General features: G+C 38.6%; 4 protein-coding genes across 8 annotated transcripts in view; 3 read left to right on the forward strand and 1 right to left on the reverse strand.

The window, feature by feature from the left end:
* Nucleotides 1–530, forward strand: part of LOC104112126 (SUN domain-containing protein 4) — a 4353-nt gene extending 3823 nt beyond the window's left edge. For all 3 annotated transcript variants that reach the window (XM_009621968.4, XM_009621969.4, XM_009621970.4), the window contains exon 5: nucleotides 229–530. In XM_009621968.4, the coding sequence (XP_009620263.1) occupies nucleotides 229–457 (229 nt within the window). In that variant the 3' untranslated portion in view covers nucleotides 458–530. The remainder of the gene's footprint in view (nucleotides 1–228) is intronic.
* An 846-nt stretch (nucleotides 531–1376) lies between these two features.
* On the reverse strand, nucleotides 1377–5142 carry LOC104112127 (probable CCR4-associated factor 1 homolog 7). Of its 2 annotated transcripts, none has more exons than XM_009621971.4 (3): nucleotides 4946–5142; nucleotides 3315–3412; nucleotides 1377–2467 (listed from the first exon to the last, which is right to left on the reverse strand). In XM_009621971.4, exon 3 carries the CDS (start codon nucleotides 2417–2419, stop codon nucleotides 1595–1597), a length of 825 nt encoding a protein of 274 aa, XP_009620266.1. In that variant the 5' UTR covers nucleotides 2420–2467; nucleotides 3315–3412; nucleotides 4946–5142; the 3' UTR covers nucleotides 1377–1594. The 2 variants fall into 2 exon arrangements, with proteins under 2 accessions (XP_009620266.1, XP_018631800.1); XM_018776284.3 differs by lacking the exon at nucleotides 4946–5142 and adding an exon at nucleotides 3954–4365.
* Nucleotides 5143–35726: 30584 nt separating this feature from the next.
* On the forward strand, nucleotides 35727–38214 carry LOC104112129 (large ribosomal subunit protein eL8y-like). The gene is made up of 6 exons (XM_009621973.4): nucleotides 35727–35855; nucleotides 35940–36189; nucleotides 37173–37342; nucleotides 37429–37557; nucleotides 37640–37732; nucleotides 37858–38214. The coding sequence occupies exons 1-6, from the start codon at nucleotides 35853–35855 to the stop codon at nucleotides 37987–37989; spliced, it is 777 nt and encodes a 258-aa protein (XP_009620268.1). The 5' UTR covers nucleotides 35727–35852; the 3' UTR covers nucleotides 37990–38214.
* Nucleotides 38215–56236: 18022 nt separating this feature from the next.
* Nucleotides 56237–67194, forward strand: LOC104112130 (uncharacterized). 2 transcript variants are annotated; one of them, XM_070196789.1, is made up of 9 exons: nucleotides 56238–56506; nucleotides 56684–56795; nucleotides 61566–61756; nucleotides 61839–61933; nucleotides 62011–62433; nucleotides 63674–63782; nucleotides 64743–65388; nucleotides 66547–66664; nucleotides 66810–67194. In XM_070196789.1, exons 1-9 carry the CDS (start codon nucleotides 56372–56374, stop codon nucleotides 66811–66813), a joined length of 1833 nt encoding a protein of 610 aa, XP_070052890.1. In that variant the 5' UTR covers nucleotides 56238–56371; the 3' UTR covers nucleotides 66814–67194. The 2 variants fall into 2 exon arrangements, with proteins under 2 accessions (XP_070052891.1, XP_070052890.1); XM_070196790.1 differs by lacking the exon at nucleotides 66810–67194 and having other exon boundaries at nucleotides 56237–56506; nucleotides 66547–66668.
* The last annotated feature ends 4895 nt before the right edge of the window (nucleotides 67195–72089 follow it).

A 72089-nucleotide genomic window follows, 5' to 3' on the forward strand; every position in this document is an offset into this window, starting at 1 on the left:
GCATTACTTTCCTTGTTTTGCCGAATGACACAGTATAATTTCCCCTGGATTTCATGTTTAACACCGAATTATAGATGGCTAGAAGTAAATATTTTGAACTGCTGGCCAATTTCTCATAATAATGATTCATAAGTAAAGCAAATTTGTTTTACTTTTGCTCGATATTTTGTAGGGGTCCTCATTATTTCTGCCTTGTGTTGCTATTCTAACATTTGCATCAAAATGCAGGAAGGAGGTGGAAAAGGTTCAGAGGAATCAGGTACACATGGAGAACAAAGGAATTGTTATTTTTCTTATATGTTCATTTTTTGGATTATTGGCTCTTGTCAGGCTTCTCGTAGATACAGTTTTGAGTAATTATAGGTCAGAAAATTCCAGGAAATTTTGTTCAGAGAGTTACTCCTGGTATTTCCTACTTTTGAGTTGTACCATTACAATTATCATCCTATCCTTGTAATTTCCAATTATCATCTTATCCTTGTAATTTATGTAATATAGCAATGTCAACACATACATACAACTTCATGATTTGACTTTGGAAATAAACCTAATACTATAAATGATGTCAAAAACCGTCTACCTATTTGTGAAAAAGCTGTAGGGAGTATCCCTAAAGTTAGTATATTTTTTTCCTGCCCCGATGAACATTGAGCATACCTGAAACGCCCAGGTATATTGAAAAGGCAAATAAATGTGTAATACAAAAAAAAACAAAAAACAGTAGATACATATGCTTGTGGATAGAGTTACTCGATATATCTGATGAATACATGTGTTGATGGACAGAGTTACTCGATACACGTGTTGTTGGTAGATAGCACGGATATTCAGTAGAATAATTAAGATGCACGCAAGTTGACCCGAAGACTACCATTATAAAAGAAAATTGGCCCCTGATAAACTATATAAACTGGAACTGAAGCCATATCGTGTCATTTAGGAAGAGATACATATACATGAACTGGACTTGAAAAAGTTCTCTAGCATTATGCACAGGTAATGATAAATAAATAAAGATTTTATTTAGCTAGTGAACATGTAGTAAGTCAATATCTCGACACATCATGAGGTTTTCTTTTAAGATTATTCAAGTACTTATAAGGTAATTTATTTTAAGTAAATTGCCAATTTTAATGCTTGAGGTTATTATTCATTTATCTCCTCCGTACGCGCACCCAATTCCCCAACAAGGCGTCAGCAGCTTCCCTTGGTATAAAAAAGCATGAAGCAAGGGCAACTAAATTCTAATTGTCACGAAAGAGATAAAGGTATAGGCAAATTGGCAACTAAATTCTAATTGTTATATCCCTTCTTCTTGTCGAGGGAATCCTTTTCTTTTCTGCATCCTTTAGATAAAGCTGCAACACAATTGGAAATGGCCAAAGAACGAAACAGAAACCTTTGTTTAGCTTAAATGCTCAAAGCTGAATAAACAATGGATTAGAAACTGAGTACCCTCAGTGAAAGTCCAAACTGTCTTACAAATACTTTATCACAATTAATTTCTTACAGACACATGATACATAACCTACCCAGCTCGACATACACTGAACCCCTTCTCTATTTTATTTTCCAGTAAGTACACAAAGTCAGTCTATTTATTATCAGATCCATACTCAACACCGAGACCATACAGGACCCCAGCATACTTCTCAGTAGCGCCATTAAAGAAGTTATCTTTTAACTTCTTGAAGGCACACGAGGTTAGTAAGCTATCTGACCCTGCCTGATGACAAATACCGATTCTCTCGAGTTCCAACAGTTCCGCCAGCTTGTTCAAGCCACCATGAAGGCTATTACAGAACTTCATCAGGTGTTTGATATCATAAACCAGTGGAAAGTACACGTTAAGCAAATCAAAGAACCCTGCTTGTGTTTCCGGCAAAGTCCTACATGTTAATAGCTTGAGCAAGTATCCAAAATCATACCCACTGTGAAATGTCACCCAATGGACCCCATCATTCAAAACAATTCCAGAAGACATCAAGAGCTCACCAAACCGTTTTGCATCAATTCCCATTTCATTGTTCTTCTTGAAATCAATCCCAGATTGCATCAGCAATTCAATTGAATCATTTGCAAATATATCTGCACTTGTGTCAAATTCACGGAAGTTGAATTGCCAAATGCAATAACGCTCGCTCCCACAAATAGGTAAGTTTCCATTTTCGTCGGAAAATGTGAGACCCAACTGAATCAACTTCAACATATCAACATTATCCTTCAAGGTCTGATAGTTATACTCATTGATATGCTTGAAATTGCCAACAGGGCGAAGCACCACCCCAGGGAACTCAGTGTCCATGGCAATGTAAGGATAGGCATCCACAATTTCACGGATCAAAGCAAATTCCTCCTCAAGATTATCGCTCCATACCTCTCTAATTTGGATAGAATCACTTTTCGGTAACGCAGACATGTTTGTAGCAAAAAGAGTTGAATCTGGCGATGTTTTGAATAAGCAGGTCTGCAATTTGAAGGAAAACGAAGTATAATCAGACTAAGCATTCTAAAGAGCCTGATGATGAAATCAATGTGAAGCCTCTTCGCAGAACAAGAATGACATAGCAACCAGAAGGCATAGTTACATTTTCTTATTCGATTATAGTCTTGATCTGTCTTATAAACCTCTGAGATTGGAAACAGAGAAGGCAAGTTTTATAAATACAAAACAAACTTATACAAGTTTTACTCATCACTTGTGCTATGTCTAATGCATACAGTTTTTTCTGTTAGAATAGAAATTCCTACCACATTTGTAGTTCTTACATCATCTATAACGAGACAAGCTCTACCCACTTCCACATTTCTCCAGAATATTTCTAGTGGAGGCACTCCTGATTTTTTTTGTAAAAGGAAGTTATGTCATCCAGAAAGCTTTGGGTAGAGTTCTTATGCATGAGAGCAGTGAGCAAAGGGAAGTACAAGCAATACACCGAGCCTCACAAATGTAGGCACAAACTCATATGCAAGTGCTGATCACTTGTAAATGATTCTTAGCAGAACTATTTTAGTAACCCAACCATTCAAGGAGCAGTTGCTTCTTTAAAAATATAAGAGAAAAAATTATGCGCATGGTTTGTTAAAGCCAAGTCGCAAGTCATTAAAATGCAAGAAACTAGTTCCTCTAAAAGATAGTTCTAGCTTCAGATTGTGACTGCAAATTGTTCAAAGAAGCCAGAGCAAGGATCCCATTTCTCTCTTTCTTTACAACATCATTTGATAAAACGTCGATTAACTACATATAGAAAAGGAAACAGAAATTCCTTTTTTTAAATAAAAATGAAACACCAATTCTAAAACATAGAACTTACATATTAAGAAGGCCTGGGTACAATCTTCATCACATGGTTGACTCCAAAGCTACAACTACAAGAATATCAGTACAGCTAACACGGCACGACAGACTATCCTGCATACACAATCATAGAACATTACAAGTTAAACAACTAAGGTCAGAATCTGAAAATCAAACAGTAGAATAGGTCATCAAGCAAGGGCCTTAAGCACAGCAAATTCGTCTTGTATGAAGAGACAGTACAACACATTAACACAATTTAAGCAGAAGTTAAAAGAAGAAAGGAATGTGCTTTCGTTCTACGTAATCTATAACTTTCAGTCTGTAGGTTTTACTCAATCTTGCTTTTCATCAACCATAACATGCTGGTAAAATGAACTGAACGTCAATGGAAATAAATTTAATTGATTAAAGCAGCTTTAAGCACACTCAAGCTGTCAAGAAGAGATGGAATCTGTGGATAGTATAAACTTTACAAATACAAAGTATAGAACATTTTCATATAAAATCGACATGCACAAAAGCATAAACCTTGTTCGTTGAGAGTCATATTTTGAGGTTTCAAACCACAGTAAAGTAGGGTGAAATTTGAGTAATCATACTTTTCAAGTTCAAAAATAAGCAAGTAAATGCCAACACAAAGGAACTCAATTACCAGCACAACAACGTTTCTTTTTCAATCCTCTGCTCCTCCACCCCCTTTCCATTTTCCATTTTTCAACGAAAAGAGCTCAAAACATGGAAATGAAATTAAAAGTAAAAACTATAATAGACCGTTTCCTCTCCTTTTCCCAACTACAATAGACAAAGCTCTACGATTGCGACCAAAAACAACTAGCATAATCCCAATTAACCTTTAAAAGAAGCACTCCTCTTAGGGGACCCATTTTACATATTATACACTTCCTATTTGAGGTCGCATAATTCTTGATCAGACTATAATAATTTCAAACATTTCTTTAAAAAATATTCACGACTTCGTGATTTAAAGAATTGTTGTTCAAACTTTTACCAAAGATTGAATGCTTTGACCCTTGTACTCCTAATCACCGTTTTGGGACAAAGGGACTAGAAGGTAAAATGAAGCAAGTAAAAACTCATAGTAAAGCAAAAGGTTAAATTTTTGTTTATGACCAAAAATTTAGTTACTTCAAAATTTTTTTTAAAAAAATTGATAGTACCCAGGAAATTGATACGTAAAATGAAACAAGATAAAAACTCATATCATAAATAAAAAATTCAATTTTTATTTATGACCCAGAAAATGAAAGAGGAAATTGATCGTTCCAAAGCTATTAGCTTAAAACCTTTTTCCAAAAAAATTAAATAAATTAACCAGCCAAATTGGGGCAACTGGATCTACATAGCAGCAAACATACAGTTCGATTCAGGTGAAAAAGCTTAACTTTCAGCTAGATCGAACATCATAACTTCAACTTCACTCAAAAATTGAAGCCACTTTGTTACAACTTAGATGCATAATCACTTCAAAATATAGATAAAACATCATTCGTCAAATCCTACTTTCGATTCATACATACATAAAACAAAAACCCTAAATAATTTTTTTTCCAAAAAAAAAAAAAAAAAGGAAGTGAAGTTGAGGTATAAAATGGATAGATCAAGAGTTTAAAATAGAAAATAAACCTGATCTGAGAAGAGTGAAGCTAAGTCAAAATCAAAGAGCTCATCAAAGATGAAGAAGAAAAAGCAGAGGCCCTTATGTGAGAAAAGTGTGATGTGTAGTGATGGTGTTTTCTTCTTCTTTTTTGCTTTTTCTTTTTTTGGCTTTTTCTTTTTATTTATATTTATTTGAAGTCTGCTTCTGACGAGTGGGCATGTTGTGTTTGGTTTACGGTTTTTAATTTTATTCTATAAAAGCGCGTTAGATAATTGTCAGCTATTCATTATTAGGAGGACGTGGTCGGAACGGGACCCTATGGGCTAATTCAATTATTACTAACAATTGAATTGGGTTTACTATATTAGTATGGGCTTGTTCTACTGATGAAGCCCATCTATCTGCATTCTCATTGCCCAATAGTAATTTCTTAGCATAAAAATCGTAGGATGAAGTATGTAAATAATAATGTATAGCCGCTTTCAAAATAATAGCAAAATATATATATATATTCTGTATGTTATATATAAAAATTATATAAATTTTATATATTTTTTTAGCTACCAAATGTAAATAGTTTGTAGCATGGGTTAAAAGTGATAATACTCCTTTCATTATACACACTTAGCGTAAAAATTGCACGGGGCGCCCTATTTGGTCGCCCCCATTTAACCTATACCCACTTTTTAAATAACTTCATGCCTCTTTCTCCTCCTCCTCCTCCTCCTCCTCCTCCTTCTTCTTCGGGTGACATTATTCTTTCCTCTAGATGATATTTATTGTTCTTCACATAAAGCGAAGCTCTTGGATTCAGGAAACTTGGTTTAATTGATGATTTGTCAGGTAAGCCACTATGGCAAAGTTTTGATGAATCCATTGATACCTTCCTTCCTGGTATGAGGATGGACGACGGGAAGTTCAAGTTGACTGCTTGGAATATTACCCAAAAGGACCCAAGCACTGAAGTGCATCCTATAGGAGCTGAAGTTGAACAAATACTAAACAAACTCCAGCTCCTAAAATGCTGAAGTTCAGCAGATACTAAACAAACTTCAGCTCCTAGAATGCTGAAGTTCAACAATTACAAAACAAAAATTTCAGCCAAAATTGTTGAAGTTCAACAATTATTGAACTGAAGTGCATCCTCTAAGAGCTGAAATTCAACAAATACTAAACAAATTTCAGCTCCTAAAATGCTGAAGTTCAGCAGATACTAAACAAACTTTAGCTCCTAGAATGCTGAAGTTCAGCAATTACAAAACAAAAACTTCAGCCAAAATTGCTGAAGTTCAGCAATTATTGAACTGAAGTCATCCTCTAGGAACTGAAGTTCAGCAAATACTAAACAAATTTCAACTCTCAAAATGCTGAAATTCAGCAGATACTAAACAAATTTCAGCTCCTAGAATGCTGAAGTTCAGCAATTACAAAACAAAAACTTCAGCCAAAATTGCTCAAGTTCGGCAATTATTGAACTGAAGTTTTCCATTGTACTATGAACTGAAGTTTGCGTGATTGCCTTTGCAAGTCAGGCCAAACTTCAGGCAAAAATATCTGAAAATTTACTTTGATAAGGCTACACTTCAGGCAAAACATTCTAAAGTTCAAACTTCAGACATAATTTTTTGCTATTTCAGGCCCGTATGCCTGAAGTTACCCGAAAAGTGAGTACGCTTGTAATTATTTTTGCAAAGCGGGTATAGGTAAAAATATGACCCAAAAACTGGGTATAGATGCAAATCCCCCCACTTAGCCCTCACGGTCGTTTGGTTGGAAAACAAGTTATTCCATGATTAATTATTTCGGGATTAGTAATCATATGATTAGTTATCTCACCCTCCCATAGGGATAAAAAAATACCACAATCCAGGACAACTAATTCCGGAATTATTTATACCACTATTTTATCTCAACCAAACATGGGATAAACTCATCTCAAATTTAATCCTCGGATTAATTATCCCTTATCCCTCGTATCAAACGAGCCTTCAAAGTATTGAATTTTTGTTCCCGTGTGCCCCATTAGTTGAACTTTGAATTTAATAAGTATTCCCCTTCGTTTGTCCCATGGACAACACTTTTAACTTTTGACCATGAAATTCTGCTCACGGGGCAAGTGGGGTTCAAAAGTTAATGACCACCAAAAAAAGTATCTTGCAATTTTTTTCAGCCCGATTTTTAAAAAATAATCAGTATTTGAAAATTAGTTGAAAGATAGCTACTTTTAATGCGAAAGCACTATGATAGTATCATAAATTTCTAACTTAAGCAAGTAAAATTATATAATAAGAAAAAAGTTATGTATTCATATACCAAACCTTGTAAATCGTCGAAGTAAAATTCAAAAACGGCAAAATCAAATATTAAAATTCTTTTCTACTTATGTTAGTGTAAGCATTTAAATTTTATCGAATTTAAATTCATAAAATAATTTGGACTATATTAAAATTAATATAATAGTCTCAATAAATATTGTGGTTAATACAATCGGATTGATTATTTAAGTCCAAATATATTGGGCTAGTCCGTTTAGCTGAACTACAAAAGATGAGCCCATTTTACTAGCCCAAGGTCCAAATGGCTATTAGGTCATCTTAAAGCCCAGGCTCATGCTACGTGTCAAGTGATGTGGCAATCCAAGTCAAAAGAACGAGCCAATAAAATCATGCGACGTGTCAAGTGACGTGGCAATCCAAGCCAAATAAATGAGCCAATTAAATCGTGCTAAGTGTCTAGATAGTATTGTTCAGTTCAAACAGACCAATCAAATCGCAGAGCCACACCACTCCCTGCAACTATAAATAGAGGTCTTCATAAAGCTAGAAGACACTAGAAGTGATAACAAGAAGCAAGCACAGAGTTTGTGGATCAAACACCGCAGATTTCTTTACAAGCTACAAGTTCAAGCACACGAGCCACAAGTTCAAGTTCAAGATCAAAAACGAAGGCAAATCAAATACCAAGGCGTTCAAGATCAAATTACTTGTTCGTGATCAAATCCAAATTCAAGTTTAAGAAGGAGATTCAAGACCAAACTTTACAAGCCCTTGAATCAAAATCAAAATCAAGTTCATCAAGATAGTTTACATTCTTGAAGAATCAGAGGAATACCATAGAGATTGTAACACTTAATATTTATTGAAATCAAATACTACATTTGTTACGCAATTTTCTAGTCTTGATTATTTATTTTTCTTGACGCGAAAATTTTTTGTTACAGTTAGTATTCACCAAATCTTGTATTTGGTTACAATATATAATCTTGTAATAGCTAAATTAACTAGTATTCGTAACTGGCGAAACACCTTGGATAGAATGCTTAAAGATACTAGTAACTATTTCAAAATTGTAGTTAAGTTATAGATTATTGTCATAACAAGTAAGAGAAGTAATTGGCAAGTTAGTGAACATGCACCAAATAAATAAGTTGCTTATCAATGGTCAACCAAGAAGACAAAAAAGAAAAAAGACTTTATGAGGAAAACAACCTATAGTAAATGCTTAAATAGTGATCATATTTTAGTAATCTACAACAAGTGTATTGACTTGATTTTTCTTTTCAGAATAATCTTCTTATAATTTATGTCTAAATGAATACATTAAAAGGCTGTCAAGGAAAAGAGTTCTCCAGTGAGTCAAATAGTTTTGAAGAATGGAAAAAATTACTGGAAAGGTATTTGCTTTCATGATGGTTACAATGATTCTTTTTGCAGGACAACTGATGGCTGATCAAGTTACCGAAGTATGTTTGTGTAGAAAATCGCCTCAAGGTTTGTCCTTTATAGTTGTTGTGGATAGCATAAGTGTTCATGTTCAACCAACATATATGATTTTAAAGTTTAAACTTAATGAAAAAGCTTAATAATTATACTATTTTTAGTGTTTTTCACATTTATGTTATAGGTTCAATTAAATTTGTATAGATCCATCTATGAGTATAATGTTGTTCATATTGTATTGTAAAAAGAAGCTTTGATTGACCTGTTCATATGTCTAGATATGTTAATGTATTAAAAGTTTTGCAGGTGAAACGGATGTCGAGAAATGTTTGAGAAATTGTCAAAACTATTGCCATATAACCCACACCAAAGGTAATTATTTACTATAGGGACATGTGGGGAAATCCGAACCTCTATGATCTTCCCCTCGTCCCCCTTTCTCTTTTTAGTTTTCACGGAAGCTACTCTTAATGCATGCTTTATATTCTGTTCTCAACTCATGTTTTGTTGTTAATTTATTTTGCAGCAAAAAATATGATTGAAACAAACCAAATATGCTTATGCAGAGTAGCATCTCAAGGTTTGGCCTTTATAATTTTGGGCCTTAGTTATAGAGTTATTCGTTATATGTGTGATTTTTCGAGATTTCATTGAAAATACTAATAACTTGTAATTTTGTTTGAATACTTAATTGAAATTTTTAGTTTTCTTAATAGATGTATGAAAGACAAATCAAGTGATAATCCAAATTTTATTCAAAAACTTATAATTTTATTCATTGCATAAATAAAGGACATATATATATATGAGATACTCATGACTTGTTTGCAATTATGTCAACTTTGTAGGTAAACATGATGTTGAAAGTTGTATGAGAAGCTGCAAGAGCTATTGCCATATCGACACCACTTCTTAGGTTTATCTAACAACTATTAATTGTTGTGGACCTTCATGTATTATTATGAATAAAAAAGCTTGATTCAAATATTTGTGTCCCTTATTTTTCATTCTTATGCGACTGATTAGAAAAATTAACCCATTAAGGACAATTTACGGCAAATCAAGTACTTTATTGCAATGAGTTTGTGAAAATGTTCCAGTAAACTCCTCTTTTCAGAAAACAATAAGCAAATAAGTAAATAGTTTTTGGGCAAACACTTAAATCCAATTAAATGGTGGCTTTCCAAACAAGCCCTTTAAAGTGGCTTAAAAATGGTGCAAATAGTTTCTTTAACTGAATGAAAAAGTATGAATGGAAGCAGTCAGAAAGCAAATAACAATTTAAACTACGCCGATTTGTAAGCCACCTTTGTGTTTTTTTGTTTTTTTCTACCATAATTTAGCCACTACATTTTAGAATAATTTTTAGTTTTTTTTATAATCGACTTACTTAAATTTTAATATTACAAGATAATTATATTTTTAGAAACAAAAAATAACCCTTTAGAAGATTGTGATATATGAAATGTCATTATTTTATCAACTTTGATTTTGTAATAATTAATACACAATACATGTACAACATACATACATCAAAATTAGCGTTTTACAAAAGTGTAGCTGCCTACATAAATAAATAAATAATTAAAAGTGACATATGTATATGTAAGTGAAAAACAATCAAATCTTTTTTTTAAAAAAGGGCAGATATATGCTCCTTTTTCTTATCCTTCGTCCGAGCTTGTAATTATATTTCATATTTTTTTCCTTCTATTAGAAATCACGGTTACATTCTCTTTTTTCAACTCTATACATACCCTGACAATCATGTTGTTGTGTATTTCCATAGGCATAAAACTACCTTTTACCTTATATTTAATTTTAATAGACTTCAAACTCAAATCTATATCAAGTTCCTTCGAGATTGCAACACCTAAATCTCCCTGAGAAGCATGCTCTTTTATCACGATCTCGTCTATTGTATAATTGGCATAACAATTTTCATTGTTCCACTTCCTAGAATGTCGAATTAACATTGTTCTGCTCGTCATTATTGTATTCGAATTCAGAATTGAAAAAGGAGATAATTCAATGCCGATTTTCGTATTTATAATTAATTAAAATATAATGAATGTGTACATTCAATTACGATTTCTTCTGTTAATACCTGTATTACTTTTGACGAAGCTCTAATGATTCACTTTCTGTGCAATCTCCACTTGCTGTATCAATGGCAGACGAAAAACAATCCAATCAAAATCAGTCGTAACACACACTTAAACGCACTCAAAACAACTATATGTTGTGATGACCCAAAATATCATCTTTAAATTTAATAAGTAATTTTGTGTTCTAAAACCTCGAAAAGCACCATTTATCATTTCTCGACTTGCGTGCGCAGTCCGTACAATTTTTCGGAAAGTTTTTATGTGAAAAATGGATTAAAATGGGAAATAGAGCTTTAAAACTCAACTAAGTTGACTTTGGTCAACATTTTGAGCAAACAAACCCGGATCAGTATTTTGAAAATTTTAGTAGGTATGTATCGTGATTTGTGACTTGGGCGTATGCCCGAAATCGAATTCTGAGGTCCCTAGCCCAAGTTATGGAATTTTGATGAAAAATTAAAAGCTTGAAAGCTTAATGATTTCTAAGAAATTACTGATGTTGAATTTATTGACCTCGGGTCCGTATTTTAGTTCCGGAGTCCGGTATAGGTCCACTATAATATTTATGACTTGTCTGCCGAATTTGGTGAGAATCGGAGTTGATTTGACGTGATTCGAACATCCGGTTGTAAAAATATAAGTTTTAAAGTTTTCTTGAAAACTTCCTTTGATTTGGTGTCCGATTCGTAGTTCTAGGTGTTATTTTGGCGATTCAATCGCGCGGGCAAGTTCGTATGATGTTTTAGAATTTGTGTGCATGTTTGGTTTGGAACCCCGAGGGCTCGGGCGAGTTTCGGATAGGCTACGGGATGATTTCGGACTTAGGAAATCTGGTTTTCTGTAGACTTCAGGCTTCTGGTGTGTTCTTCTTCGCGTTCGCGAAGGTACTCTCGCGAAGAGCAAATTGGGCTGGCACGTTTTGTGCTTCGCGTTCGCGACATAGTGATCGCGTTCGCGAAGGCTTGAGGTTCAAAGCTTCGCCTTCGCGATAGAAGCCTCGCGTTCACGAAGGGAAAGAGACTGGCCAGGAAAATTAGCATTCGCGTTCGCGAAGGGCATCTCGCGTTCGCGAAGGCCAAGCAGGCAAGCTTTGCGTTCGCGAAGAGTAAAATTTGACCGCACATAATTGTGCTTCGCGAATGCGAGGCACTGACCGCGTTCGCGAAGGGTAAAAATCCCAGAAACAAAACTTAAGTTCTGGAAATGGAGTTTCGACCCATTTTCAATTCTTTCCCATTTTTGAGCACGGGTTAGGCGATTTTTGGGCGATTTTTACGGGAAAACATTGGGATAAGTGTTCCTTATCCTATATTGATTATATTTCATGATTTTATACTCATTTATATCATGAATCAGTGAATTTATGAAAGAAAAATCAGATTTTTATAAAATCTTCCAAAAATAAAAATTTAAGATTTGAAGGTCCATTTGATATCGGAATTGGACAAATATGGTATGGTTGAACTCGTATCGGAACGAGTGTTCGGATTTCGTAATTTTTTCCGAAATTTGAGACGTGGGTCCCACTGCCGAATATTTTAATGAATTTTGAATTTTATCCGGAAAATTTATAAATTCTTATGGAATTAATTCCTATGATTAGTATTGAATATATTGAATTATTTTTGAATAGATTTGAAGCTTTCAGATGCAAATTTAAAAGGAAAAGTTGTGGTTGAATAATTGATTGGAGTTTGCAAAGCGAGGTAAGTGTCGGGGTTAACCTTGACTTGAGGAAATAGAACCCTTAAATTGTTTATTATGTGAATTGCATGTAAACGACGTATAGGCGAGGTGAAGAGTGTCTATACGTCGTCAAATTAATTGTTTGCCTACTTACTTTAAAAATCACAAATTGTTTTTAATCATAAATTAATTATTATAATAATTGCTTCTCTCTTATTCTTTGCAAATATAAATTCTTGAATTCCTGCATTAATTGTTACATGCTATTTGAATTATGTGCCTTAATTGTTATTTGACATTTAGCATAATAAATATTAAACTGCCTATTTGCTCCCTGATTTCCATAATAATTTGCTATTTGTCATTGTTTGCTTCATAATTAAACCATAATTATTGTATGCTTGTTGTCTTGTAATTTTATATTAATTGTTATATTTATTGGGAAAATTTCTTCTATAAGAATTGGTAAATGAAAATATTGGAGGAGCGGGTTGCACGCCGCAACATGATTAATTATAATGAATATATTGGAGGATCGGGTTGCACGCCGCAACAGACTTATTAAAAGTCTATATTGGAGGATCGGGTTGCATGCCGTAACAGACTTATTAAAAGTCAATATTGGAGGATCGGGTTGCACGCCGCAACAGACTTGTTAAAAAGTTAATATTGGAGGATCGGGTTGCACGTCGCAACATGATTAATTAAAATGAATATGTTGGAGGAGCGGGTTGCACGCCGCAACAGAACTGAATGTGGATATATTGTGAGAGCGAGTTGCACGCTGCAGCAGAATTGGTTGAAATAATAATGGATTTATGACTGTTGGGTTGGTTTCAATTATTATAAATGAGTTACCTGATTTATTTATATTATTTGTTGTTATTATCAATATTGCGTACAGGTTAATGTAAGTGAACCGCCTTAGCCTCGTCACTACTTCGTCGAGGTTAGGCTCAACACTTAACAGTACATGGGGTCGGTTGTACTGATACTGCACTCTGCACTTCTTGTGCAGATTTTGGAGTTGGTCTCAGCGGCGTACCATAGACTTGCTCGGATTTCAGCTACCAGTGGAGACTTGAGGCATAACTGCATGGTGTCCGCAGTTCTGAAGTCCCATCTATTGTACTTTAGTTGTGTGTTTATTTTCAGACAACTTTATTTTATTCAGACCTTTATTTATATTTATTCTAGAAGCTCGTGCACTTGTGGCACCAATTCTGGGATGGTATTTAGACACCGTTGTTATTATGGATTATTTTAAAATTTCTTCCGCATTTGCTTCCTTGTTGTTAATAAATTTAAAATTGTTTTAAAAATGGATAATGTTATTCTAACGTTGGCTTGCCTAGCAAGTGAAATGTTAGGCGCCATCACGGTCCGAAGGTGAGAATTTCGGGTCGTGACATATGTTGTATAAGATTCATCTGTAAATTTGAATGTTGTAAAACTATGGAAGTAACAAAGGAGCAGAGCTCAAGCTTGAGCTCCAATGGTGGAACCCTAGTAGGTTCTCGAAGAAGAACATGGAAATGAGGCGGTTATGTGAAATAAACCGACTAAATTGTATTAATCTCTCAACTGAGTATATATACACGTGTGAACTATTTATGACTAATACTAGTTGGCTAATGCCATTCTAACACAATATGTGTGTGTGTGTGTGTGTGTGTGTGTGTGTATATATATAATACTAGTTGACTAATTTCATGCTAACACAATTAACTAACTACTAAAATACACTATCTCAATACCTCCCCTTAAGTTGGAGGTGAAGATGTCACTGCCAACTTGCTCATAACTGTTGCATGCTTGATGCCAGTAAGTGCTTTAGTTAATACATTAGCCAACTGATTATCAGTCCCAACATGATTAAGAGACACCAGTCATTTCTGTAATTTATCTCTTACAAAATGACAGTCTACTTCACTGTGTTTGGTCCGCTCGTGGAAAACAGGATTTCGAGATATATGTAGAGCAGACTGACTGTCACAAAATACTGTGACAAGTTTAGAAAATGGAACTGTTAGCTCATCAAACAGTCTGCACAACCAAACAAGCTCACCAACTACATTTCTGAGGGCTCTATACTCTGCTTCAGCAGAAGAGAAAGATATGGTGGCCTGCTTCTTGGACTTCCAGCTAGTGGAATTGTCACTAAGGAGCACCAGATACCCACTAACAGATTTCCTAGAATCTGGACAGGCAACCCAATCAGAGTCACAATACCCTCTAACTGTGCAATCTGGGCTTGCAGACATAAAAATCCCAAGAGTAGGATCAGCTTTCAAGTATCTAAGTAAGTGGTAGGCAGTCTTGAGATGAGGTTCCCTGGGATCTTGTATGAATTGACTGAGGTGCTGGACACCATAGGCAATGTCCAGCCTTGTATTTGTGAGGAAGTTCAATTTGCCTATCAAAGTTCTGTAGAGAGAGGGATCTGCTAAGGGTACACCTTCCTTGGCTTGGAGTTTAACTGTAGGATCCAATGGTGAGCTGAAGGCACTCATATTCCTTCAGTAGGTCAAGAGCAAACTTTCTTTGAGAGATTATCACATCATCTTACTTGTAGAGAACTTCTAAGCCCATAAAGTAACGTAGTCTGCCCAGGTCCTTGATTTTGAATTGGGAATGTAGAAAGGCCTTCAAAGAGTTGATTTCCTCTTAATTATTCCCTGTGAAAATGACATCACCTACATATACAGCAACATAGATAACATAAGAGTCATATTTCTTGTAAAACAAAGAATAATCATTGAGGGAATATGCATATCCCTTGGAACATAAGGCCTCAACCAACTTAACATACCATTGTCGACTGGCTTGGTTCAAGCCATACAATGATTTATTCAACTTGCACACTAGGCCAGGTGTATCAACCAGCAGTCCAGGAGGCAGGTCCATATACACTTCCTCATGTAAATCCCCATGAAGGAATGCATTGTTAACATCAAGTTGGAAGACACCCCAATATTTCTTTACTGCAGTTGCTATGAGTGCTCTAATGGTTATCATTTTTACAACAGGTGAAAAAGTTTCAGTGTAATCAACACCAGCCTGTTGTGTATACCCCTCTACTTCTAATCTGGCCTTAAATCTTTCAACACTACCATCAACTTTGTGTTTGACCTTATACACCCATCGACAACCTATTGGCTTCTTCCCTGTAGGCAGGGGAACTAAGTCCTAATTGTGATTGGCATGGAGAGCTTCAAACTCTAGTGTGATGACCCGAAAGGTCATTGTAATACCCCAAAAAATATCGAAATACTTAAGTGTAAAGCCCGGTAAAATTTGCAAAGAAAATAATATTTCTTGGTTCCGGACTAGGCTTACGTGTTAAGGATTATCTCAAAATTTTTGGGTTGAACAATGCACAGGAAAGTAAAGGAAAAATTTTGGCGGAAAAGCACATTTATACGGTCCATTATGCGACCGCATAATCACTCTGCAGGCCGCATAATGGCCGCAGAAGTGAGCAGGAGAGGGCTATTCTGGAAGTAGCTATGCGGTCAACTATGCGACCGCATAACTGTTATGCGGACCGCATAGTGACCGCATACACAAACAGATTTTTGATCATTTTTGTAAGCAATTATGCAACCATTATGTGGTCCGCATATCCATTATACGGTCGCATATGCGACTGCAGAACCGTTTCGGAGCTCCATTTTTTGGTTTTTTAAAACCCGACCCTACTTCGTTAAATACACTATTTGGGTCATTTTTGAACTATAATCTGACATTTTAGAGTGAGAGAGAGTGCCCTAGAGTGAGAAGGTGATTATTCAATAATTGTTCTTCAATTCTTGCTCAAGTTTTGGAAGATTAAGAAGGGAAGCTCACTAGGTCTTCATCCTAGAGGTAAGATTCTACACCTTAAACCCTAATTTAGAAATTTTCTGAAAATGTGTAATTAGCAAGATAATTTTTGAGCATGAGAATTGTTTATTTTACATGCATGTGTTATCAAAGGGTGTAGGAAGATTGTTGAGCTAAGAATGGTAAAGATTGGGTTGTGGGATGATGGAATCCTCCATAAAAGGGCCTTGAAACCTTAATGCACACCTAGTGTTTGATAAAATGCTCAAATGAGTTAGAACCATAATCATCTTCCTAATTTTGGTTCAATTTATTATATTTCTAAAATAGATTGAAGTTGCTAAGAATTTCAGAATGTTTTAAAGTTTAAGGAAGCTCAATTGAGGTATGTTGGCTAAACTCTTCTTTAAGAATTGGAATTCCCATTATCCTTGTAAGTTCCAAGATGTTGATTACAAATCGAGTATTCCGATAAGTTTTGTGATAAAGATATATGTTCAATTTGTGTTTCAAATGCTCATATAATATTGCATTATAAATTGAGGATGTGTTTCAAACTATGGATTGTGTATCCACATATTATAATTTCAAGTCGTGATTTATGTGAAAGTTATTATGCCAAGTTATGTAGAGATTGGGATTTTGATACACCTCCACCCACATATATTGGGGTGAGGCGGTATGACCGCTTTGTGTAAGGATTATGGTATGGTGGGACTGCACCTCCACCCGCATACATTAGGGTGAGGCGGTACGACCGCTTTGTGTATAGTTTGGTATTGTTGTGGCACCACCACCCACATATATATATTGGGGTGAGGCGGCATAAACGCTTTGTGTTGGTATTGGTATCGTTGATGAATTTTTACCAGCATACATTGTGGTGAGGCGGTATAGCCGCTTTGTGTTGGTATTGGTATCGTTGATGCATTTTCACTCGCATACATTGGGGTGAGGCGGCTTAGCCGCTTTGTGTTGGTATTGGTATCACTGATGCATTTCTACCTGCAAACATTGGGGTGAGGTGGCATAGCCGCTTGTATAGGTTCTTGGTACTGTGGTTATACATTGGGGTGAGGGGGCAGGGTCGCTTGAGTAGAGTTGTGGTATTGTACTTACACCTCCATCTGCATACATCGGGTGAGGCGACGGGGCCGCTTTGTGTGAAGATGGTTACAGAGGATCTCATCTTAAATCCTATAAATGTTATTGATAGCTCTTAATAAGCTTGCTCTGGTTTAAACGATTATCTATATTATACTATCGCCGCATTGGTTCATCATATTCATCTTGTATTTTTAAATTCTTAAATTGGTGTTTAGTTTTCATACTAGTATTATTCGACGGTACTAACGTCCCTTTTGTCGGGGGCACTACATCTTTAAATGGATGCGGGTGATTCCACAGCAGGAGATATTGATCAGTGATAGCATTACACCTTCTTCCCAGCTGACTTGGTGAGCCCACTTCATCCTGGGGTCATGTATCTTTTGTTCTTTGTGTATTCTGTTTGAGGTATAGCCGGGGCATTGTTGCCGGCATTATCATTGTACTCATCTTTTTCTATAGAGGCTTCGTAGACATAGTGTGGGTTGTATAATAGTGCTAGAGGAGTCAAACTCGTGTGTTGTGCTTGAATTACTATTTCCACTTCAGATTATGAAAAATGTGTTTGGAATTGAGACTTTAAAATAAAGTAACTGATGGTAAGAAATTGGTATTGCAGACATGATCACTTTATTTGTTGATTAACGAAAACATATATATTCTCTCTATTCATGAATGAGTTTGGGTTGAAGGAAATCTAATAGGCTTGCTCGACCGGGTTCACACGGTTGAGCACCGGTTGTGCTCCTCGGTTTTGGGGCGTGACAGTCATCTTATGTGTTAGAACCTAATTCTGCACTTTTAAGCTTTAAACACCTCATTTTATCCTTTCTTGAGTTGTGTTCATAGTCCGGGCATGTTTCCAGAAAGCTGTTATGTTAAAAACTAAAAAAAAGAATTTTTGCCTAAAATTTTTATTTGAGTTGACTTTGGTCAACATTTAAAGTAAACGGACCCAAATTCTTATTTTGACGGTCCCGATGGGTCTGTACCGTGATTTGGGACTTAGGCGTATGCCCGGAATCGAATTCGGAAGTCCCTAGCCCGAGATATCGGACTTTGTCAAAATATGAAAGTTAAAGCCTTAATGAATTCGAAATGTTTGACCAAAGCTTGATTTTTTGGATAACATGTCCGTATTTTTGGTTCCAGAAACCGGTATAGGTCCAATACTATATTTATGACTTGTCTGTCAAATTTGGTGAGAAACAGAGTTGGTTTGGCGTGATTCGGGCGTCCAGTTGTTGATATAGAAGTTTTAAAGTTTTCTTGAAAATTTCATTTGATTTGGTATTCAATTCGTAGTTCTAGGTGTTATTTTGGCGATTTGATCATGCGAGCAAGTTCATATGATGTTTTTAGACTTGTGTGCATAGTTGGTTTAGATCCTCGGGGGCTCGGGTGAGTTTCGGATAGGGTACGGAGTGGTTTGAACTTAGAAAATCATAGCTGGTGTATCAGATCTGCAGACTTTGCATTTGCGAGGTCTGGCTCGCAAATGCGAGCCTCGCATTTTCGAAGAGACCATCGCATTTGCGAGCAGTGGGCTGGGGGTGGACCTTCGCATTTGCGATCCTCACAGTCCGCATTTGCGAACACCCTGTTCGCATTTGCGAAGGCATCTAAGATGGAGGAGCTTCGCATTTGCGAAGCATTTCTCGCATTTGCGAACCCCTGGTTGCATTTGCCACATCTGCAGCTGTGTAAAACTTAAGTTAGACGGGATTTTTGGTTCATTCTTCAAATTTTCAAACTCAAGAACCCTATAGGCAATTTTTCAAAGAACGTTTCTTCCCCACAACATTGGTAAGTGATTCTAAACTAGTTTCTTTCAATCTTTCACTACTTTTCCTAAGATTTCAACCTAAAATCTATAGTTTTCATGATGGAAATGGGGGGGGGGGGGGGGGTTGTAGAATTAGGGATTTTTGAAAAATAGAGATTTAGACCTTAAAATTGAGGCCGGATTCCAAAACAAATTACATAACTGGGCTCGGGGGTGAATGGGTAATCGGGGTTTGGTCCGAATTTCGGGTTTGGACCAAGCGGGCTCGGGTGTTGACTTTTTCAATAATAACCTAAATTGAATTCTTTACCCTCGTGGGTAGTTTTTAAGGCTTAAACTGAATCGTTTGGTTGGTAATTTTCTAGATTCTATTGGTTCAGAGGCTTGTGTGAAGGGAAAGCCATGGTTGAGCTTTAAGTTTAGTCGTTAGAGCGAGGTATGTGTCGTGGTTAACCTTGACTTGAGGGAATAAGATTGTTTGTCTATTTGCTACATGTTTAGATGTTGGGTACAACGTATATGTGAGGTGACGAGTACTTATGCGTTGTTGTCGGGTTAAAGCATCCGGGTGGGACTTGGTTTCTTGTAATTATTGCCTTCTTTGATCATGTTATCCATGTTAGACTAGTATTGTTAAATTGATCGTTCTTACCATGTTTAGGGATCTTTGGTGATAATTGAGTATTGATTTCAAAGTTAAGGTTGGTATTGTGGAATCAAATGTTGAAGTAAGACTTGTTCTTGTTATTCTATCTCTCTGTTGTTATTTGTTCATTGCTTTATAGTAAGGGAGAGTGTTAATGCACGAAGGGTAATGCCGTGCCGTTTCTATTGATTTATATGGTGAGAATAAGAGTAAAAGCACGGAGGGTGATGTCGTGACATATGGTGAGAGTAAAAGCACGAAGGATGATATCGTGCCATGTTATGAGAGCTAATGCACGAAGGGTGATGTCGTGTCGTTTCTATTGATTTATATGGTGAGGTTGAGAGTAAAAGCACGAAGGGTGATGCCGTGAATTTTCTTTTTGTTGTGTTTACTGATTCTTATTGGTTCAAGGTATAATGGTTGCTCAAGTTATCATTACTGATGTGATTCTCTATCTTGTATTCCCCTCAGTATGTTCCCCCTTCCTATATTACTTGTCTAGCTTTTACTTGCCGTTATTTTTTGTATATATGTTGTTATCTGCACAGGTTTAATATGTGAGTGTTTGGTCTTAGCCTCGTCACTATTTCATCGAAGTTAGGCTCGACATTTACGAGTACATTGGGTCGGTTGTACTCATACTACACTCTGCACTTCTTGTGCAGATTTTGGAACCGGCCCTAGCTGATTGAGAGGTTAGCTGTTGGATTTGCTGTCACGAGACCTAAGGTAGATCTGCTGGCATCCGCGGACTCTGGAGTCTCTTCCTAGTTTTATCATTTATTGTTTCCTTACTTCAAAATAGTGTATTTTCTCTTTTTAGACTATGTTTGTAGTAAATCATAGTAGCTCGTGAGTTGTGACTCCAAATCCTAAACGTTTCATATAGTATGGGTTATATTATTCCGCAAAGCTGTTCTAGATACTGTTTTAGCATTATTGTTCTTATTACTGAAATTTGGTAAATTTGGCATTACTATTCTCTAACGTTGGCTTGCCTTACAAGTGAAATGTTAGGCGCCATCACGGTCCTGATGGTGGAAATTCCGGATCGTGACAAGTTGGTATCATAGTATTAGATTACCTAGGTCTCACAATTTACGAACAGGCTTAGTAGAGTCTGGAGGATCGGTATGGAGATGTCTGTACTTATCTTCCAGAGGTTATGAAAGTTAGGAACAAATTTCACTTCTCTTCTTCTCTGTCGTGCGATTTTGTTCTCACAATGCTAATTGAACTCTTCTACTCTTATTCTCTGGCAGATGGCGAGAACACGTACCACATCTTCAGCTAAGCAGCAGCCAAAGCCTCCAGTGGCAGCTTCTACGAGGGGCAGAGGTCGAGGCCGAGACAGGGGAAGGGCTCAGCCCAGAGCCCGAGCAGCAACGCCAGCAGTGGAGCCTCAGGTAGAGTTTGACTAGGAGGTTCCAGCCCAGACTGTTCCTGTCGGGCCAGCTCAGGTCCGGAGGGGTTCATCCCCACCCCAGTGCTTCAGGATGCTTTGGTCCGTTTGGTGGGCCTTATGGAGAGTGTGGCCCAGGACGGTACATTTCCCATGGCACCAGCCGTCTCTCAGGCTGGAGGAGGAGCACAGACCACTGCTACTCATACTCTGGAGCAGATGGCTCCCCAGTTTCAGACTCCAGTAGCTCAGCCAGTCAGAGTAGTTCAGTCGATTATTGCGACACAGGCCGGAGATGGTCCAGCTATGTCTTCTGAGGCTTTATGGAGATTGGACAAGTTCACCAAGCTCTTTCCAGTTCACTTCAGTGGTGCTTCTTCAGAGGATCCCAGGAGTATCTTGACAGTTTTCACGAGGTTCTACGGAACATGGGTATAGTGGAGACTAATGGGGTCGATTTTGCTGCATTTCAGATGATTGGTTTCGCCAAGAAATTGTGGAGAGATTATTTGTTGACCAGACCAGTTAGGTCACCTGCTCTTACTTGGGACCAGTTCTCTCAGATCTTCCTAGAGAAATTTCTCCCTATCACATTGAGAGAGGAGCATCGCCGTCAGTTCGAGCGTCTCCCGCAGGGCAGTATGACTGTTACTCAATATGAGACCCGTTTTTGTGGATTTGGCCCATAATACTCTTATTCTACATCCTACCGAGAGAGAGAGGGTGAGGATGTTTATTGAGGGACTTGCTCAGCCTATCATATTGCAGATGGCTAAGGAGACTGTGAGTGAGATTTCTTTTTAGGAGGCCGCCAATGTCGCCGGGCAAGTCGAGGTGGTTCTTGCTCAGGGAGGTCAGGGGTCTGACAAGAGACCTCGTCATTCCGGTGGGTTTAGTGGTGCCTCATCTGGAGACAAGGGTAATTTTGGTAGAGGCAATCCTCCCAGCCCGTTTCATTCAGCGCTTCAGGCATACCACAATGTTTTAGGGAGTCATGGTCCTTATGTGCCTTATTTCGACCAGCTAGCCTACAGTACACCACCAGCTCCTATTAGTGCACCTCCGCTCCAGAGTTTTCAGGGTGGTTACTCAGGTCGACAGGGTCAGTTCTAGGGTCAGCAGTCACAGCAACCGAGGTCCTATTATACTTGTGGTTATCCGAGGCACATTGCTAGATTTTGCCCTCGTGCATCGAGCAGTTCACAGCATTAGGGTTCTCGTGCCATGGTCCCGACACCGGGTGCTTCACCGCCCGCTGAGCCAGCTAGAGGTAGGGGTCAAGCAGCCAAGGGCGGTGGTCAGACCATTAGAGGTAGAGGTCAGGCCGCTAGAGGTAGAGGCCAGCCAGCTAGGGCCCATCCTAGAGATGTAGTTTAGAGTGGTGGGCCCTAGCCCCGATGTTATGCTTTTCCATCCAGGCCAGAGGCTGAGTCATATGACGTTGTTATCATAGATATTGTTTCAGTTTGCAGCAGATATGCTTCAGTTCTATTTGATCCGAGTTCTACTTACTCCTATGTGTCATCCTATTTTGCTTCATATTTGGTTGTGCCTCGTGATTCTTTGAGTACTCTTGTGTATGTGTCCACACTTGTGGGGGATGCTATTATTGTAGATCGTGTTTATCGTTCGTGTGTGGTCACCATTAGGAGTCTTGAGACTAGTGTAGATCATTTACTTCTCGATATGGTCGATTTTGATGTTATCTTGGGTATGGATTGGCTGTCACCTTATCATGTTATATTGGATTATCACGCCAAGACGGTGACCTTAGCCTTGTCGGGGTTGCCTCGATTAGAGTGGAGAGGGACTCATGGCCATTCTACTAGCAGGGTTATCTCTTATGTGAAGGCTCGGCGTATGGTCGAGAAAGGGTGTCTAGCTTATTTGGCTTATGTTCGCGATTCTAGTGCGAAGGTTCCTTCCATGGATTCAGTACCAGTTATTCGTGGGTTTCTAGAGGTATTTCCTGCAGACCTGTCGGGGATGCCATCCGACAGGAATATTGACTTCTGTATTGATTTGGCTCCGGGCACTCAACCCATTTCTATTCCGCCTTACCGTATGGCCCCGCCAGAGTTGAAAGAGATGAAGGAGCAGTTGCAATATTTGCTTGATAAGGGCTTCATTAGACCTAGTATCTCACCCTGGGGTGCGCCCATGTTGTTTGTAAAGAAGAAAGATGGATCGATGAGGATGTGCATAGATTACTGGCAATTGAACAGAGTCACCATCAAGAACAAGTATCCGTTGTCGAGGATTGATGACTTATTTGATCAGCTTCAGGGTGCTAAGGTGTTTTCAAATATTGATTTGAGATCTAGCTACCATCAGTTGAGGATTAGGGCATCCGATGTCCCTAAGACAGCTTTTCGAACTCGGTACGGGAATTATGAGTTTCTAGTGATGTCATTTAGGCTGACAAATGCCCCAACAACGTTTATGGATTTGATGAACCGGGTGTTCAAGCCCTATCTGGACTCTTTTGTGATTGTGTTTGTTGATGAAATCTTGATCTACTCCTGTAGTCGAGAGGAGCACGAGCAACATCTTCGGATTGTACTTCAGACTCTGAGAGCCAGCCAGTTATATGCTAAGTTTTTAAAGTGCGAGTTTTGGTTGGACTCAGTCGCCTTCTTGGGGCACGTTGTATCAGCAGAGGGTATTCAGGTAGACCCTAAGAAGATTAAGGCAGTTCAGAACTGGCCTAGACCCACTTCAGCCACGGAGATCTGGAGTTTCTTGGGGTTGGCGGGTTATTACTGTCGGTTTGTGGAGGGGTTTTCATCTATAGCAGCCCCATTGACCCGGTTGACCCAGAAGGGTGCCCTATTCAGATGGTCAGACGAGTGTGAGGCGAGCTTTCAATAGCTCAAGACGGCTTTGACTACAACGCTAGTATTAGTGTTGCCCACAAGTTCAGGATCTTATACGGTATATTGTGATGCGTCCCGTGTTGGGTTTGATGCGGTATTGATGCAGGAGGGTAGGGTGATTGCATATGCATCGCGGCAGTTGAAGGTTCATGAGAAGAATTACCTTGTTCATGATTTAGAGTTGACAACCATTATTCATGCGCTGAAGATTTGGAGGCACTACCTTTACGGTGTGTCGTGTGAGGTTTTCACAGACCATCAGAGCCTTCAGTATTTGTTCAAGCAAAAGGATCTCAATTTGAGGCAGATGATGTGGTTGGAGCTATTGAAAGACTATGATATCACCATCTTGTATCATCCCGAGAAGGCCAATGTGGTGGCCGATGCCCTGAGTAGAAAGGCAGCGAGTATGGGCAGCCTTGCGTTCATTCCAGTTGTTGAGAGACCGCTTGCATTAGATGTTCAAGATTTGGCCAATCAGTTCGTGAGATTGGATGTTTCCGAGACCAGTCGTGTCCTAGCTTGTACAGTCGCTCGGTCTTCCTTGTTTGAGCGCATCAGGGAGCGGTAGTATACCGACCCTTATTTGCTTGTCCTTAAGAACACAGTGCGGCACGGTGGTTCCAAGCAGGTTACTGTTGGAGATGATGGAGTTTTGAGGATGCATGGTCTTGTTTGTGTGCCTAATGTGGATGGAATTCGTGAGTTGATTCTTGAGGAAGCTTACAGTTCCCGGTATTCTATTTATCCGGGTGCCGCCAAGATGTATCAGGACTTGCGGCAACATTATTGGTGGAGGAGAATGAAGAAGGGCATAGTTGCATATGTAGCTCGGTGTCTAAATTATCAGAAAGTAAAGTGTGAGCATCAGAGACCTGGTGGTTTGCATCAGAAGTTAGAGATTCCTGAGTGGAAGTGGGAGCATATCATTATGGATTTCGTTGTTGGACTCCCACAGACTCAGAGGAAGTTCGATACCGTTCGGGTCATTGTGGATAGGCTGACTAAGTCAGCGCATTTCATTCCTGTGGCAGTTACCTATTCTTCGGAGTGGTTAGCAGAGATTTATATCCGCGAGATCATCCGTCTTCACGGTGTGCCCGTGTCTATCATTTCTGACCGAGGTACACAGTTCACCTCGCACTTCTGGAGGTCATTACAACGTGAGTTGGGTACGCTGGTTGAGTTGAGCACATCATTTTATCCTCAGACGGATAGACAGTCCGAGCGCACTATTCAGATATTGGAGAATATGTTCCGCGCATGTGTTATAGACTTCGGAGGATCATGGGATCAGTTCTTGCCCCATACAGAGTTCGCCTACAACAACAACTACTAGTCGAGCATTCAGATGGCTCCCTATGAGGCATTATACGGTAGGCGGTGCCGGTCGCCAGTTGGGTGGTTCGAGACAGAGAGGCTCAGTTGTTGGGTACAAATCTAGTACAAGATGCCTTGGATAAGGTCAAGATTATTCAGGATAGACTTTGCACAGCTCAGTCCAGGCAAAAGAGTTATGCCGACCGTAGAGTTTGTGATGCTGCATTCATGTTCAGGAAGAGAGTGTTGCTCCGGTATCACCCATGAAGGGTGTCATGAGGTTCGGAAATAAGGGTAAGTTGAGCGCTAGGTATATCAGACCTTTTAAGATTCTCGAGAGAGTGGGAGAGGTGGCTTACAGGCTTATGTTGCCACTGGGGTTATCAGCAGTTCATCCGGTGTTCCATGTGTCCATGCTCTAGAAGTATCACGGCAATACGTCCCATGTATTATATTTCAGCTCTGTCCAGCTGGACAAGGATTTGACTTACGAGGAGGAGCCGATGGCTATTTTAGCCCGGCACGTTCGTTAGTTGAGGTCGAAGAGTTATCCTTCAGTTCGAGTGCAGTGGAGAGGTCAGCCCGTCGAGGCAGCTACCTGGGATTCCAAGTCAGAAATTCGGAGTAGATATCCCCACCTTTTCACTAGTTCAGGTACTTTTCTATGTCCATTCGAGGACGAACGGTTGTTTAAGAGGTGGAGAATGTGATGACCCGAATGGTCATCTTATGTGTTAGAACCTAATTCTGTGCTTTTAAGCTTCAAACACCTTATTTTATCCTTCCTCGAGTTGCGTGCGTAGTCCGGGCTTGTTTCCGGAAAGCTGTTATGTTAAAAATTGAAAAACAATAAGAATTTTTGCCTAAAAACTTCATTTGAGTTGACTTTGGTCAATATTTTAAGTAAACAGACCCGGATTCATGTTTTGACAGTCCCGGTGGGTCCGTACCGTGATTTGAAACTTGGGCTTATGCCCAAAATCGAATTCGAAAGTCCCTCGCCCGAGATATCGGACTTTGTAAAAATATGCAAGTTAAAGCCTTAATGAATTGAAAATGTTTGACCAAAGCTTGAGTTTTTGGATAACGGGTCCGTATTTTGGTTCCAAAACCCGGTATAGGTCCAATACTATATTTATGACTTGTCTGTCAAATTTGGTGAGAAACGGAGTTGGTTTGACGTGATTCGGACGTCCAGTTGTTAATATAGAAGTTTCAAAATTTTCTTGAAAGTTTTATTTGATTTGGTGTTCAATTCGTAGTTCTAGGTGTTATTTTGGCGATTTGATCGCGCGAGCAAGGTCTTATGATTTTTAGACTTATGTGCATAGTTGGTTTAGATCCCCAAGGGCTCGAGTGAGTTTCGGATAGGCTACGGAGTGGTTTGAACTTAGAAAATCATAGCTGGTGTATCAGATCTGCAGACTTCACATTTGCGAGGTTTGGCTCGCAAATGCGAGCCTCGCATTTGCGAAGAGACCATCGCATTTGCGAGTAGTGGGCTGGGGGTGGACCTTCGCATTTGCAAAGTTTTGGGTCGCATTTGCGATGCTCACAGTCCGCATTTGTGAACATCCTGTTCGCATTTGCGAAGGCAGCGGAGATGGAGGAGCTTCGCATTTGCGGGGTTCGCAATTGTGAATCCCTGGTCGCATTTGCAACATCTGTAGTTGTGTAAAACTTAAGTTAGACGGGATTTTTGGTTCATTCTTCAAATTTTCAAACTCAAGAACCCTAGAGGCGATTTTCCAAAGAGCTTTTTTTCCAAAAAACATTGGTAAGTGATTCTAAGCTAGTTTCTTTCAATCTTTCACTATTTTTCATAAGATTTCAACCTAAAATCTAGAGTTTTCATGGTGAAAATTGGGGAGTTTGGGTAGAATTAGGAATTTTTGAAAAATAGGGATTTAGACCTCAAAATTGAGGTCGGATTCCAAAACAAATTACATAACCAGACTCGGGGTGAATGGGTAATCGGGTTTTGGTCCGAATTTCATGTTTGGACCAAGCGAGCTCGGGTGTTGACTTTTTCAATAATGACCTAAATTGAATTCTTTACAATCATGGGTAGTTTTAAGGCTTAAACTGAATCGTTTGGTTGGTAATTTTCTAGATTCTATTGGTTCGGAGGCTTGTGTGAAGGGAAAGTCGTGGTTGAGCTTTGAGTTTGGTCGTTGGAGCAAGGTAAGTGTCGTGGTTAACCTTGACTTGAGGGAATAAGACCTGTTTATCTATTTGCTACATGTTTAGATGTTGGGTACAACGTATATGTGAGGTGACGAGTACTTATGCGTCGTTGTCGGGTTAAAACATGCGAGTGGGACTTGGTTTCTTGTAATTATTGCCTTCTTTGATCATGTTATCCATGTTTAGGGATCTTTGGTGATAATTGAGTATTGATTTCAAAGTTAAGGTTGGTATTGTGGAATCAAATGTTGAAGTAAGACTTTTCTATTGATAACCATTTCTATTGATTTATACGGTGAGAATGAGAGTAAAAGCACGGAGGGTGATGCCGTGCCATATGGTGAGAGTAAAAGCACGAAGGGTGATGTCGTGCCGTTTCTATTGATTTATATGGTGAGGTTGAGAGTAAAAGCACGAAGGATGATAACATGCATTTTCTTTTACTGTGTTTACTGATTCTTATTGGTTCAAGGTATAATGGTTGCTCAAGTTATCATTACTAATGTGATTCTCTATCTTGTATTCCCCTCAGTATGTTCCCCCTCCCTATATTACTTGTCTAGCTTTTACTTGCCGTTAATTTTTGTATATATGTTGTTATTTGCACAGGTTTAATATGTGAGTGTCTGGTCTTAGCCTCGTCACTACTTCGTCGAAGTTAGGCTCGACACTTACGAGTACATTGGGTCAGTTGTACTCATACTATACTCTGCACTTCTTGTGCAGATTTTAGAATCGGCCCTAGCTGATTGAGAGGTTAGCTGTTGGATTTGCTGTAAGGAGACCCAAGGTAGATCTGCTGGCGTCCGTAGACCCTGGAGTCTCTTCCTAGTTTTATCATTTACTGTTTTCTTACTTCAAAATAGTGTATTTTTTCTTTTCAGACTCTGTTTGTAGCAAATCATAGTAGCTTGTGAGTTGTGACTCGAGATCCTAAACGTTTCATATAACAACAACAACAACAACAACAACAACAACAACAACAATAACAACAACCTAGTATAATCCCACTAGTGGGGTCTGGGGAGGGTAGTGTGTACGCAGACCTTACCCCTACCATGAGGTAGAGAGGCTGTTTCCAATAGACCCTCGACATCTTTCCCTCCAAGAACTCCCCACCTTGCTCTTGGGGTGACTCGAACTCACAACCTCTTGGTTGGAAGTGGAGGTTGTTTACCATCATAGCAACCCCTTTTGTCAACCTATCAGAGCAAACGTTTGATATAGTATGGGTTATATTATTCCGCAAAGCTGTTCTAGATTCTGTTTTAGCATAATTGTTCTTATTACTGAAATTTGGTAAATTTGGCATTACTATTCTCTAACGTTGGCTTGCCTAGCAAGTGAATTGTTAGGCGCCATCACGGTCCTGATGGTTGGAATTCCTAGTCGTTACATATAGTGGAATGGTTGTTTGCCAAGCAGGATTCAAGGCTGTTTCCTCATAAGATCCTGGCTCACTATCATCGCAAACACTTTGCACAAGTTGCTAACTATAAGGGACCAACGAAGTGAAAGGGACATGACGATGTTTGGAGAAAAGAGTATTGAAAAAATAAGGAGAATCTGAGTTAGATGCAGTGGCAGAAGAAGATGAAGTAGATGGAGGGTGAACAATATGATGTAGATTAGGCAAAGAACATACATAGTCTTTTAAATGCACAAGTAAATGATGTTCCCTAGTGGACCTTCTAGGTACATGATTATTCTAAATTTCGGGTGTTGAATAAATTACAGGGGGTTCCAAGGATGAAGAGTGGCGGGGGGGGGGGGGGTGATACTGTTGGAGTATCTGCATGTGAGGTTATACTGAAGGTGTGAACTATATCTCTTAGTGGTCTAGACATACAATCAGTTGAATGTGGTTTAGGAGGTGTCACATCTACTGTAAGAGGGACAAAGTTAAGCACTAAGGGAAAAGAAGAGGAGGAATCAGGTGGGATGGCAAAGGGGAAGATGTGTTAATGGAAGATCATATCTCTAGAGACAAAATTTTTTCTAGAGGCCAGATTCAGAACCTTATATCCTTTAGTCTCATAAGGGCACCCCACAAAGACATGAGGAGTGGTACTAGGCTCAAATTTATCTTTATGAACTTTGGGTGTAGTAGGAAAGGGCGCCCAAGGCAGGGGACCGACGATGCTCATCCCCCATTTCATGAATGGCCAGGGTGATAAGACCGAATGTAGCGGCTCCCTGGGCTGGCGGATCATCGGAACATGCCTCTCAAACTCGTCGCATTTTCGTACGAAACTCCTTTGCGTCTTTTTCTATATCGATCCAGTAATATCTGGCTCTGATTATCATCCGAACTAATGACTCGGCTCCCGAATGGTTCCGCAGGTGCCCTCGTGGACTTCTCTCAAAATGTACCCGGTGTCTCCCTGCCCCAAAAATATGGCAAGTGGGCTATCAAATGATCTTCTAAATAGGGTACCGTCTTCGAACAAGCTGAATCGGGTTGCTTTCGTATGCAACACTCTCGATTCTTTAGGATCCGAGGGAAGTTTTCCGGTCTTCAAGTAATATATGTACTTGTTTCTCCAGTCCCACGTTAAGCTTGTCGAATTTATCTCGGCGTGGCCTTCCTCTACTACCGATTTCATGAGTTGTACGACCATTCCCGAGTTGAATTCATCGTCGTCGACCGACAATCCCAAGTTAGCAAGAGCATCGGCCTGGCTGTTTTGATCCCGAGGTACATGTTGTAACGTTCATTCCCTAAACCGATGTAGCGTTACATGTAGTTTATCCAGGTATCTTCGCATTCGTTCTTCTTTGACTTCAAACATTCCATTGACTTGATTCACCACGAGAAGAGAATCACATTTAGCTTCGACCACCTCGGCCCCCAAGCTTTTAGCCAGTTCAAGACCTGCAATCATGACCTCATATCCGGCCTTGTTGTTTGTCAATTTTACAGTTCTAATAGATTGTCTAACTACATTACCTGTCGGTGGTTTCAACACGATGTCAAGTCCGGACCCATTTGCGTTCGAGGCACCATCCGTAAAGAGGGTCCAGATTCTGGAAGAGGTCCTCGAGTTCAATAGCAGCTCCTTTTCGACCTCAAGAACTAGGGCCGACGTGAAGTCGACCACGAAGTCCGCTAAAATTTATGATTTGATGGTGGTTCAGGGTCGATATTCGATGTCATACCCGCTGATCTCCACGGCCTATTTAGCCAATCGTCCCGAGAGCTCGGGTTTATGCATTATGTTTCTCAAGGGGTAAGTAGTCACAACACATATAGAGGCACTTAGCAAAGCGAGCGCCAATTTTTCTAGGTGGGGATACCTAGTTTCGGCCTCGCATGGAGTTCTGCTAACATAATGGATAGGAAATTACGTACCTTCCTCTTCTGGGACTAGGACTCCATTTACCGCTACCTCAGATACCGCTAGGTACAGGTACAACTGTTCGTCTGCCTTCGGAGTATGAAGAAAAGGCGGGCTTGAGAGGTACCGCTTAAGTTCCTCCAGGGCATGTTGGCACTTAGGGGTCCACGAGAAGTTATTCTTCTTCTTTAACAGTGAAAAGAAACGATGGCTCTTATCGGAGGACCTCGAGATGAATCAACCCAAAGCGGTTATGCGTCCGATCAACCTTTGTACGGCCTTGACGCTATCTATGAAACTGATGTCCTCGATGGACTTGATCTTATCGGGATTAATCTCGATTCCTCGGTTGGACACCATGAACCCAAAGAATTTTCCGGACCCGACTCCGAATGCGCATTTCTCCGGGTTCAGCTTCATGTTGTACTTCTTCAATATGTTGAAGGTTTCCTGCAAATGTTTCAAATGGTCCTCTGCTCGTAGGGACTTAACTAACATATCGTCAATGTAAACCTCCATCGATTATCCTATTTGTTCTTCGATTATTCGATTTACTAAGTGTTGGTAAGTGGCACTAGCGTTTTTTAGTCCGAATGGCATTACATTATAGTAGTTACTACCATATTTAGTGATGAGGGACGTTTTTTCCTGGTCGTTCAGGTCCATCCAAATTTGGTTGTACCCGGAGTAGGCATCGAGAAAACTGAGCATCTCGTGGCCAGCCGTTGCATCGATCAAGCGATCGATGTTTGGCAGGGGGACAGAGTCCTTGGGTCATGCCTTGTTCAAATCTTTATAGTCTACACACATTCTTAATGTATCTCTATTTTTAGGGACTACTACTACGTTTACTAACCAATTAGGATACTTAACCTCCCAGATAGACCCTATTTTAAGGAGTTTAGATACCTCGTCCTTGATGAATGCATGATTGACTTCGGACTTAGGCCTCCTTTTCTGCTTGACCTTATGGAATTTCGGATCCAGGCTCAGCTTGTGAGTGGTTATCTCTGGTGAAATCCCTGTCATATCGAGATGGGACTAAGCGAAACAATTTATGTTAGCTATAAGGAATTGAATGAGTTTTTTTCTGAGCTCGTGGCTTAACCCGGTGCCTAGGTGTACCTTACGATCATGCAGGTGCCCGATCAATATGACTTGTTCCATTTCTTCGATTGTTGATTTGGTGGCGTCGAAATCATTGGGGACTATGAAAGATCTGGGAACTCCATAGTCATCGTCTTCATACATCCCCTACTTCTCCGGTTCCATCGAGACATGTATCGGTAATTGATATTTGGTCCCGTCTTTGACCATTGGGTTCAGACCTTTCGATGTCGAAAGTGCGGATACCAGGATCACCTCGTCTATCGCGAACATCTCCTTTGTGGCCGGTTGTTCTCCGTAAACTATTTTAACTCCTCCAGGTGTTGGGAATTTCAGCACCTGGTGTAGTATCGAGGGTATTGCCCTCATGTTGTGAATCCACTTTCTACGACTCCATTTTGTTGAGGAGTATAGGGGCATGTTTTCTGATGAACTATACCTTTGGACTGAAAGAATGATAAGGCTTCCATATTGACAAATTCTGAACCATTATCTTATCTGAGGTACTTGACACTGGATTTGAAGTGGGTTTCATCTAAGGATATGAAGCTTTTGATGACTTGTAAGGCATTGCTCTTACTGCTCAAGAGGTGGGTCCAAGTGGCAATGCTATGATCATCTACCAGGGTGAGGAAATATTTCTAATTATCATAAGTAGCAATGTGGTGGGATCCCCAGAGGTCTACATGAATAAGTTCAAAAATGGAAGTGGTAGTGCTAGTCCTATGAGGGAATGCAAGTCTAGGTTGTCTAGCCATAGGACAAATGGAGCAAAGGAAAGGTTGTTTGGTTGAGAACTGAACAGGAATGGATGATACCTCCCTCATTTTGACAAAGGGCACATGGCCTAATCTGTAATGCCACAACATGTCATCTTGATTCTTATCAGACAAGAAAGAATGTGAGGAAATGCACTAAGTTTTATTACTAGTGAAATTATTTACAAATGATTGTGAATTGCAAATGGGAACATTTACAGATGATTCATGATGTTGACAGTGCAAACTATTTATATCAGAAGATTTAGACAAAATAGAATAGGAAACAGGTAAAGGAACATGTAAGGAAGAGCATGAATTCTTCAGACAACTTGAACATAAGAGGTATAAGCCATCCTTGACCTTACCAATCTCCAGAGGCCTCTTCATTGAAGGGGCCTACAGTAGACAAAGAAAGTCAGAGAAAGCAACCAAACCTTTAAGTTGAGAAGCTAAAGAGTGAATTGAAATAAGTTTGTACTTGAAGGATGGAACATAGAGAACTCTATGTAGAACAATGTTTAATGCTAATGTGACAGTTACAATTTATGTAACCTTGATTCTATAGCCATTTGGCAGTGTAATTAACATAGGATACACTAAGGTTTTATTGTGAGTGAGTAAGGATTTGTTAAAGGTCATATGGTTAGAGGCCCCAGAGTCTAGGATCCAAATGTCAGCCTTTGATTTAAAGCATTTACATGAGAGTAGGACAAAATCAACAGAGAGAACATAAGCGGAACAAGCAAAAATACCTGCAAAGTTCACAGCTCCACCAGTCACATTGTTGTCTGAATTATCTCATCCAGTGTTGGTCTGAAAGTGCTGAAGCAAAGTCACAAACTGTCCATATTGCTCTCTAGTGAGACTCACATTAGAGTTGCTACCTTGAGCTTGTGTTTCTTCATCTTTCATACAAAATGCATCGACTGGAGTACTGTGTACATTAGCTGCAGTCTTTTTGCCTTTATTGTACTTAGGATTCTGATTAAAATCCTACGGATAGCGATGGATCTTGAAGCATTTGTCTTTAGTGTGGCCAGCACGTTTGCAGTGATCACAGAAGGGGTGAGGTTTAGTACTTGTGGAGGAATGGTTGGTTGGAGAATAATTGGTTTTTGAAATTATTATGCATAGGTGTTCTATTGTTGAAATTATTGTGCGCATGTACATTAACATTCAAGGAGGAAGAATCGAGCATGAGTTGATTATATGGCTTCACTTCTCTTTGCTTTTCCTCCTGAATGAGCAAAGAGAAGGCATGTGCCATATAAGGTAATAGATTCATCATGGGTATACAACCTCGCATTGTGGTGTACAATTCGTTTAATCTCATGAGGAATTGGATAAGTCTTCTATCTTGTTCAGCCTTATGCATATTCTCCTTAGCCCCACAAGTGAACTGACAACTACATTATGACTTGGCATTTATCATGTTTAATTCCTCCATAAGCTTCTTTATTTTCATATAATATCCGGTAACATCGAGGACTCCCTGAGCTAAATCATTGATTTCCTTTTGGATTTGATACAACTTGGTGCCATTAGTCTGATCGTACCTATCTTCCAATTCCCTCCAAAGTTCAAAAGCATTGTTAGCGTACTCGACACAATCAACAATTTCCTTGCATAGAGAATTCAGGATCTATGAGATTACCATATCGTCGCACCTCTCCCACTGACAAAATTGCGGAGAATCTAGGTCTGGTCGTTTGTACTCACCAGTGATGAATCCTATTTTATTTTTGACTGAAAGGGCTCTAAGGATGCTTCTTCTCCAGGATCGGTATCCGACGCCGTTGAACGGAGTTATCATCAGCATCGCACCAGGATTATCCGATGGGTACATATAAAATGGGCAGCTCGGATTGACTCCAGGGTCAGTGTCGGCGACGTGGGTTGAAGCACTTGATTCAACTCTAGAATCATTGTTTGGATCAAGGATAGCCATGAGAAACAATATCGATTTGCTGAAAATGAAGCGAGAAGAAGAGAATGTCGGATCGGGAAAATTGGGGCAAAAATGGAGATGATGACTTTGACTCTATAATCCAAAAAATTGAGAGACAAATTGAAGAGAATAGCGAGTAGAATACCTCGCTCTGATACCATGTAAAACTATGGAAGTAACAGATGAGCAGAGCTCAAGCTTGAGCTCCAATGGTGGAACCTTAGAAGGTTCTCGAAGAAGAACAGGGAAATGAGAGAGACAGTTATGTGAAATGAACCGACTAAATTGTATTAATATCTCAACTGAGTATATATACACGTGCGAACTATTTATGACTAATATTAGTTGACTAATGCCATGCTAACACAATATATATACATGTGCGAACTATTTATGACTAATACTAGTTAACTAAGGCCATGCTAACACAATTAACTAACTACTAACAAACAATAAATATACAGATAATAAATACACTATCTCAATAAATGTGTATTTTCAAACTTCGAATTCAGTTTTGACAATATATATGTTCTGTTTTGTGAATGCGTATTTGCTGAAAATTAGAGCAAAATCTTCTAATTATGGAAGAGATAAAGAGTCGTGTTCTAATTTTGTAGGTTGAGATCTTTCAAGCGTGATACACGCTGATTTATTGCATTTTTCGTTTTTAAAAATATTTGTCCCGCGATTCTACCAACTCTGTATTCATTGATACAAGAAGTCGTAAGCGCACAAATACATAAAATACATGAGACTAGCAACGTAAGTTTTGCTACGAATAGAGAATATAAAAACTATAATTATATTACATAAATAGTGTCTAAACTATAGTGGTTTCTGAAAATTCCTCTTTTAAATTTATGGTTAGCTTTCAACTACTTTTCAAGCAATGACCATATTATAAACAGTAGCCCTAAAAGTGACTACCTGGTACGTATCATTTTTGCGTTAGGGTCCAATACAATATGGCCCAAACAAACTAGTTAGCCCTAGCCCAATAACTCCCCGGATTTCACCAACTCATCTTATACCCTAGAGTTCACTACAACAAAGAGTTCAAACATCCATACACCTAAGTTGCTTTGCTCCTCCCTCGCCGTCTAGCAGGAAAATGGTAAGCTACAGCCATTCATAGGCTCTTTTTCTCGACGATTTTGGATTTTGAGTTTAAAGTTTGATTGTGGGAAATTGGTTGCAGGCTCCAAAGAAAGGTGTAGCAGTAGCAGCAAAGAAGAAACCGGTTCAGGCGAAAGTGGTGAATCCACTGTTCGAGAAGCGGCCAAAGCAGTTTGGGATCGGTGGTGCATTGCCGCCCAAGAAGGATCTGACCCGTTTCGTGAGATGGCCTCAGGTTGTTCGTATCCAGAGGAAAAGGAGGATTCTTAAGCAGCGTTTGAAGGTTCCTCCTTCTCTTAACCAATTCTCAAAAACCCTTGACAAGAACCTTGGTATGTTTTGAACCCAACAGCTTTGTCTTTGTGTTAAGTCACTTGTTTGTATGCTGTCTATGTGATTACTGGCTCATGAAAAGTTGCTGCCTTTGCGCTTTTGCTATGTGCCTCATGTGAGATTGTATTCTCTCTGAAAATGCTGCTTTATTAGGCAAAATAACTTGAATTATAGAATAGTTGAGTCTTGCCTTCTGATTCTTGTTTTGAAAATTTTCAGTGTCCACTGGGCAAGACTTCGACACTGAAAATTTATACATATATACATTAACCATTATACATTTCTACAACTGTTTAGGCGAATACATCTACTTTACTCCATGAATTGTAACATGTAATATCAATGGCAAGTTTTCCGTTTAGGAATCAATAATGTCAAAACGAGGCTGTCTTAATTGAATGTTCTCTTTCTTTTTGATTAAGAACGACATCTTTAATATCTTAGCTGAAAATTTTGCATAAGATTTCTAGTCTGTTGCTTTATCTTTTCTAAATGAATTAATTTGCTCGCGCTATATTGGATGGTTCGTGTCTTTTTGACTAATTGGTCATCTGTAAAAGGAGTTGTATGGATGGTTGTCTTTTGCTTTTGGCATGTTCAAGTAGAGCTTTATGTGGTCTTTTGCTTTTGGCATGTTCAAGTAGAGCTTTATGTGGTCTTTGAACTTACTTTCTCATCCTTTTGTTTTTCTCTGTATTTTTACCTTGTCTCCTATTCGCTCACAAGGATAATGGATTAGTGTGTTATTTTGCTCATTCTCCGTATCGTTCTATTGGGGCAAATCTGCACTATCTTCAGTGTCACTCAATCTACCTAGATGTAGCACACTTTGCTCACCCTTCTCTTGCAACTTTTAGTATAATATATCGTACCTGACCTTAAGGTCACAAAAGAATTCTACTTTATTCTGCTTGTGCTTGCTGTTTGAAGTTTCATGACAGCTGAACTGACGTTTACAATTGCCTTTCTTTCGAATGTTCAGCCACCAACCTGTTCAAGATGCTACTGAAGTACAGGCCTGAAGACAAAGCTGCAAAGAAGGAGCGTCTCTTAAAAAGAGCTCAAGCTGAAGCAGAAGGGAAAACACCCGAGACTAAGAAACCCATTATTGTGAAATATGGTCTTAAGCACATAACCTACCTTATTGAGCAGGTTTGTTTTGGTGTAACAAAGCATTTGTAGTTTCCCAGTCGATCTTACTGTCAAATAACACAACTCTGTTGATGATACCACTCCAGAACAAAGCACAGTTGGTGGTTATTGCTCATGATGTGGACCCAATAGAGTTAGTCGTGTGGCTGCCAGCATTGTGCAGAAAGATGGAAATTCCGTACTGCATCGTGAAGGGAAAAGCACGTTTAGGATCGGTAAGGAACATGAGATGTGCATTTATATATGGCTATGCTTTCTTAATGGTATTAGATACTAATGATTGAGCATTGCTTTCAGATCGTGCACAAGAAAACTGCTTCGGCTCTATGCTTGACAACTGTGAAAAATGAAGATAAAATGGAGTTCAGCAGAATTTTGGAGGCAATCAAGGTATCTTATGTTAATAAATGATAAATTGGCTGCTTGTTTTCTTTGTAGTTATCTTTTTTTTTTTTGTGTGTAAAACTGTAAATCTATTGAGGGATTTATATTGATTTTTGTTATACTTTTTTCAGGCAAACTTCAATGACAAGTATGAGGAAAACAGAAAGAAATGGGGCGGTGGTGTCATGGGATCCAAATCACAAGCCAGAACCAAGGCGAAAGAGAGGGTTCTCGCCAAGGAAGCAGCACAGAGAATGAACTAGAGCTTCTATTTTATGTTGCTGTTTGGGTTAGACCTACAAATTTTGTGTTTTTGATTCGCATGCTTGAGCGATGTTAGAGATCCTACGTGGATTAGACTTATATTTTCTTTGTTTTACATATTTATGTTTCTATGCAAAAGACTTGTCTAATTTTTCGGTTTTCGGAATAGATGGTTGGTTGAGTTGGTTATGTACGAGGATAAAATGGGAAGGCTCTTCCATTCACTAGGTGCTTATTCTTCTGATAAAGTTTACTCTACCTTGTCCTCTACTCATCAAAGTACTTCATTATATTATCACCGAGCCTTCAACTTTTTCTCTATATAAACCAGCCTTATTAGAAGTGGGTTGTGGCATTGTGAAGCGAGTCTGTTTGGAGAGAGGAATCTAGCTATTCAGTATTTGACTATTTGTGCCGATGGAAGATAACTTGAGTTGGTTCCAAACTCCAAATGCCATCATCAACAAAGAGATAACTTAAGTTGGTCCAAACTCCAGATACCATCATCAACTAGAAAGAACATGAGTCTATTAGGAAAATGCCACTTTCACCTTTCTAAAACCTTTCTGCATTTATTTATTTTTAAACTTATCATAAAGAGAGCAACGAGAAAATCATGAAATTTCATGTAATACATTGTATCTTATAGTTAAAGCACACTGCAGCGGGCAGGTAAAAGAGTTGTATATACTCAAAAGAATCAGATTATTATAACGAAGCAACAATGTCCACTAGTTTCACAGTAGCAATAACCAACAGGCCAGAAGCATACCCACATTAAACCCCAAATGAAGAACACGCCTGCAACTCAAGCCAATAATCACCAAAAGGAGACTATCAATATTGAAAGGAATACTACATCTCCACAACAAACTCCCGTGCAAAACAAAATGAACAAGACACCAATTCAAACATTCCTAATACCAAGAATAACACTAATTTTGATTCACCATCCTATGTCCCAGAATCACCAGAGGGTGATAATATTCAGGAGATTTCCTCAAAAAACAAACTCACTCCTACCCTTGCAAATGATCAGTTTCAGATGGCACAACCTAACCTGCAAGTTATGCCTATTCAAATTGCTATACCTCCTAAAGAAAATGATCCTCCTGATCATATTAATGATATCACATCGGATGGGGAAGATGAATATGAGAGCATCAATGGGAACACATCAAGTGAAGAAGAAGAACCTGAAATAGGAAGCGCAGAGGAAGACAATGTTGAAGACCAAACTATTGACAGATTCAATCCTCAAGCTCTCTCTGACCTTGATGTTAGTAGAGAATTTGAAGAGATTACAGGTACCCATAACTTGTCTCCTAGAGGACAAGGATCATACAAAAGAGGTAAAAGCAGAGGGGGTGGTAATGCCCCTCTCACAAGGTCCAGAGCAAAGCTCACAGCCCCTACCCAAACTTTTCATGATTAATACAAGATTACAATCATATGGAATATTAGAGGCATTAAGAATGCCTTTGAAAGACTTAAATTTCTCAAACTTAGCAACAATCCCACTTTCATAGCTATCCTTGAACCCTTTGCTAGTATTGATAAGATTCAAAATACAAGAGAGCACTGGGTTTCTCTCAAGCTTTCTCCAACATCAATAGTAAAATTTGGATTTTTGCTCAAGATGATCTGAATTGTTCCATTGTAGATGACCAAGAACAAGTTCTTACATGTACATTGCATCTGAATAATGGTGAAGATGTTATGTTCTCTATTGTGTATGCCAAGACTAAATCTAATTTAAAAACTCCCCTTTGGGATGACTTAAACAGATTATCTGGCACTTCTTTACAGTGTGTTGTAGGAGACTTCAACTGCATTACTGAAGCACAAGAAAAAGAAGGGGGTGCTCCTCATAAACATCAAAAAGCCCTCCCTTTCATCAATTGCATTCTGGATTGTGACTTATTGGATTTATGATTTTCGGGGCACAAATTCACGTGGTGTAATGACTGGGCACCAGATATGGAAAAGACTGGATAGAGCTATGGTGAATCACAGGGCTAATAAACTCTCCAAATCATCAATCATTCACTTACCGAGAATTAACTCTGACCATGCTCCTTTACTTCTTAAAGTTGCAGCCCATAATACACCCCCGCTAAAGTACTTTAAGTTTCTGAACATATGAACTAAGCATGATGGTTTCAGAGAACTTATAAAAGAAGCTTGGGATACTCATATTGAGGGTAATCCCTACTGGAAATTCCATGAGAAAACTAAGATTTCAAGTTCTAAACTATCTGCTTGGCCTAGGAGTGCTAGGGGATATATTTGCAGATACTAAGGATCTTGAGAAGGAAATTGACGACTTAGAAGAACAGTCCATAGTGAACAACACTGAGCAACACAGATCTATTCTTAATCAGAAAAAAGCAGCACTTACAAGACACTTGAAAATTCAGCAGGCCTATTGGAAACAAACGGCAACATTCAATGGGCTAAAGAAGGAGATATGAATACCAGTTTCTTCCATGCCTCTGTCACCAGGAAAAGAAGAAGAATGACTATACAAAGGATCAAGAACGAAGATGACCAATGGATGGATGATGAAGATCAAATAGCTAATGAAGCTGTTAGATTTTTTGAAAACTTATTCAAGAAACCCCAAGAACAAACTAATTTGAGTTGCTTGGATTGCATACCCAACCTGATCACAGAACAAGACAATGAAAACCTCATCAAAATTCCCACAGAGGAAGAAATTAGGGAAATTGTCTTCTTAATGAATCCAGACTCAGCATTTGGACCTGATGGACTCACAGCTGCTTTCTTCCAAGAAGAATGGGAGATCATTGAACGAGATCTAACTAATTTAGTTTCTTTCTTTTTTGCAGGAAATGAGCTACCCAGATACATTACACATATTTGTTTGGTCCTCATTCCAAAGATAGACCAGCCTGAAGCTATGACAGATCTCAGACCAATAAGATTGGCAAATGTGACTTCTAAAATTATCTTCAAGATCATGAATAATAGATTAGCAGAGATACTACCAAGAATTATATCTCCTAATCAATCTGGTTTTGTTAAAGTCAGGGCTATCACTAAAAATATAATGCTTACTCAGGAGCTTGCACATAATATGAGCAGAGACCAAAATGGAGACAATATCATAATCAAAATAGATATGTCAAAAGCACATGATAGAGTCTCACGGTCTTTCCTATGCCATATGCTAAGGAAATTAGGATTTACTGAAAACTTGGATAGACCTAGTATTCAGATTAATCTCCAACATTTGGTACTCTATTGCCATGAATGGCTTGAGGAATATTTTTTTCAAATCGTCAAGGGGCCTCAGACAAGGAGATCCGATTTCCCCTTCCTTTTTTGTGATATCATCTGAGCTTCTTTCTGGAATGTTGAACGGAATTACAGCATGCCAAGATTTCATTCTGTATAAAATGAGGAAGGGTCCCTGCATTACTCACTTAACTCATGCAGATGATACCATTTTATTCAGTTCAACTGATAATACATCCATCCAGATTATCAACTAGTGTCTTCAAGATTATACTAACATCTCTGGGCAAAGTTATCAACTATAACAAGTCCCATTTCTACATGCATCCGAATGTTGGGGACACACAAATTGACTCCATCATTCAACTAACTGGTTTCTCCAAGAAATAATTTCCTTTCACCTATTTGGGTGCTCCTATTTACATAGGGAGAAAAAAGTAGAATACTTTAATGAACTTACGGCCAAAGTTGGGAAAAGAATTCAAGGATGGAATGGCAAACTCATGTCCTTTGGAGGCAAAGCAGTTCTAATTAAACCAGTACTTTACGCTATTCCTATGCATATCCTTGCTGCTACCAATCCACCTAAGACCACTCTGCAGATAATTGAGAAACAATTCTCTAACTTCTTCTGGGGAAACTCTGAGGGAGATAACAAACACCATTGGTTCTCATGGGCTTCATTATACTGGGACAAGAATGAGGGTGGTGCAGGTTTTAGATCAATTCATGACATCAACAAATCTCTTGCTTCAAAAGCTTGATGAAATTTAAGGACTAGAGACTCACTATGGAGAGAATTTATGGAAGCCAAGTATTGTAACAAACTCCACCTTGTTGTAGCTACATGGAAATCTGGTCACTCACAAATCTGGAGGAGGTTGATAGACATAAAAGAGGGTACAGAAAAACATATCATGTGGAGATTGAGAAATAGGGATGCTTCATTTTGGTGGGATAAATGGTTGGATCAAGGCCCATTGGCCAATTTGATTAATGACCATAGCAAAGGAAAGGAGAAAGTATCATCCTTTATCTATGAGGAATCCTGGAATATGATTAAACTAAGAGAAGTTTTCCCTGAAGATATGATTAGAAATATTATATCTTTACCTCCTCCTACACGAACTAAAAAAGACCAACCTATTTGGACCATTACTAATACTGGAGCTTTTTCTTGCAGGTCGGCATGGTAGGAGCTAAAACAGACCAGGAACCACAATTTTACAGCTGGCAAAATTTGGCACAAGAAGCTTCCTTTTAAAATCTTATTCTTCATCATGAAACTTTTAAATAGAAGATTACCTACCGATGATATCACTAGCAAATTTGGTTTTATTGGACCTTTTAGTTGTTCATGTTGCAGAATCCCAAAAGCTAAAACCATTAATCATATCTTTGTGGAAAGTAATGGTGCTCTAGCTGACTATACAGTTTATATAGGTCGGGTTGGTTTGGATTTTTCAATTACCAAACCAAATCAGTGGTGCCCGATTTTTAAATTTATAAACCAAATCAAACCAATAAAGTCGGATTTTTCAATCTCGGTTTTTTTCGATTTTTTCGGGTTTTCGGATTTTTTTCCCCAGTAAAGTCTTCATAGCACAAAATATGTAACTTGTGCTTCAAATATTTCTTTAATCCTAATAAGATACAACTATATAATATATTTTTCAAGAAAATAATATAATAATATGATATAAGTCGTAGCATTATACTAAAATATTCAATAATAAAGATAATAAAATTGCATAAATAAAATATTGCTAATTAATAAGTGATAGAATATAAGAGTCCACCAAACTCTATAGAGAATAAGGTTCTCTATCAGTTTCACTAGAACACACACACACACACTTCAGTAAATAGATGACAAGAGGAATTTTACGTGAAAAATTCATGGCTCAACTGGATTAAAAACCACGACCTACCCTTGTAGGATTTCAACTTCACTACTGAGCAACTTTTAGATTACAACCTATGCAACCTAGGAATTAACCTCTTAATCCCTCACTAATTTGTAGTACTCTATTTCAAGCCAGTTTGTAATAACTCTATTACAAAGACTTTATAACTCGACTAACTCTAGCCAAGACTCAAACACAAGGGTTTAAGGTTTACAAGGAGTTTCCTACAGAATGCTTTTGAAAAAGCTAAGTAGGAAATACAATTTTAGAACTATTACAAAGTTACAACTCAACTAAGGACATACAATGACTTGCTGTGGGGAACAGGTCCGTAGTAGTATTGTTCTTTGTTCTTGATGCACTTGAGAACTGATTGCTTGATGATCAAAATCATCGTGTGAGAGCCTTATTGATGTCTCTAAGTGAACACCAACATGTTTTTACCTTCCTTGATGTTAATAATGTATTTGTGATATTACTAAGATGATGTAAGCAAGGTAGATAAAAGACACTCCCCATAAAGTTGACTGCTGCACTATTTCTGCACTGTAGCGTGTGCAGGCAGCAACTTTACAGCTGCTGGGACAGTTGACTTGTACTGTTTCCTCGGGATGCGATGGTTATCTGTTCCCCCTGTTGTTCCTATGATTCTAAAGAGTTGAAGCAACATATTCCAAGTTGGAGCCTTTCGATCTTAAGGTCTTGAGGATATGTAACTGGTTCCTTATCTAGTTCTTAACAGTAAGTTTGTTAGATCATCAAAGCATAAAGCAAGGTAGTTGTAACCTATCAATTTTTTCCTTTTTGATGATGACAAACTTATAATTAAAGATCCCAAAGAAAACGCACAGAACCACACCGTAAACCAGAAAAATCTTAAGTTTCCCCCTGAGTCTTTATTCCCCTTTAATCAGTGCTCCCCTTAATCAGTGCTCATTAATCAAATATGCAATAATCAATTATGCACATTAATATCTTCCCCTTTTGGCATCATAAAAAGAAGAGCCACAAGTATATAGCAAAAAGAAGTCTAGCTTGAGTTAACTCATGTCAGTTGTGTGCACACAGTATGACTAAAAATAGAGCATAAAGACAAAGCATAGTTAGCAAAAAGGAAAAAACGTGCATTAGCATTAATTTAGATTTTTCAACAAGAGCAGAGTCAATATTACTACCACCATCCACAGTTTTGAACAAACAAACAAAAAACCACAAACATCATCATAAAAGCAACTGACACTGAGGGAAGGGACACGGAAGGGACGCTTTTAGGGAGCATTGGAAGGAGATGGCTTAGAAAGGGCTCGGAGGACTAAGTCCATTCGAGCATTTGCTGATATTTGCTCATTGAGCAGTCTCTCTTTCAGGTCCTCCACTTGTTTCCTGAGCTCAGCATTCTCTTTTGTTAGACGAACAAACTCTTATTCTTGAGAACAACTGGAACCAGGTACGTCCTGCAGCTGACTTAACTGAGTCTCAAGGATAGCATTCCTTGCTTTCAATTTCCTTATCTCCAAGGTAGCACTGTTCTGAGCATTGATCAGCTGAGATATGGTAGAAGTGCTTCCAACCCCTCCGATTTTCTCGATACACTCACATTCCTCAAGAGTAGCTTTGGAGAAAGTTTTCTTCTTTGTGCCCTCTTTAGCTTGTCCCAGGGGAACCTTGAAGTGTTTAAAGACCTTGGTGAGAAGGAACCCATACGGCAGCCCATGATTACTATCTTTAAAGTCTGCCACTTTGTTCATGTGCTCTATCATAATCCCAGGCAGATTGATGGCAGTGAAGTTGTCCAGTGCTTCCATGAGGAACAGGTCTACACGAGAGGTGATAGATCTTCTCTCAGCTCGAGGCAGCAGTACCATGTTCACCATCTCAAACAGCAGTTGGTATACAGGAAGGAGGGCCTTCTTCTGAACCCGTTCCCCCTGCTGAACTGATGTGTCCTTTAATATGGCATTTCTGAAAATTTGAGAGCATGATCCATGAACACTAGACAGCCCTTCAGCAGGCACACCAAGAATGGACCCCAACAAGGCAGAGTCCATCACTATATCAACTTCATTCACCAACACACAGATGTGATCATCTTCAACTTTTTAAAAAGGTCAACATAGAAACTTTGAACTTCCTCTTCATATACCATTGGAGCATCATTTGTAAACAAATGTGTCCACTGTTGGAACTCACAGATCTCAACCAATTGTCTCATACCAGCCTCCTCCAAGATATCAGGGGCAAATGTGCGCCCCCATAGCATCTTTTGACTTCTTAACCTCTCTTTCCCAGTACTCCTTTGATCACCCATTCTGGCCTTCTTTGAGGAACCATGTTCCTCATCTGTATCAGTTTTTCTCTTAGCAGACTTACAATCATTTTTTCCTTTTTCATCAGACTTCACAGACTTTTCACCAAATTCTTCCATCACCATGGCAGCAGACTCTTCTACCAACTTATCGCCATATTCTTTCACCACACTTTTACTAGCAACAACATCATCAGACTTGTTCAAACCTTCAGCAGACACAAAAGATCCCCTTTTAGGCATGGGGAGACCATGCTTCTGTGAGCGCTTTCTAGTTAAGGAACTAGGATCCTCTTCTACTTCATCATCCACATTCATAACTAGCATTGACTTCTTACTCACAACTTTCCCATCTTTCACTAATTTTCTTCTCCTTGACTTAGCTTGGATGTTCTTAAGCACAGACTCAAGAGCATCCTTCCTTTGCAACCTTGTAGTAGGTCGCTTAGGAGTGGACTCTTGAGAAACCATTGGTCTATGCCTAGTCAAGCTAGCAATCTGCATATCATCAGAATCCTCTTCACTAACACCTTTTTCTTCTCTGTACACAGATCTTTCCTCAGGCATCACCACACACAAAGGCTCAACATCAAAATGAGGAGAGGGAGTAAGGTCAACATTGACCTGGGGCTCTTGAGAGAATCCCTGAGTTAAATCCTTCTGTGAGGAATCGGGTCCCTCATTTGGTACCCAGTAGTATTGTCCTGTGCCGATTGTTCAACATGCACAAGCTCTCTATCATTTTTCACAGTCATAGACTCTTCTCCCTGAGTTCCAAAACCATCATCATCTCATTCTATAACAACCCCTTCATGAGCTTTGTACAACATGTTCTCTATTGCCTCTTTTTCTTGTACATCCATGGAAAACTCAGTAGAGAAAGGAGTGCTACTCGTGGACATAAAATCAGGAGCAATCGTTGTTGAGTCAAGCTTCTCGGAACTATCTGTTGGATCTACCTTTGACCCCTTTTTTCATAGGCGAGCTTGAAATTGCTTGATTTTCTTCTTTGTCAGCAGTATTATGTTCATCCCCTTTTTCCGGCGAAGCAGGAGAAGGGCTCTGGGCTAAAAATCTTTTGGGAGTCGATATTTTGCGACTCCTATGAGAACCATAACTCGAGTGGGTAGGAGAGGAGATAGAGTGTGGGGGTGACTCTGCCCTAGGGTTTTGGTTTGCAGTGGTGTGGGATGAGGAATCTAATATGGGTGTGTCAACAGGTAGGGACTCAATGGGGATGTCACTTGGAGTACTCGAGGTTGTTTGATGTTCAGCCATGGTGAGAGGAAGAGAGGGGATTTTGGCAGTTTGAGGAGAGGCAAGAGAATGGGGTTTTGACGTTTGATGGGAGGAGTTGTAATAGTGATAGATGAAGTTATGATAGATGAGGGACCGGTTAAGAAAGGGCGGCAGTTTTGGGAGTCGGGTCGATAATTATCGGGTAGGACGTTTGGGTTCACAATACACAGTGAAAAGAAACTGATGCACTAATGACGTGGCACTTGTTTTATCCATTCAAAATTGTGCATGAGAGAACAGAGAAACTACTAACCTGTGTTAGAGGAATCGGGTTTCCTGACAAATTTTGCATCTGTAAGCTTTGCCCTTTTTACCAGCGTGAACTGCATCAACTGCCTATTTGCTCTGTAATCATCATGCGTGTCTACCTATAACGGTATAGAGATGAGTTAGACTTTGTGAGAAAATACTTTTTAGCTAATTTTACTTGAACATGTCTCTCATAGCCAATCATCGAGGGACCAGGTTCTCAGTTGGGCTTTATCAATCCCAGAGCCAGACAATTTCTTTCAAAATGTTCTCTACTCAAGGCCTTGGTAAATATGACTGCAATATGATCTTCTGTGCTGCAGAATTTCATGCAAATGAGTCCTTTTTCAATATTGAGTCCCTTTTCAATATTGTCTCTAAGGAAGTGATGACGCACGTCAATGTGCTTGGTTCTCTTGTGTTGGACTGGATTTTTGGTCATATTGAGTGCACTTGTATTGTGGCATAGGAGAGGCACACAATCTGAGAACACTCCAAAGTCTTCCAGCTGCTGCTTGATCTACAGCGACTGAGCACAGCAAGAAGCAACTGCTACATATTCCGCTTCTGCAGTTGAGAGTGCCACTGAGTTTTCCTTCCTTGTACCTCACGAGATTAGGCAGGAACCTAGGAAATGTGTCATTCCAGACGTGCTTTTCCTGTCCACCAGATATCCTGCATAATCAGCATCAGCATACCCAATAAGATCAAAGTTGACACCTGAGGGATAGTAGAGAACCAGGTCCTGCGTTCCTTTGAGATATCTCAATATTCTCTTGGCAGCTTTCAGATGAGATTCCTTTGGATTGGATTGAAACCTTGCATAGAGGCCCACGCTGAACACAATGTCTGGTCTACTTGTAGTAAGATACAAGAGTGACCCTATAATCCCTCTATACATAGTCTGATTTACAGGAGAACCGGGTTCATCCATGTCTAGTCGGGTAGCTGTGGCAATATGGGTGTCGATGACTTTTGATACTTCCATGTGAAACCTTTTCATCAACTCCTTGATGTACTTCTGCTGACTTATCAATGTTCCCTTCTGAGATTGCTTTACTTGAAGTCCTAGAAAGAAATTTAATTCGCCTATCATACTCATCTCGAACTCACTCCCCATGAGTTTTGCAAATTTTTCACAAAGCGAGTCAGTTGTGGCTCCAAAGATGATATCATCAACATATATCTGAACAATGAGCAGGTTCCCCCCTCTTTTCTTCAGAAAAAGAGTGTTATCAATTTTTCCTCTTGTAAATCTATTTTCTAAAAGGAATTTTGACAACTTTTCATACCAAGCCCGGGGAGCCTGCTTTAGTTCGTACAATGCCTTGTCCAGTTTGAACACATGCTCAGGATGCTCGTGACTCTCAAAACTAGGAGGCTTCTTGACATAGACTTCTTCTTTCAGATAGCCATTTAGAAATGCACTTTTGATATCCATTTGGAATAGTGTGAACTCCATATGAGATGCAAAGTCAATAAGAATTCTAATGGCTTCCATTCGAGCAATTAGAGAAAATGTTTCATCATAATCGATCCCTTCTTCCTGATTGTAGCCTTGAACTAAAAGCCTTGCCTTGTTTCTTGTTGTATTTCCAAACTCATCAAGTTTGTTCCTGAATACCCACCCGGTTCCTATGATGGTTCAATCTGCAGGTCGAGGGACCAGGTGCCATACCTTGTTTCTTTCAAATTGATGCAGCTCCTCTTGCATGGCTGTGATCCAGTCTGCATCTTTCAGCGCTTCTTTGATGTTTTTGGGCTTTATTTGAGAAAGAAAGGCTGAAAAGGCAAGTGAATTTCTGGCTCTTGATCTGGTTTGAACACCTGAGTCAAGAGGGGTGATTATCTTGTCAAGAGGATGTGAGCTTTTGTGCTTCCAGTTTGGTACCTGAATCTCATTTGTAGAGGACTCAGGTATATTTGACTGAGGTTCTTGGCTACTTCTTACTTCAGCAAGTGGAGTACCTTGGACTGCATCAGCAACTCTATTTTCAGCTTCAGTTGTTGTGATCGTGGGGCCAGGTTCCTCTCGAATGGATGGAGATGTATTTGTATCATATTTTATGGATTTCTTGACATGACTCATCATGTCTGCCTTTCCATTTGCTATGTCAATAACTTCACCTGGAACAGATAAAGGTTCTCCATCTTGGTCAACATTTCTGTCCTTCTCACATGAGAGGTGAGATTCATCAAAGATCACATGTATACTCTCTTCAACACACTAAGTCCTTTTGTTGTATACTTTGTAAGCTTTGCTGTGGGATGAGTATCCTAGAAAGATTCCTTCATCACTTTTGGCATCGAATTTTCCAAGAGCTTCCTTTCTATTGTTGAGGATAAAGCATTTACACCCAAAGGTCCTTAGATGTGTCAGCTTGGGCTTCCTTCCATTCAGCAGTTCATATGGAGTTTTGTTCAGAAGGGACCTGATCATGCACCTGTTCACCAAGTAGCAGGCAGTATTGACGGCTTCTGCCCAGAAATTCTTTACGATCCCACTGTCAATCAATATTGTCCTTCCATGTCTTCAAGAGTTCTATTTTTCCTCTCCACAACACCATTTTGTTGAGGTGTTCTTGGAGCCGAAAAATTGTGAGTGATACCATTTTCAGTACAGAACTCATCAAATTTGGCATTGTCAAACTCTGTCCCATGATCAGACCTGATGCAAACTACATTATTACCCATCTTCACTTGAATCTTTTTTACGAAAGCAACAAACACTTCAAAGGTTTCGTCCTTGGTTCTGAGAAACAGGGTCCAAGTGAATCTGGAGTAATCGTCGACTATACCGAAGATATATTTCTTTCCCCCCTGCTTGCCACCCTCATGGGTCTACATAGATCCATGTGAAGAAGATCAAATGATTTTAAGATACTGACTTCCCTTTTGGGATTGAATGAAGATCTGACTTGCTTACCTTTTACACATGTATCACACACTTTGTGATTCTTGAAACTTGACTTGGGCAGACCACGAACCAGGTCCTTCCTGACCAATTTGTTCAGCAATGTGAAGCTTGCATGACCCAGCCTCCTATGCCATAATTCAGCATCAAACTTAGACAGTTGAGATCACCATTCTGCAGAGACTCAAAATCAGCAACATAGATATTTTTGTATCTTTTAGCTACTAGCACCACCTCACCAGTCACTATGTTTGTGACTGTACATACTTTTGACACAAATTCCACCTTGTTACCCTTGTCACAGATCTAGGAAACACTTAGTAAGTTGTACTTCAACCCGTTCACGTAGTACACATTTTCGATTGAGTGTGAGAGAGACTTCCCAATCCTTCCAACTCCCAGAATGTATCCTTTATTGCCATTACCAAAGGATACACTCCCTCCTTGCAGGGCTTTAAGTAAAAGAAAATCAGTTGTACTTCCAGTCATGTGCTTTGAGCCGCCACTATTCATGTACCATTGTAGGCTGCTTCCTTTCACTATTCCCTGCATAAGAGAATTAAAAGTTAGACTTAGGAACCCAAACGAGTTTGGGTTCCTTGTAATGAGGAAATGGGTGAATGAGGGATCTTCTGGTCCAAGCAGACATCATGCGTTTTTTATATGAGGGACCAGGTTCTCTACCAGTAGTTACTTTTTCAGCGAAAACTATGTTTTCCTGTTGTGACTGAAATCTGGTCTTACAGTTTTCTTTAAAGTGCCCAATGTTGCCACAGTGGGTGCAAAGCCAATTATCAGGTACAGTAACATACTTGCCATTAGATCATCTCTTTCACGTTCTATATTTGCAATTTTTTCATCTAAGGCATCCTTCTCTTTCTTCAGGTTCTCAATTGTTTCCTTTAAGTCAATCACCACGATTACTAAGTCATCTCTGGTTTGTTCTGCTTCTCCTAACTCCATAGTTAAAGTATCTTTATCATTTATAAGACTGTGATAAGCATCAATTAACACATTTGCCAAAGACATGAGTTTTTTAGGAGAATAAGATTTCAGATTTCTCTGAACATCCAGAAAATTTACCTCATCATCGTCGTCATCTTCATCATCATCAGACTGAGCCATCAAGGCAAAGATTGAGTCATACTCAATTGCTTCGCTTTCCACTGCCATCATTGAACTATCACCACGATCATTTTCTTCTTCAAATTCGCTAGAGGAGTCTCCTCATGCAGCAAGAGCTTATTTTACAACATTGTCAGCGGCATTCTTTCTCTTAAAGCGTTTATCAGGAACCGGGTTCCTCTTGGCTGCTTTGTCAAAGTTGTTTTTGTATTGATCTTACTTTAAGAGAGGGCACTCCTTAATGAAGTGTTCTGGCTTGCCACATTTATGGCAGAGGTCATAATTTTTTGGCTTGCTGGAGTTTCCCCTTTTTGGAATGCCTTCATTCTTACGAACCATCTTCTGGAATCTTCTTGTCAAGTAAGCCATATCACCATCCTCACCACTTGAATCATTGCTGTCTGTCTTGAGGACCAGGTTCTTCTCAATTTTGGGTTCTCTTCTTTCATTGTCATTCTTCTTCTTCATTTTGTATGTTTTCAGATTGCCAACAAGTTCATCTATGGTCAGTGTCTGCAAGTCCTTCGCCTCTGTAATGGCATTCACTTTGCTTTCCCAAGAACTGGGCAGAACACTAAGGATTTTCATGACAAGCTTGTTTCTTGGAATAGTTTCACCAAGAGAGTGAAGATCATTAATGATGGAGGTGAAGCGAGTGTGCATATCTTGGATGGGTTCATCATCTTTCATCCTGAAAAGCTCGTATTCAGTTGTGAGTATATCGATCTTGGATTGCTTAACCTGTGTTGTTCCTTCGTGAGCTGTCTGAAGAGCCTCCCAGATTTGTTTTGCTAATTGGAATACCGATATCCTGTTATATTCATCAGGACCAATGCCACAAACAAAAATTTTCTTTGCACAAAAGTTCTTTTCTATGGCCTTTCGATCAGCATCATTGAATTCCTTCCTCGTCTTGGGAATGGTTACAGCAGGGTCGCCAAGATTCTTGGTGGGAATAAAAGGTTCGTCACATATGACATCCCATAGCCCAAAATCTTCAGCCATGATGAAGTCGTGCATCCTAGTTTTCCACCATCCGTAATACTGTCCATTGAACCTAGGTGGTCTATAAGTAGACTGGCCTTCTTCAAAGTTTGGAGGAGCAGCCATGAGGATCCTTTCTAAGTGTTAACCTGATAGAAAGAACCCGCTCTGATACCAATTGATAGAATATAAGGGTCCACCAAACTCTATAGAGAACCAGGTTCTCTATCAGTTCTACTAAAACACACACACACACACACTTCAGTAAATAGATGACAAGAGAAATTTTACGTGGAAAATTCCAGGCTCAACTAGATTAAAAACCACGACCTACCCTTGTAGGATTTCAACTTCACTATTGAGCAACTTTTAAATTACAACCTATGCAACCTAGGAATTAACCTCTTAATCCCTCACTAACTTGTAATACTCTATTACAAGCCACTTTGTAATAACTCTATTATAAAGACTTTACAACTCGACTAACTCTAGCCAAGACTCAAACACAAGGGTTTAAGGTTTACAAGGAGTTTCCTACAAAATGCTTCTGAAAAAGCTAAGTAGGAAATACAATTTTAGAACTATTACAAAGTTACAACTCAACTAAGGACATACAATGACTTGCTGTGGGGAACTGGTCCATAGTAGTGTTGTTCTTTGTTCTTGATGTACTTGAGAACTGATTTCTTGATGATCAAAATCACCGTGTGAGAGCCTTCTTGATTTCTCTAAGTGAACACTAACATGTTTTTTTACCTTATTTGATGTTAATAATATTTTTGTGACATCACTAAGATAATGTAAGCAAGGTAGATAAAAGACACTCCCCATAAAGTTGACTGCTGCACTGTTTCTACACTGTAGCATGTGCAAGTTGCAACTTTACAGCTGATGGGGCAGTTGACTTGTACTGTTTCCTCGGGACGCGATAGTTATTTGTTCCCCCTGTTGTTCCTCTGATTCTGAAGAGTTGAAGCAGCATATTCCAAGCTGGAGCCTTTCGATCTTAAGGTCTTGAGGATATGTAACTGGTTCCTTATCTGGTTCTTGACAGTAAGTTTGTTAGATCATCAAAACATAAAGCAAGGTAGTTGTAACCTATCAATAAGCCATAATAAAAATTATCATAATCAAAAAATACTCTATAGGTCATTCTAAAATAACTATAGCTAATAAATAGTATTAATTATATAACTAAGCACTAAAGAAAAAGATAAACTAAGTTAATGTTAAACTTGAAATAATACGTTAAAAGATAAAATTGTGAAAAGTTTAAGACATATTTATAAATTACATTACAATAAATATTTATATGTATAAAATATTTTTTGAATTTGTATAAATATATTATCGGATTGGTTTGGTTTCGGTTTGACTTTTTTTGGTTAAAACCAAACCAAACCAATTATGGTTAGGTTTCTTTTTCCAATGCCAAAACAACTCAAACCAAACCATAATCGGATTTTTTTCCCGGTTTGACTCGGATTATCGATTTGGTGCGGTTTATCGATTTTCTTTGTACACCCCTAGCTGCCTGGAATGTATTTGGAAATTTGTTTGGAGTTCCCTTTATTGGTGATTTAAGGCAAACTCTTATTAAGTGGTGGCTCACTAAGAGTAACAATAAAATTCTAGAATTTATCTTGCAATGCTTACCGAGCATAATCTGTTGGGAAATCTGGAAAAGGAGGTGTGCATGTAGATATGGTGAAGGAAGTAGCTCCATTCAAAGGCTAATCTACCAGATTAAATCCTATATGATTACCTTTATCACCAACAATTTTTTTACTCTTCCTAAGTTTAATAACTGGAAGTATCTATGCTTCATTCTGGAAAAAATAAACCAACTCTCAATGTTATCCTTGTCAAATGGCGAAAACCACCTGATGTATACCTCAAACTCAAAACACATGGATTAAGTAAAGGAAATCGAGACCTAGCAGGAGGAGGTGGTATTTTAAGAGATCAAAAAGGAGATTTGGTGATGGCATTCTCTAGCTTTTTTGGTATTTGTACAAATAATATGGCTGAAGCGAAAGCCATTCTCATGGGAATTAAATGGTGTCTAGACAAGGGTTACAAGGAGATTTTTGTTATATCTGATTCACAGATTTTAATCAATGCTATCAACAACCTTTCTTCCATCCCATGACAAATTTCTCACATTTCTGGAGCAAATTTTGGAGTTGCTACATGAAGGCAACTTCTATTTTTCTCATTGCTTTAGAGAAGCCAATTGTACAGTCGATTATCTTGCTAATTGGAGCTTACAAAGAAGATCATCTACTTTCTTCATAGAGGCTAACATCCTACCTGGGAAGGTGAGAGCTACCTTGAAGACATATAAAGACCAACTGATTAATTTTAGAGTCAAGCCTAGAAAGAACCATTTTGTTGTATAGCTTTTGTAAATGGTTCTTAATCCTAACTTACGAGGTGTGTTACATCCTCTTGTATGTACAAGGCATGCTAACTATAGCAAATGATAGCCTCATATTTTGTATCGTAGGATGGGATCAGATTATAAGTCCCTATCCTACACTCTGCTACTTCTTTTTGTTAATATACAGGTTGGAGTCAAGTCTAAACCTCCCACCACAATGGTGAGTATGAGTGTACAAACCGAACTGGAAAATCGCACCAAACCGAAAAGTCAAACCAAACCGATTAAAAAATCCGACTAGGTTTGATTTGATTTGGTTTGGTATTGAGTAAAAAAAACCAAACCAAACCGACATATAAATATATAATTTTATATAAAATTTTTATTTAAAAGATGTCTAGAAAATAAACTATTATCTGTTACTAAAAATAATTCTCTCGTAAGATCACTTTAATAGATCATATGTTTGTTATTTTTTTTTAAATTTTTAGTAAACATATATTCACTTATCAAATTTTATCTATAACTTAAATAATGTAAGATTGAAATAATATTCATATAACAAAAAAACCCGAAAAATCCGACAAAACCGAACCAATCCAAACCGTTTTGATAAAATCCGACCCAACCCGGTCCATGTACACCCCTGATAGTGAGTATTGATTTAAAAAAAAAAAATGTGGTGATATTGAAAAATCGAGTTTATAGTTTATCCCCCCCCCCCCCCCCCGCGCGCGCTAATCCTGCCAGTATTTTGCTCCCATTTAATGTTTGTTGCTTCGGAAGATAAATAAATTCGATTTTGCATCTGATGGAATTCCAAGACAGAAAGAAGAAATTCAGAAAGAGAACGGCAAAGATGAGAAAGCAAGTAGGAAAACTTGATTTATTCACATTTTTGACGTAAGAATTGTGGAAAAGTTGATCTCGATTAATTTCACATGACCTTTCTAAGATTCTTGAAAAGTCCATCTCTATTTGTATTTTGGCTATACTTCACTTATAACTTTCAAGTTGTACATTTTTGACAATTCAATTGAAGACTTTCTAAATTACTGCAAATGAGGTGCTATAAAAAGCAAATAAATATAGGGTGCCGTAATATGCAAACCAGGTGCCATAAAAAGCTAGAAATATCAAAGAAGTATATGTAAAACAATAAACGTGGACAACATATGCTTGAACCACTTCCTTAAATGATGTGTTGGTACGAATAAATGCTTTTCTTAGTGAAATTAATCTTAGGTGTTTGATTAATTTGGATTAAAAAATATTTTAGCAATAAAAAAAGTAATTTCCATCACAATAAATAGGTAGCAAAATAACTCAAAATATAAATAAAAAAATGATGGCGGAAAATAACCAAATAAATAAATAAATGAATAAAATTGTTTAAGATGAATATGATTGTAATACTGAGAAACTTATTTAGCATAAAATTCCCTATCAAAGTAATACATTGCTTGGTTGGTCGCATAATAATTGAAATCATCGGATTACTAATACAACTTTGATTGGTACTAAACAATATCAATATTAAATTCTTGTGTATTAACAACGGAAGGATTAAACTATTTAAAAATGAAAAAATTCTTTTAAAATGATCACTTTTTATTAATCATCTCATTACAATTCATTCATTATTAATCACTACATAAATTTTTTTAAATGCATTGCTTAAACGTATAACAAGTTATATTATAATTTTATAAATTTATACAATATTTTACTAATTTTTGCATAACTCGCTCGCCACACAATCAATCTAACCAACGTGTATTATTAGGGAATAAAAAGAAAAAATGTGGCAAAGCCGCAAAGGGCAAAGAGCAGGTGCTCAACTTAAGCATACGCCCAGAAAAGTGAAACGACTCCTCCGTATTAGTGTAGAACCTTCGTTTTTCTCTTCCGCTACTATAGTTTATCGCAGAAGAAGAGTAGTAGCAGGAGAAAAATGTTCAAGAAGGCAGTGGACGCCAAGTCTCACCAGCGACTTTCCGGCGCCGACCGTAAGAAGCTCCGTCGCACTATCAGAGACCGTTTCCCTAATGCCACTGATGCCTTTCTCGACCTTTTACTTCCTCCCAAGGTACTTTTTCCTTTCTTTAATTGTTGGATTAAATATAGCAACATTATTGCTAATTTTTAACTTTTCTGTATTAAATTTTGATTGCATTGCATTGCATTGAACAAAGTACTACTATCACTTATTGCAATTCATGGAATAATCAAACTCTTGTGTTTCTGTATTGATGGGATCACGCAGGGGGAGTTAAATGTTTCGAAATATCCAAATCGAGTACTCGTATATGGTTTGGAGGGTGATTGCCCAATGTTTTTTGACGTAGATGGGCGAGGTCATGATATATTCCCTACAGGTGTGTGCCATATATCTCACTTACTTCCAATATTTTTGGCAGATATTGTTGTGTAGGTCATTGGTGCGTTTGGTATAATACAAAATAAGGAATTTTTTTTTGATTTGTTTTAATTACCTTGAATTGTGTAAAATATTTTTCACTAAAATGTCTTTTAAGAATGTTACAACTCTTACACATTATCACTCATTTCTACCAATTCTCAGCGGTTAGTCCTTGTGGGATAGTCTACTTCTTGAGGCATGAGAGTAAAAACTTAGAGATACGAGCTTGTTGGGCTAGACTATCTTTGACATTTTCTCAAATTGATTATCTACTCCTCCGAAAGTGCGATAGGAGTCTGTGCATGGATTGCAAGGTTATACCAAGCGAGAATCTCACGACTCAACATAGATTATTGGTGATTGACTTAGAGATCGTGAGGAAGAGGAGGAAGAGGGCCGTGTATGGTCAACCCAGGATTAGGTAGGGTGCTTTGACTAGTGACAAAGCGCTGGAGAAGGGGGGAAGTTGTTGGCTATGGGAGCCTGGAGGAGCAGTGGGAATGCGAGCTGTATGTGGACCACGACAATGGAGTGTATTAGAGTAGCTGCGAGAGAAGTGTTAGGGGTCTCGAAGGGTTTCTCAAGGACGAGGAGGCGAAGAGGATGAACAGGGAGGGGTATAAGAGGCGAATTTAGCGGTTACTGTGGCTAAGACTGCGGCGTTTGGGTGTTTGTATGAAAAGCTTGGGGCCAAAGGTGGGGACAAAAAGCTATACAAGCTAGCCAAGGTGAGAGAGAGGAAGGCCCGTGATTTGAATCAAGTTAATTGTATCAAAGATGAGGAAGGTAGAGTTTTGATGGAAGAGGCTCAGATCAGACGAAGATGGCAGACATATTTCCATGAACTCCTGAACGAAGAGGGTGATAGGGACATTGTGCTGGGAGACTTGGAGCACTCCGAGATGTGCCGGGATTTCGGGTATTGTAGGCGCATAAGAGTAGAGGAGGTCGAGGGGGCTATGCGTAAGATGCACAGGGGTAGAGCTACCGGGCCAGATCAAATACCTGTGAAATTTTGGAAGAATGCGGGTAGGGCATGTTTGAAGTGGCTCACTAGGCTGTTCAACGTCATTTTTAGGACGAAGAAGATGCCTGGTGATTAGAGGTGGAGTACGATGATTACTGTATAAAAACAAAGGCGATATCCAAAGTTGCAATAATTATAGGGGGATTAAGCTGCTAAGCCATACTATGAAATTTTGGGAGAGGGTGCTTAAAGTGAGGGTGAGGACCAATGTGTACATTTTTGAGAACCAGTTCGGTTTCATGCCGAGGCGTTCGACTGTGGAAGCCATTCACATTGTGAGGAGATTGGTAGAGCGGTATAGGGAGATGAAGAAGGACTTGCACATGGTGTTCATTGACCTAGAGAAAGCATATGACAAAGTCCCGAGAGAGGTGCTCTGGCGATGCTTGGAGGCTAAAGGGGTCCCAGTAGCCTACATTAGCGTGATTAAGGACATGTATGATGAAGCTAAGACTCGGGTTAGGGCAGCGGGAGGAGACTAGGAACACTTTCCGGTTATGATGGGGTTGTACCAGGGATCAACTCTTAGTCCATTCCTATTTTCCTTGGCGATGGACGCATTGACGAGACACATTCAAGGTGAGGTGCCATGATGTATGTTATTTGCTGATGACATAGTTTTAATTGACGAGACGCGGGGTGGTGTTAACGAGAGGTTAGAGGTTTGGAGGCAGACCCTAGAATCTAAGGTTTTCAGGTTAAGCAGGACCAAGACGGAGTACATGGAGTGCAAGTTCAGCAACGGTACCCATGAAGGGGATATAGAGGTGAGGCTTGATACGCAAATATCCCCAAGAGGAGTAGTTGCAAGTATCTTGGATCTATAATACAAGGTAACGGGGAGATTGATGAAGATGTCACGCATCGTATCGGAGCAGGATGGATGAAGTGGAGGCTCGCTTCCGGTGTCTTGTGTGATAAGAATGTGCCGCTGAGACTTAAAGGTAAATTCTACAAGGTTCTAGTTAGACCGACTATGTTGTATGGAGCAGAGTGTTGGCCGATCAAGAACTCTCATACCCAAAAGCTAAAAGTAGTTGAGATGATGATGTTGAGGTAGATGTGTGGGCATACCCGGTTGGATAAGATTAGGAATGAAGTTATTTGGGAAAAGGTGGAAGTGGCCCCTGTGGAGGATAAGGTGCGGGAGGCAAGGTTGAGATGGTTTGGGCATGTTAAGAGGAGAAGTACAGAAGCCCCAGTTAGAAGGTGTGAGCGGTTAGCCTCGGTGGGCAGCAGGAGGGGTAGAGGTAGGCATAAGAAGTCTTGGGGAGAGGTTATTAGGCAGGACATGGCGCAGCTGAAGCTGACTGAGGACATGACCCTAGACAGGAAGGTGTGGAGGTCAAAGATTAGGGTAGAAGGTTAGTAGGTAATCGAGCGTTTCTCTTTGTCTTACTCAGTTCGCTAGCATTAGTGTTAATAAGTTATCTTTTATTCATAGATGGCTATTATTACCTAGAGTTTGACTGCATTCTTGGATTCGATCTTATTTCATCTTGCTGTTAGTCCTACTTGTTGCAATTACCTTTTCTTTTTCAGTCGTTCTCTAGGTGAGGGTCTATCGGAAACAACCTCTCTGCCCTTCCAGGGGTAGGGGTAATGCTGCCTACAACTTACCCTCCCAGATCCCACTCGTGGGAAACTACTGGGTTTGTTGTTGTTGATTGAATAGGCTACCTGATGGATTAGTTCAGATGTGAGCAAATTGGTCATGATAACAACAATTTTAAAAAATTAATCTTATTGCCACCGGCAACTTGCTTTGGATTAAGGAGTAGTAGTAATAGTAGTAGTAGTTCTAAATAAATAGATAAAATACTTTTTTCATACCTTATGCTCCGTTGAAATGTGTCACCTACATTTATACCCAACCGAGTATTGGAAAATACTCCTGAAACAGTTTTCCAGGGTAAAACATTTTCTCTGGAAAAAATATTTTGTCATGAAATAATTTCCATGGAAAACATTTTCATTCGCATGTTAAATCTAGTTGTGCTATGATTGATAAAGATGCTTATCTGATGTTTTTGTTGTGATTGAAAATTTCATTAAGGCTCTTCATATAAGGAGAATCAAGCCATATCGCTCTAGACAAATGGGGAATATATATCGTGAAGTATCAAGATATCATCTATATTCCTAAGCAATCACTGTAGCGGCTTACCAAAAAAGTGCTCAAGGAAAGCACAAATAAAGCATAAATTGAAGGTAAAAGACTGACAAATAAAGCTTGGTCAAACTGGCTTGGCCCAGATAAATTTGCATTTGATGTTGCAATTTGGTCCATTACATAAGAGCAAGTAGGGGATAGATTTAACAGAACTGAATCTCACCCCATGGTGCTCAAATTATCTCAATACCAAATGACAAAAATAGTGCTGACATAATGTACTTGAAAAGAAGAAGTTGGAAATATAGAGTAACACTCGAAAGAGTAAGAGTATTAGAATAAAATATGAAGTAAAACGGAATAATATTTTCTGCAAATTTAGTTCTGATAAGAAGAGTGAAAGTGAAGTGAAATTAGATGGGATGTTGACTGCTAAGCAGTAAAATAAATATTCTGGGCTCAATTGTCCATGGGAATGGTATGATAGATTTTCACGAAAGAAAAAGAATGGCATGGTAAATAAAGAAGTAATACATAGAATTGGAGTAGGATGATTAAATTGGAGGAACGACACAAAAGTGATGGTGAAAAGCAAGTTTTGTATAATGATTCTGAGACTATCAATGTCTATGGTAGTGAATGTTGGGCCCTAGACGCTTAATATATCCACAAGATGAATATCGTAGAAGTGTATATATTAACATGGATGTGCAGTAATACAAGATTGTGTAGGATTGGTAATTGTTACATTTGACAGAAGGTACAAGTACAGTAGATAGAGGATGAAATGGAGAAGGCAAAGGTCGTCTGAGATAGTATGACATGTCTCATGTACCTTTATATGCACGGTCTTTAGACGCGATAATATGATGATTAAATATAATGCAGAGTTGGCTAATAATATGACACAATTAATAATTGTTGCACTTTAAATTTGGTTTGGTGTTTGCCAAGAGTCTTTTTGGCGAGATCAGAAAGTTTTTGTGTTTTGGTTATATGGGTGAGTCTGAGATTCAGAGAAACTGTAGTATTTCTTAAAAGACAAAATGTTTTAGGATTGTATTAAAATGAGCCAGAATAGAGTTGACTTTCATAGCAAACCCTAACCATTTTGGTTTGAGTCATAGTTTATTGATTGATTAGTTGATCAGTAAATACTACTCAATCGTGTTTGCTTTATTGGCTGAGGGAGAGTGCTTTTGATTTTTCACTTTTTGATTTTAATTTTATGAAGCAGTGTTTTGATAATCTTCCCGTTGGAGTATATTGATTGCTTATAACTTGCTGGTGATTACAACAACACCAAACCCAGTGTAATCCCATAAGTGGGGTATGGGGAGGGTAATGTGTATGCAGACCTTACCCCTACCTTGTTGAGGTAGAGAGGCGGTTTCCGATAGACCCCCGCTTGGTGATTGACATTTGTAAATATTTTAAGTAGGAAGGCTTTTTAGGCATGTTCTATACACAGTAGCTATGTGATTTGATTGCTTGAAAGATATTCTTTTAACAAGACAGAATTTAGTTATTAACCATCCTGCTTAATTGAAAATGTTTTTTTTTTTCTTTCTATGAGGTGAGTACAGTTTATGCTCTGTGGAAAGTCCCAGAACTTTTGCCTGCTTTTGTGCTGAAAGGGGGTGAAGTTTCTCATTTCATTCTCGGAGGGGCAGATTTAATGTTCCCTGGCATCAGTATACCTCCTGAAGGGTTTCCATCATTTTCTGCTGGGGAGCCATGGGCAGTAAAGGTTCCTGGAAACCCTGCCACAATAGCTGTAAGCTTATGGGACCTTCCAGTTTTTCTCTCTTAATTTAGCTATATAATCAATTTGAAGGATACTGATTTATTTTCCTCAGGTGGGAACAACTACCATGAGTAGCACAGAAGCTATAAAAGCTGGTCTACGTGGAAAGGCTTTAAAAATATGTCATTACTATCGAGACACCCTTTGGTATGAACTAAGAAAGTTAATGTTAGTTTTCGTCCGTACAACTTCTAGATGTCACCGTTTTCTGGATATTTTTCCAGGGAATCCGCTGAAAATTGTCATGTACCAAATGCTGGTTTTCTAGAAGATGTCGTGTTTGAAGATCCTGCTCTATCATTGAGTAGTAGGGCATCTGATTCAAGTGAAGTTGATCCTTCAGTTGAGCCAGGAAATGTGACTAACAATGAAGACTCCGGAGAAGTGATTGATCTTGATGCTTCTTCATCAGGTGTTGGTCATCCTTGTACCACACAGAGTGATGGAGCAGATGAAGTCAGTGTGCAGCTTATCAATGATCTAGGCGAGTTGAAGGTTACAGAAACTCCTGTAGATGAATCAAATAATGAGGGACACCATTCCTTGTCTGTTGAAGAGGTAGATGCACTTTTGGACAAGTGCCTTCTTCAAGCATTACATATGACAATTAAGGAAAAAGACCTGCCCATCCCTGGAAGTATATTATGGTACGACGGGTTCCAAACTCATTGAAATCTACGTCTGTTACTGAATTTTTTTGATCATAATAAAAATAAAAGAAAAAGAAAATTGATTTTTGTGTACACAATTTCAGATGGTAAACTAAGAGCCCGTTTGGACATAAGAAATTTTTTCCTTTTTTCCAAAGATTTTTCACTTTTTTCCGAAATCAGCGTTTGTTCATAAAATTTTCAATTTTCAATTTTCAATTGAAGATAAAACTCCAAAAAGCTGTTTTTCAAAATTTTCACTCAAATCACTCACAAAACTTCAAAAACAATCCAAAATTATATTCATGTCCAAACACAACTCTAAATTTCAAATACCATTTTCACTTGAAAATTGTTTTCCCCCTATTTTGGAATTTTACAATTCTTATGTCCAAACGCCCACTAAGAGTAGTGCACTTTATTGTTTCACATTTGGCACTAACCTTCTTTTTGGAATTTTTGAGCATGAATTTTAAAGGTTCTTTTATACAAAGTTTATTTTGTAGTGTTATTTCTAGTTTTCTTGTTAATGGAGAGGATAAGAGGTTCATGTTTGATGCAGATTGTTTTTTCAATCACTACAAGAAATGATAACTTCTCTAGGTGTATTTAACTGAGCATTTAACAGTATGCCAGATGTTATATCAAAGTGAGCATATGCTGAAAAAGTGGAGATAACACCACTAGAATTTGTGAACGGTATTTTAAATAAGGCTTAAGTTGAGTACTCCCTTTGTTCCATTTTATGTGGCACACTTTTGCTTTTTTTTTTTTTTTCTGTTTCAAAAGGAATGACACCTTTATGCATTTGGTAACAATTTAACAACTTTCATTTTTATCCTTAATGGCATGCTTTTACATCCACTTCAATGTCATGGCATGTTTTAACACCACAAGTTCCAAAAATTTTCCTTTCTTTCTTAAACTCTGTGCTCAGTTAAACAATGCCACATAAAAATGAAACAGAGGGAGTATTACTTGTGTAGAAGAAGCAGAGCTAACACCAATTTATTTTTGCGAGGCAGCTATGTAATTGAACTCTAGACATATTTCAGTACAAATGATCTTCATCTTGAGACAAAACAAATTAGAGAAATAAGAAGGTGATCTGATAAATTAATACCTCCTCTTCTTGACTTTCACTCTTTAACTTCTCTAGATGTTGGAGTGCAACTATATTTGACTTGTTCTATTCCTTGCTTAGCCACTTATTAATGGCTTCATTGCGCCGGTGTAGGTCAAATCACGTGCTACCTTGCAGGCCTCCAGGCATAACACTCGACATAAAGAAGTCATCTCACAAGAAATTATCCAAGTGGCTACAGGCTAAAGCCTCTGGCGGATTGGTAGTTCCGACATTTGTTATGAAAGATGGAATTTGATTTTTTGAACATTAAACTGTTGGATGTAGCTGAAAATTTGCTATTGCGTTTAATGGATGATTCAGATGTGAAGTCATTTAGACTGCTATTTCTATGCATCATAAGAGATGCAGAGAGATTTCTACTTGTAGCCCATATATTTGGATACACGTACTTATATATACTGTGTTCTTCATGCTTAGCTAAGTATAACACTGATATTGGCACTTCACATGACATTGATGACTGCGTGTAGTAGTACTCTTCATGATTAGCTGCTCTTCTGTTTAACTTCTCGTCAAAAGCAAAGACTTATAAGTGGTAGGTAGGACTGTTCTTGTGCTGAAACTGGCAAGTATCTGTAGCAACCTCTATCCTCCTCTTTTCCTACTTAAGTTGGGAGGGTTCGAAAAAAGCTGTTAGTCAGAACTTTCAGCTTCTCTTTGATGGCGGCAGGTGCAACATATTGATGTAGTCTAACAACAGCCAGTAGGCAAGAGATTGTTTAAAAACTTCTGTGGAAAAAAATGTTACAACCATAGCCAGAACATGCGTATAAGATGAGATGGTGCAATACTATATGGAGTAGTGTTCTGTCCTGTATTTTGCATTTGCGTATACCTTCATTGTTGATGCTATTTCTGCATTTTGCTTTTTTCATATAGCACATGTCTTGTGAAGGTTTGCTTGGATGTATGCCAGATGTGAGAGTTTTATATCCTCTTTATTTTCAACCCCAAAGCTAGTTCTTAGGCCCAAGTTCTTTATCTTGTCAATAAGTGTTCGAGAAATTTGCTTTGGTCTCTTCTATTTCATGGCTTCATGGCAAAATGTGCCCCCATTTCTTGTTCTGGTGCGTTTGGCATCCAGATGTCTTCTGATTTTATCTGGTGTTTCACATTATCTAATGTTTCTCCAAACTTACCAATACATTGGCATGTGCAGATCTCACTGAAAGAAGATAAGCATAAGAAAGAGGTGATTCTTATTTCTGTTAATCGAAAGCATCCAGACTACTTGTCCTTCAAGCCAGAAAAGAAAAAAGTGGACAACACTGGGCCCTCTACAAATCATGCTTCTAATGAAGAACAGCTGCAGAAGACACTGGAAGTTTCTGAAATTTATAAACCAAGCGTGCATGTAAATCCTATTTTTGCTTCTGTTGGTGCTGACACTAGAAGACTTTTCACTGCATCTGAAGCCTCTGAAATAGTGTTCCAGTACGTTGAGAAAGAAAATCTTGTCAAGCCATCAAATAAGTCCATTGTGACGTTGGATGCAATACTATGTGATGCTTTATTTAAGGGAGCCATAAAAAAGGGAACGACTTATCCAACAGAAATTCATAAGAAGGATTTGGGACAAACTTTCATAGGTAGGATGCAAGCCCATCATTGCGTGACTCGGGGTAACGATACAGCTGTTCGCAAAGGTGCCTTGAAACCCATCCAGATAATGACAGAACGGAGGCAAGGAAACAAAAAAATGACTAAACTTTCTGGAATTGAGTCATTTCTGTTGGATGCAGAGGCTTTGGCTTCAGAGTTGCAGAAGAAGTTTGCCTGTAGCACTACTGTGGCAGAACTTCCAGGTCTGTTTTGACACTTTGACAGCTGTGTATGACCCTTCTTTTAGATTATTAGTTGTAGTAATTATTATATGGTGGCTCTCAAAATTTGGTTTGTGATGTCCTATTTGTCTTCTGCTGGTTTATACTTTACAGCATCATTGGCAATATATCTTTATAGTCAACTATGAATCTCATGGTGTGGCTTGTATTGCTTATTTTCTACTCAGCTCTTCAGTTTTGGTCTTGAACCCATGGGAACCTGCACTTCTTAGAGTGGCTTTTTGAAAACTATAAAAAGCTGCATCGCGTCTCTCTTTTGATTTCTGACAATGAGCCTTCACAGCATTCTATGCTTTAGGCCTCACTCAAGTGTTGTCTATTAATTGCTCGCTTACGTTCTCATGGTGAAAAGAGATAATGTGGTACTGTTTTATTTAAGACCTTAGGAGGATGATATGTTTTATCCAGGTTAGGATGATATCTAGTAGTTGAGAATTGTTATAGTTACTTGCAGTTGGACACTTAGAGCATTGACGCTAGAGATAGTTCCATTAAAATAAAATTAAAAAAAGAAAAGAATGAAAAGCAAACAGAATAGCTCTTACTGTGTCTCAATGCGTCTGGGTGTATATAAACCATGTTTAGTAGTCTTGCTTAATTACTAGACCATTTCCATGGTAAACTGATGGAAATAGGTTGATCTGAAGGAGTTGGGTACTATTTATCAATTTGTCTAAATACTAGGGCATCTAAATTCAATAATTTTTATTTATTTTTCCTCCTGTGGAGTTTATTACTATGCTCTGGTTAAGTGAGACATCCCGTAGGCCCATAGCAATATTTGTAATCCATTTAATCATCAAGTGGGTATTGGTATGAATGAGTGTGAGTATCAAAGGTGAATTCTTTAATATTGGCATGAAAAGCACCTGAATAGAGCAGAATGGATATAGTTGATCGCAACTGATATGGTATTGATGCATAATGATTGATTGATTGATTCACTTATATTATGTACCTGGCTTTGTAGGTTATTTTCACTTACTGACGTGATTTATTTTGTGCTTTTGGTCTATCTATGTTTACTGATTTGCTATGTTTGCATATGAACTTGGTTGTCACGTTGTTCACTTTAAGGGCAGATATATCATCCTTATGCAAATTCTTCTATAATTTTAGGTAAGAAAGGACAGGAAGTTTTGGTTCAAGGAGGTGTTATTGATGATCTTGCAAGATATCTTGTTGAGCACTATGGTGTCCCAAAAAGATATATTGAAGTGCTTGATAAAACAAAGAGGTGAGTGTTGAGGTTTAGTTTCGTATCCTATTAGCTATTTTACTTGTACTACAGAGGAAAGTGGAAACTGAGATTTGATTACGATGTTTTTGCTAGACAGATCTATTACATAAACTTTGGTTTATTGTTAATTTGTTATCTTCAGGTAAGAAAGTTGGGAATTTACATTTTGGCCCAAAAAATGTGGAAAGCTGTTATGTTGTTTGATGATCATCCTTTTGGACGAGCCCTGTTCGATGGAACCTTAAAAAGAGAAGTTGAATCGAATTATCTCCTTGCCTGCACATGTTAAATATTTCTTTTTCCAAGCTTTCAGATACGATTGTAGGGAGATGGGAAATACCTCTTGTTTTATTTGTAGCTAGACATGTTACCAGCAGCCTGTAGCTTGTATATACTTATGTTTGATTTTTTTTTTATCGGTCTTCGTAACTACCGGAGCAAAATTATACTTGATAAAGCATATGCGATGAGAGAAATAAGGATAAGTTATTCATGAGAATTAAATTCATTTTTGATTGTTCTAGTTATGTATTGCTCCCTCCTTTTTATTTCATGACATTATGTACATTTTGGGATATTTCGAAACTTCTGATACCCATTACATCTCTATACAATTTTCACAACTTTAAAAAATTTAAGCTTATGAAATAAACTTTACAACTTTGATGAAGTGTTTTCTGCATCAAATTAACTTTTTAACTATTATCCCTTAACTTTATTAAAGTTAACATAAAGCCCAAATGGAAACCTAAAAACTAACGTTGGTTTTACAGTCATCTGGGTAAAGGATCTTTTCACTACTCATGTTGTAGTGAACAAAACTAAGGAGTCTGATTTGATAAAATTCACGGGAGCACAAAAGCTCATCCACCATTCCTCGTTGTTGGGATCTGGAGATGGGGAAAGTAATTTTCTTTTGTTTCTCCCTCTGTCCCTCGACTAATCTCTTTCAATCAAAAGTTAGAAAAGAAAATAATACTTAGAACGCAAAATTAGAGTTGCTGCTAGCCTGCTAAAGCCTAAAGGCAAAGGGCTTGTTTATAAGCAAGAAAAGGAAGAGACGGCTATAGTTTGATGATTTCAGACATTAATTATCTCCAAAATGATTTCTGATTTTCTCATTATGCCTTCTTTTCTCTTATACACAATATAGTTCTCAAATATTAGTGAAAAGTAAGATTTTCCTCTCCATTCAATTTATTCGACAATGATTGGAGCTATCTTCTCGATTGATTTCTCAATTGAAGCCCCACAGACAAGTTGGGTTCTTCGTTTATGAACTCAAAGGGCAAATTGATAGAAATGGAATTGGGATTTCAAAGAACATCTGTTCACACTCTCTTTTTCCCCCTGCCCACGGGAAAACCCATGCATCTTCTGTTAAATTATTACTCTTCTTTGATGTTTCTTTTACCTATACTAAAACTGCTAGCAAAATTTAAAACAAAAAGTGCTCAAAGTGATATAATAAAGGATAAAGTTACCTCTGCTCGGAAAGATAAGAGATAATTTTTGTTAAAACTACCCATCTATAAAAGTTAAACCTTGTAGCAACGATAAATTTTTAACCAAAATTGTCCCTTATTTATTGAGATAGATTTATTTTTGTCCTTTAAATATATCCCTAAATATATTCATGATAGTAACTTAAGTTTTCTAAAGTCAAAGTGAAGCACTTTTGGTCTAGCTAACAAAATGAGGCTAACTTGGAGAGTTGGGGTTAAAACTAAAGTTGTGCATCTCATGTACACGGACCAGCACCAAAACCTTTTGTTCCATTCTCCATTATTCACAATCACTTGAATTTTTCTCTCTTTTGGAAACAAAGGAGAAAAAACTAAACTTCTCCATGGGAATTTTTCTGCAGCCTACCTTCAGAGGCTCAAGAGACATGCCAATTCATCATTGCTCTGCATGTTATATTCTTATTCTACTAGTTCTTTGAATTTCTTTATGTTCTGACTTTGATTATCCGAGTGTTCTTCATCCTTCTCCATTATTTGAATTTTATCTATTCAAATATTCATACAAAATTTTGCAGATATTTCTACTTAACCCATCTTCTTTTCTTTCTCCAACGAGCTCTAAACGTGTTGACTTCAAGTTTTCACAACACCAACAAAAATAATTGGGTAAAAGAACCACTTCCAAGAAAACAAAAAAAGAACAAGAAGCAAACTGTAAACTTTTGAAACCTCAAACTACACAAAAGTTATATCCGGTGTCTTTCTCCTTCAAAGTTCAACAAAATATAAACAGAGAACCGCATAAACACCGAGAAAAAGAAGTTGAAAAGAAACACTTTTCAGTTTCACTTTCACCCATTGTGGCTCAGTAGCTTAGGCTTTGTTTTCTTTTAGTTTCACACTTGCTGATTTAAGAAATTTAACTGGCTTTCTGAGTTTTTACCTATAAAATTACATTAAGCTATCGTTTGGCCATAAATTTTCAAATTTATTTTGAAAAATCTGATTTGGGTGAATTTTGGTTTGAAGATGAAAATGTGTTTGGACATTTGTTTTCAAAACATATTTCCCAAATTTATTTTGGAAAAACATGAAACATGACTTATACCAACAAGTTCTAAAAACTATCATAAATACCCAACCGTACAATTATCAATAACATTCATTATATTATAGCAACCTATAGTCCTGAACATAAATAAATTTGATAAAAAATTATCATTTTTATAATGAACTACATGATACACTATCAGGTGACCGAGAAGACGAAACAACATTGTTACAAAATAATAAATTGTGAGCTCTTTTATAAAATATAAAAGTTTGAGGTAATTTTTTTAAAAATATAATAGTGATATTTTGGCCCAACTGATTTTGGGATTTGGGACTTTGCCAAAATATAGGCAAAATCTATGGCCAAACATGTGTTTGCCAAATAAAACCCAAATTTATTTTGGCAAAATCTATGGCCAAACGGGTCCTAAGTCTTATCAAGAAAACGATTAGATTTGGGAGAAATCATGAATAATGGGGAATAGAGGAAAATGTTGTGTCGTTGGTCTTGCACAACCGTAAGTTTTAACTCCAAATTAGCTCAATTCTGTTAGCTACACTAAAAGTGCTCCACTTTAGCAAATTTAAAGGATGAAAGATGCTCGTGGTTATATTTAAAGGACAAAAATAAACCTAAGGGACAATTTTGGCAAAAAACTCTAGATGGGTTGAATCACTTTCTGCAGTCTGCGAATTCCTTTTCGGGAAGGATGTGGCGAGAAACGATATGATTTTTCAACGGCTCGATCAGATATAACCTGACGTTTACATCGGGCTCGATCATGACGTACGTGATAGCTGTCCTGTCGGTTTAGTTTTCCAAGGCATTTAATGCATGTCAGACAGTGGTCGGCCACCGCTGATGTTGAACCGCCATTGCTCAATCTATAAATAGCCCCTCCTTTTACCATTTATCACTTTTACATCTCCAAATTTTTCAAGTTCTTCTTATGAGTTCATCTATAAATCTGTGATCTTTTACTGCAAAGTCTCTCTTAAAAAATACCAAATCTTTGTTACCTCCTTCTATTTTCGATCTTTAAACCAAAAATGGCGAAAACATCAAAAATCATTCCTCAGAAAGAAAAAACTTCTTCTTCACAGCCCGCCGCTGACAGAACACCGGTGGAGCCACGACCCGAGGAGTGCATTCCTGGGGCATATGTTCTTACCTCCAATTTTAAGGTCGACAAAGGCTCGTCGGTTCCCGGCCGATGTGAGCCAGTATCAAGGTATATGTGTTCGATAACCGAGGGGCACCTCGAACAGCTAAAGAAATATTGCAATTGGGAGAACAAAGAAATAGTAATCCCGTCTCCTAAAGAAGATATCACCACTTTTGTGAAAAAGGGTTTTTAAGTGTGTATACTTACCCTTTCACGTTAGGTCCCCTCGATCCTGTTATTATCGATTTCTGCCATCAATACCAAATACCCATAGGCCAGATCCATCATTCTTTTTGGCGGATCGTTATTTTGATCCTTTAATTCGTGAACAAAATCGAGGGGATGCCTTTCACCCTCGACCATCTCATTCGATTGTACTGCTCTGGCCTCTTTTAAGGCGGGTTAATAAAACTTCAGTGCCGGGCTACCAAGGTTCTGTTCTCGAGCATAGACGATGACAGGGATCGAGGTTGGATGGGCAGGTTCGTTCGAGTGAAGACTTCGGACCTGATTCCGACTGAAAAGATGCCTTTTTCCGAGGAGTGGAACATGAAGCGTAAGTGTAATTCTGCTGTTATCTCCTACTATTTTGCCCCTTAATTTCTTTTTCTCATCGATATCCCTTTTTTGTGATGCAACGGTTTCTTGGATGCCCGACGCAGTTTCCGGCCTCAATAAATGGGTACGGGATCTAGCTTCGGCCTCCACGTATGCCGAGCGCTAATGGCGTGATTTGTCAAAGGGCCGATGGGAGGCCAAAAACCATGGTAAACCTCTTTTTTGTATTTTTGGTAGTTCGAACGAGATGCTTTCCATATACTTAAACCAATTTTCTTGTATGTAAGTGTGGGCAAAGATGCGGTTTTGAGGCCCCCGTCCGTCGAGGAAGAGGCTTCGGTCTCTGTTCCAAAACCAGTGAAGGATAATAAGAGAAAAAGGGCCTCCGCTTCTGAAGATCCAAAACCGAAAATGAGAATGACTCGTAAGACGAGGAAAAATACCATCCCTTTGACCATATAATCAGTTCTGCGTCTAAGGGATGAAGACAAAGAAGAAGAAGAAAACGACGAGTCCGTGCTGGTGGCCCGAATGAAGAAAACCACCGATGCCCAAAGGCAGCTGAATCGATGGTGATTTATAACGCTCCGCCTCGGACTGAGGAGATATTGGAGAGAGGTTCGGGCAGAGTCCCCGAATCGTTAGAGATCGAGGATGCTTACCACCGAAGTCAACAAACGGTGGGTATATCAGAAGTTACCGGTCCTGAAGCTCTCCGAGTTGAGGAGAACGCCCCAAGCGTGTGGCTTGGGGCAATAGTAATCGGAGACTTGTCCACTCTCCTTGTCTTTTTCGAAAGGGCAATTCGGGAAGCCTAAGCTTTGGGGGCCCTCGAGATAAATCGATCTCATGAAGGGGAAGACCCCTTCTGTGATTTGTTTACTGGTGTCGAGGAAGTTGCTGGCCCTTGTGATGTGTCGGGCCTTTTCTGTGAAGTGAAACAAGCTCTAAATCGGGTAAGCTCTAACTTCCTTCGTTGATACCACTATGTTTTGCTATTCTTTTCTAACTTCTTTTCTTCTTTTTTAGTAGGCCACAATGATTCATCGAGAAGCGTGTTCTCGGTCTCGAATTGAGCTGCGTCGGTATGAGGCCGACCTCCGACGGGTCACGGAGGAGAGGAACGCCCTTAGACTCCTCTTCGGACAAAAGGAAGAAGAAATCAAGGACCTCCGAGCT

This window comes from Nicotiana tomentosiformis, chromosome 3 (genome assembly GCF_000390325.3).
Source record: "Nicotiana tomentosiformis chromosome 3, ASM39032v3, whole genome shotgun sequence".
NCBI lineage: Eukaryota > Viridiplantae > Streptophyta > Magnoliopsida > Solanales > Solanaceae > Nicotiana > Nicotiana tomentosiformis.

Excerpts from the sequence above, each read along its gene's own strand:
- LOC104112130 (XM_070196790.1), top strand. The coding sequence starts at position 56,372 with ATGTTCAAGAAGGCAGTGGACGCCAAGTCTCACCAGCGACTTTCCGGC. Across the intron at positions 61,757-61,838 it reads GAAACCCTGCCACAATAGCT|GTGGGAACAACTACCATGAG; the intron begins GTAAGCTTATGG and ends TATTTTCCTCAG. Across the intron at positions 65,389-66,546 it reads TACTGTGGCAGAACTTCCAG|GTAAGAAAGGACAGGAAGTT; the intron begins GTCTGTTTTGAC and ends CTATAATTTTAG.
- LOC104112127 (XM_009621971.4), bottom strand. The coding sequence starts at position 2,419 with ATGTCTGCGTTACCGAAAAGTGATTCTATCCAAATTAGAGAGGTATGG.
- LOC104112129 (XM_009621973.4), top strand. Across the intron at positions 37,343-37,428 it reads TAACCTACCTTATTGAGCAG|AACAAAGCACAGTTGGTGGT; the intron begins GTTTGTTTTGGT and ends ATACCACTCCAG. Across the intron at positions 37,733-37,857 it reads GAATTTTGGAGGCAATCAAG|GCAAACTTCAATGACAAGTA; the intron begins GTATCTTATGTT and ends TACTTTTTTCAG.